Genomic DNA, 60948 nt, shown 5'->3' with positions numbered 1-60948 from the left:
TGCCACAAAAGGGAAGACACAGTAGAATGCTCACAAACGCTAGGTGTTACAGTCTTTTAAAATACAGTCTTTGTCACTACAGTCATTTCAAATAATGTAGTATGCTCACAAACTTAATGAAGACCAGGTCCCATGCCATCCTCATACACTGCAGTAGCATGGCATCATACACTTTATTATAACAAAATAATGTCATTTGACACATTTGTTTACATGGCTTTTTCAAAATGTTCCCTCAAAAACTCACTGGATTATTGATGAACAAGTTCTATACTCATGCGGTGGGTAGTGAGTATAACTATCGTATACATCATTTTATTATGGAAAATCAAAGTAAGTACACAAAAAAAAAGTAGCTGTGTCTGTTTATGGTTTTATGACCGGAAATGACGACAGAATCTCACTGCGCAAAGCTTGTCGGGATACAGAGACGGCTTGAGCGCCATATTGGAGTGTAACTAACTAGCTATTGTTATAAATAGGGTCGGGCTGCTGCTGGCTGAGTTTACATGTTTTCTATAAGTTTGTTCTAAGGAAAAGAGAAAGTTATCGGTGGGTCATGAAAGAAATGTCAGCGTAAGTTGCACACACGCTTAAGACGTTGTAATGTTGTTCAGTCTTCAATATGTGTGTTGTTTTAGAAATATGATAGAATATCTAACGTTAGCTAGCTAGGCTAAAACTGTTAGCTAGCTAGTTGCTAACGAACGGCTATCATCACAACAATGCGAGGCTGAGGGAGTTAGCGCAGCTAACAAAGGCCTAGCTATTTGGTGCATCTGTTAACTTTGCTAACTTGCTACTCGACATCATATATATTTCTAAAGTAGCTTGATGACTCGATGGGTTTTTATGTCGTTGTCTGTATTTCATTGTAGATAACTAACGTTATCTAGCTAATTGTTGATTAACGGTATTTTGTTTATAATCAGCGCTAGGTAACGTTAGCTAGCTAACTTGTTAGCTAACGACGTTAACGTTAGAGCCTTTGAGTTCCTGTTTATAACTAGAAGATCATATAGATGTATGGTCGGTAACGTGTGCTAGTTACCCGACTTAATAGCCAACGTTAACTAACTTGCTTACACATGCGCTAACATTAGCTGGCTGGCTTATTTTGTTGTAAACATCCCTGTCTGTGTAGTGACCAATAACAGGTCATTTGGAGCTGACGCCGGCGTCATGTCAGACAGGTATTGACCTCGTTAGTTACCTATTTGTGCTTAATCTATCCAGACCAGCTCAATGAATAGGAAATGAATGAAACACCATCAGTCACTTTAAGTTAGTCCACGGTTTGTGTCTTTGTGTGTTTGATTTTCACCCAGTGAGTGAACTAAACATAGGATGGCTCTTCAAATGCAAATATTGTTTATGCCATGTAGCTCGCTGTAGAGTAAATGGGTGGCTTGGGGAAACAAAACAACACATAGATTGCTAACGTTTAGGTAGCTACGTGATAACTAATAAACAGAATGCTCAAGAAAAAGTATTGACCTCAGGTGAATCAATGTAGTCAGGGCTGAATTCCACAAAACCTGGTCTGCTCAACTCCGTTGGTGGAGTTCATCAGAAACTTCCTTCCCTGTTGCGTTTAGTCGGCTAGACTGAAGTATATGTACTGCAAACAACTTTGAACAATTCAACAGGACTTCTATCATATCTATAACATACTCTTCCTCCTCTCTGTGTTGACTTGTACAGGAACAGTAACAGTATGCATGGCGGGCAGCAGCCTCAGAAACACTATGGTATTACCTCGTCCATTAGCATGGCCTTCCCCAGGGAGGTGGACCATCAGTACACACACAAGCTCAGCGAGGCCATGAAACCCTTTGGGGTGTTTGAGGATGAGGACGAACTCAACCACAGGTGAGATGGCGTTCTCATGAAATAAAGCAAAAGATGCCTCCACACGGATGAATACTCCCATAATTTATTTGTATTTTTTTATTGTGCAATGTTTCCACCCGGAGGTCTTTCAGACATAACCCACGCCTGGGCCCGTATTCAAAAAGTGTCTCAGAGGAAGCGTGCTGATCTAGGATCAGGGCCCCCCCCCCCCTCCGTATAATCTTATTCATTAAGATCTAAAACATAAAACTGATCCTGTATCAGCCACACTCGTGCTCTGAGACTTTCAGTGAATACAGGAGCAGGTTGAAGTTGCGTGGTATTTGTTCATTTAGATGCCCTTTGTTTTGCTTAAATGTTTTCCAGGTTAAAGAGTTGTAGGTTTACGTTCTTTTCATATGTGTGTTTGGGATATGCTGGGTTTTGTAGTGGACAGGTCAATTGATTGACGTTATGCTACTTCCCACAGACTCGCAGTTCTTGGGAAATTGAATACATTTGTCAAGGAATGGATTGCCGAGATAAGTGAAACGAAGGTAGGTTCCTTGAAGAACAACGATGACTGAACTGTGTGTGCATCAGTGGTTGCTTTACAGAGATTAAATCATTCCTACTCTGCTATGATATCAATGGGAGAATGATGTGTACGCATGCTGAGTGATATTGACGTTAATTCCCCTCAGAACCTCCCACCATCGGCGATAACCAATGTAGGGGGAAAGATCTTCACCTTTGGGTCTTACCGGCTTGGAGTTCACACTAAAGGTAATGTCCTATCCTGATGCTTAAAGAGAACACGTGCATGTCTGCATGAGACACCTGTTGTGTGCTGTCAGAGGTATAGCTAAGTTTTGTGTGTGCATGTTTGTGTTGCAGGGGCGGATATTGATGCCTTGTGTGTATCGCCGCGACACGTGGAGAGGACAGACTTCTTCGACTCATTCTTTGCAAAGCTCAAACTGCACGAAGAGATCAAAGACCTACGGGTGAGGTTAAAAAAAATAAAACATTCTCAGGATAATATTCGTATAGTTAAAAAAAAACAAGGAATCTCATATGTTATTGAACAATGTGCGAGAGGATGACAGTGTAGGAAAAATTTAAGAGCGATTGTGTCAAAAGGCAGTAGGCCGGATTGTAACCTACGTTGATACTGTAAATGTGATGGAGGCTGAGGCATGACCACTAGAGTAGCCAGTCCACAATATATTTTCTTAATGTATATTATGGCTATCATCTGTCTGTCCTGCTGTACCTTTGACTTGGCCTGTCCAATTGCTTTAAACATGATGTACTTCTTCTTTCAGGCGGTGGAGGATGCCTTTGTACCTGTGATCAAATTCAAGTTTGACGGCATCGAGGTAAAGGGGTTTTGGATGTACAAATGGTGTCTATTTCAACACTCTGTGAGATGGGTATACCATCAGAGTGGATTTTCACCAACCCAAATCTTTAACGATGGCGCGAACACATTCATTCAACAGTCACATCCAACACATTGACGTTCACATTGAACTAGAACAGAACCCAGGTCAGGCTTTAGATCAACCTCAACACAGTCTTGAAGATAAGAAAAGACCCTGGAAATGAGAGGTTTATGATGCGCATGGTCAGAAACAAGCTGCCACACCCAAGATTGCGTGAATTATTCACATATTTGAACATAAAGCATAGGTAGCTAGCTATACTATTGGCATAAACATAATTATAATCACTATTTAATCAACACCCAAAATCACAATATCCTGTAGTAGATACAGACTATAAGTAGTATTGTACTCCCAACATTTTAGAATTCACAAACCGTCAATAAGAGTACTGATCTAGGATCATGTGTGGCTTTTTAAAAAAGTCCTACAGAATTAGCGGGTGCTCCCACCTGATCCTAGATCTGCACTTCTTCTCAGAGACTTTGTGAATTTGACCCCAGTATAATTAGTGTACCTGCTCTGTCTTGTTGCCGGGCAGATTGACCTGCTGTTTGCGCGGCTGGCTCTGCAGTCCATCCCAGACAACCTGGATCTGAGAGGAGACTCCCACCTGAGGAACCTGGACATCCGCTGCATCCGCAGCCTCAATGGTACTAATGCTCTCTTCCTGTGGAACTAATGCTCTCTTCCTGTGGAACTAATGCTCTCTTCCTGTGGAACTAGTAGTAATAATAATACATGACATTTAGCAGATGCTTTTATCCAAAGAAACTTATGCAAGCATACGTTTTACACAGGAATTGTACCCACAACCCTTGGCGTCCAATCACTATTCTCTACCTACTAAGCCACACAGGACTTAGTAGGTAGAGAATCGTGTTAAAAAAAATAATAATTAAAATGAGAAAAATGCTATTATAACCTCTTTGCAATAAGGAATTGAGACTAAAAGCTCAAGAGAAGTTTCAAGTGTTTATTACCAAGGATGCCATCAGCTGAGTACATACATTTAGAAAGTTCACAAAACATCTTGTAGTCTTCCCTCCTTGTAGGTGTCACCTCCCCAGCTATACATTTTGTAATCCCAATGAGTTTCCCTCCTTTCTCCTGTGGAATGTCCATGGTCCTCTCTTTGTTTAGCCAGATAGTCAGAATCGCACCCCGTCCATCTTCATTGTCCTGGGTCTGACCCTGCTCTCTGATCATAGGCAATTTCCTCTTCTCTGATTAGGTCAACCTGTCTAAATGAGCATACAGTTTCATGTCCTGAACTCCATTAATACTCACAGTAATCATTCACTAAACAGGATAGAAACTACAGTTTAACTTGAAACATGTTACATTTTAATAGAATCCATCAATAGTAATATACTGAACAAAAATACACATTCTTATTTACGATGACGGCCTACCAGTTTGGGGTCACTTGGAAATGTCCTTGTAGAATAACATCAAATTGATCAGAAATACAGTGTTAATGTTGTAAATGACTATTGTAGCTGGAAACGGCAGATTTTTTTTTAATGGAATATCTACATAGGCGTACAGAGGCCCATTATCAGCAACCATCACTCCTGTGTTCCAATGGCACGTTGTGTTAGCTAATCCAAGTTTATCATTTTAAAAGGCTAGTTCATCATTAGAAAACCCTTTTGCAGTTATGTTAGCACAGCTGAAAACTGTTGTCCTGATTAAAGAAGCAATAAAACTGTCCTTCTTTAGACTAGTTGACTATCTGGAGCATCAGCATTTGTGGGTTCGATTACAGGCTCAAAATGTCCAGAATCGAATAACTTTCTTCTGAAACTCGTCAGTCTATTCTTGTTCTGTGAAATGAATTGCCAAAACACCCAGTCTCAACCTCAAAGGTGAAGAGGCGACTCCGGGATGCTGGCCTTCTTGGCAGAGATGGCTTTTTCTTTGCCACTTTTCTTTGCATCCCGGAGTCGCCTCTTCACTGTTGAGACTGGTGTTTTGCGGGTACTATTTAATGAAGCTGCCAGTTGAGGACTTGAGACGTTTTGATGTTATTTTAATGGACAAAACATTTGCTTTTCAAAAAAACAAGGACATTTCGAGGTGACCCCGAATAGTGTGTATATATGACAAAACACACATCACGACAAGAGACAACACTACATAAAGAGATACCTTAGACCACAACATAGTATGTCAACAACATGACAACAACATAGCATGGTAGCAACATGGTAGCAGCACAACATGGTACAAACATTTTTGGGCACAGACAACACAAAGGGCAATAAGGTAGAGGGAACAATGCATCACACAAAGCAGCCACAACTGTCAATAAGAGTCCATGATTGAGTCTTTGAATGAAGAGATTGAGATAAAACTGTCCAGTTTGCATGTTTTTTGCAGCTCGTTCCAGTCGCTCGCTGCAGTGAACTAAAAAGATGTGTGCTTTTGTGACCTTTAACAGAATGTGACTGGCAGAACGGGTGTTGTATGTGGAGGATGAGGGCTGCAGTAGATATCTCAGATAGGGGGGGTGAGGCCTAAGAGGGCATGAATACTTTCTGAAGGCACTGTACATAAGAATATTACATGGTACTACTTAGAACATAGTACAGTACTAGTATGTAGTACTACATAGTACTAGGACATAGTAATACATGGTACTACATAGTACATAGTAATACTTGGTACTACATAGAACCTAGTACGTAGTAATATATGGTACTACGTACATGGTACCCATATATGTAGTCATGTTCAACTATGATGTTGTAGTGTATCACCATACCCCATATCTGTAGTCATGTTCAACTATGATGTTGTAGTGTATCACCATACCCCATATCTGTAGTCATGTTCAACTATGATGTTGTAGTGTATCACCATACCCCATATCTGTAGTCATGTTCAACTATGATGTTGTAGTGTATCACCATACCCCATATCTGTAGTCATGTTCAACTATGATGTTGTAGTATATCACCATACCCCATATCTGTAGTCATGTTCAACTATGATGTTGTAGTGTATCACCATACCCCATATCTGTAGTCATGTTCAACTATGATGTTGTAGTGTATCACCATACCCCATATCTGTAGTCATGTTAAACTCTGTTACCTTACACAACTACAGCACCAGCTTTGGAATGACATCAGTGTGGAACTAACCTCCCTCCCTTTACTCTTGTTCTGAGACTAGTGGTTTCTTCTCTCCTCCTCCTCCAGGCTGCAGAGTGACAGATGAGACTATAGTGATTTATTTATTCCTCTCTCCTCCTCCAGGCTGCAGAGTGACAGATGAGATCCTGTACTTGGTACCAAACAAGGAGAACTTCAGACTAACCCTGAGGGCCATCAAGCTGTGGGCCAAACGTGAGTCAGCACCTGGAATAGAATAGATTTGTCATTAATATCTCCCATTTAATAATTTAGGATATTGAGGTCATTTAATAATATAGACTGTAATGTATGATATTTAGAAAAATGCTTTTATTCAAAGTGACTGAAAGTCATGGGTTCAAACATTTTACATACGGGTGGTCCTGGGAATCGAACCAACTACCCTAGTTTTGCAAGCGCCTACCACCCTGCATCCCACTGCTGGCTTGCCTCTGAAGCTAAGCAGGGTCGGTCCCTGGATGGGAGACCAGATGCTGCTGGATGTGGTGTCGGAGAGATAGTAGGGGGAACTCTTCCCTCTGGTCTAAGAAGATCCCAGGGCAGTGAAGGGGACATTTCCCTGTGTAGGGTGCCATCTTTTGGATGGGATGTGAAATGGGTGTTCTGACTCTCTGTGGTCACTAAAGCTCCCATGGCACTAATCGTAAGAGTAGGGGGTGTTGACCCCGGGGGTCATGGCTGAATTCCCAACCTGTCCGCATTTCCATCATGGCCACCTAATAATCCACCTCATTGCTAATTGGCATGTACCTAACTGTGTGACCGGGGATGATGGGCTGTAGGGTGCTGTGTGACCGGGGATGATGGGCTGTAGGGTGCTGTGTGACCGGGGATGATGGGCTGTAGGGTGCTGTGTGACCGGGGATGATGGGCTGTAGGGTGCTGTGTGACCGGGGATGATGGGCTGTAGGGCGCTGTGTGACCGGGGATGATGGGCTGTAGGGTGCTGTGTGACCGGGGATGATGGGCTGTAGGGTGCTGTGTGACCGGGGATGATGGGCTGTAGGGTGCTGTGTGACCGGGGATGATGGGCTGTAGGGTGCTGTGTGACCGGGGATGATGGGCTGTAGGGTGCTGTGTGACCGGGGATGATGGGCTGTAGGGCGCTGTGTGACCGGGGATGATGGGCTGTAGGGCGCTGTGTGACCGGGGATGATGGGCTGTAGGGTGCTGTGTGACCGGGGATGATGGGCTGTAGGGTGCTGTGTGACCGGGGATGATGGGCTGTAGGGTGCTGTGTGACCGGGGATGATGGGCTGTAGGGCGCTGTGTGACCGGGGATGATGGGCTGAAGGGCGCTGTGTGACCGGGGATGATGGGCTGTAGGGCGCTGTGTGACCGGGGATGATGGGCTGTAGGGCGCTGTGTGACCGGGGATGATGGGCTGTAGGGCGCTGTGTGACCGGGGATGATGGGCTGTAGGGCGCTGTGTGACCGGGGATGATGGGCTGTAGGGCGCTGTGTGACCGGGGATGATGGGCTGTAGGGCGCTGTGTGACCGGGGATGATGGGCTGTAGGGCGCTGTGTGACCGGGGATGATGGGCTGTAGGGCGCTGTGTGACCGGGGATGATGGGCTGTAGGGCGCTGTGTGACCGGGGATGATGGGCTGAAGGGCGCTGTGTGACCGGGGATGATGGGCTGTAGGGCGCTGTGTGACCGGGGATGATGGGCTGTAGGGCGCTGTGTGACCGGGGATGATGGGCTGTAGGGTGCTGTGTGACCGGGGATGATGGGCTGTAGGGCGCTGTTGTTACCGGGGATGATGGGCTGTAGGGTGCTGTGTGACATTTCTAGATATATTTTACGACTGGGAAACTAAATTGAGCTTTTTTTTATTGTACAAGTAGTTCAGATCGTAGTACTTCCCCCTTTTCTGACTGGTCTTTTCTGACTGGACTTTTCTGTTTTGAACCTACTGAATATGACCCATTTGTTAACACATTTTATCCACACATGAATGTTAGTTGCTTTGCAATAAAGCATCAGTTAAATGGCCTATATGATTGCCCCCCTCCCTGTCCCCCAGGCCGTGGGATCTACTCCAACATGTTGGGCTTCCTGGGTGGAGTCTCCTGGGCCATGCTGGTAGCCAGGACCTGCCAGCTCTACCCCAATGCTGTGGCTGCCACTCTCGTACACAAGTTCTTCCTCGTCTTCTCCAAATGGTACACAAGGAGCCCCATACCCTCGCTTTACATTCCACATCCAGTACTCACAAAGCATCTCAGAGCAGGAGAACTCATCTAGGATTGTGCCTTTTTAAAATCACAATGTATAGGGGAGACTTGGCTCTAGATCAGCTCTTATCTGAGGCACTGTGTGAGTATGGGCCCTGATTAGTTTAAATGGGTGTGACTAAATGGCTCCTGATTAGTTTAAATGGTTTTGATGATATGGGCCCTGATTAGTTTAAATGGGTGATGATGATATGGGTAGCCTGTATAGTCGATGACCTGCTATGATGAAGAAATATTGTTGCTTTGAAATCTCCATTGTTTTGAAAGGCTATCAATTCACTCAATCTGTTCTTTAGGGAATGGCCGAATCCTGTGCTTTTGAAACAGCCTGAAGACAGCAATCTGAATCTACCTGTTTGGGATCCACGAGTAGGTGTCTGCTGTTGAGTTTGTGTGTGTGTTCAAGATACACAAATTCCACAAGAAATATATGGGATGAACAAAACAAGTTGATAAAATGCTTGCATGCTGTGTGTGTCTGTGGGGGATAAAGCTGCTCTTGCCCTGTGCCAACTCTCCTCTCTACCCGTTTCCAGGTGAACCCGTCAGACAGGTACCACCTGATGCCCATCATCACGCCAGCCTACCCCCAGCAGAACTCCACCTACAACGTCTCCACTTCCACACGCACCATCATGAGTGAGGAGTTCAAATACGGTGGGTACCTAACTCCTGACCCTAACCTGGCTGATCTAGGATCAGGTCCCCATCCCCCATCCATATTATCATGTTCATTATGAACTAAAAGGCTAAACTGATCCTAGATCAGGCCACCAATACATAAATATGTAGGCAGATGTGACTGCGAGTCGCTTTGGATAAATGTGTCTGCTAAATGGCAAAAATAAATCAATATTTCTCCATATATTTGCAGCAGGATTCATCTCAAAATGCTTTCTTTTATATCATATTATTACACCGTGCAGTGAGGAGTGCTTTGTGCTGGTTCTGTATAGTGGTCCTGTAGGACTCTGTTCATAGAACATGGCGTTCATTCTAAATTTCTCATCTGGGAAACCTAGAAGTAGAATCTTGTGTAATTGTGTCAGATGTTTGGTTATGTTCTGGGGGCGTCTGTATGAGAGGAGACTCTAACCAGACTAGAGAATTCTCCACCCCCCCCCCCCCCCCCCCTAAACAGAGACTCTCTCAGGAAAGCAATGGGGGGGGGGGGTCTGTGCAACCAGACGGAAGTTCCTCGTTAATCGTTGCGTCCCACATTCTGTTGACGGACGCTATGATACCATCCTATGTTACATGCGTCTGTCCACAAGCAATGACTAAATGTCTTCCACCAACAGGTCTCAGTGTCACAGATGACATCCTTCAGGGGAAAACCGACTGGTCTAAACTGTTCCAGCCGCCCAACTTTTTCCTCAAGTACAAGTACGTATTTATACATTTCAATGTTTATTTCCCTGTTTATTTTTTTTAATGCATTTTAAATGTTGAAATGTTTGAAAGGTTGTTTATTTGCATGCCAATTTATGTTTTGTCTTTAATAGGCATTATATTGTTCTGACTGCCAGTGCATCCACAGAAGAAAACCAATTAGAATGGTAAGTGTTTTATATGGGAACGTGGCACTGCTAAGGTCCTTTAAGATCTGTTTAGCATCTTACCCTAGGCAAACAAGTCAAACCGGTAAAAGCAAAGCTTTTCTATTATATTGACAAGATAGTCGAGTGACCGCTCTAACAATGGAAATGCATGTCCTCAAAGATGGAAGGCAGGCGGGAGTAGGTGAAATCAGGTGTGACTATTCTAGCTCATTGTCAAATCCCTGAGCGGGTTCCTTCCTCTCCAGCAACTGAGTTAGGAAGGACGTCTATCTTTGTAGTGACTGAATGTTTTGATACACCATCCAAAGTATAATAACTTCATTCTCAAATGGATATTCAATGTCTGCTTTTTTAAAAACCGATCTACCAATAGGTGCACTTTGTGAGGCATTGGAAAAAACCACGCTTATTTTAATTTCTTTATTAATTTGTAAGTATTTCAAAAAACGTCATTCCACTTGGACTTTATGGGTATTGTGTGTAGGCCAGTTGCACAAAATCTCAATTTAATCCCTTTTAAATTCCGGCTGTAACACAATAAAATGTGGGAAAAGTCCAGGGGTGTGAATACTTTCTGAAGGCACACTACATTCTATGACAGCAGTGTTATCTCCAATGGGTATATTGACCAATAGCCGTTCACAACATTTTCAGAAATTTAAACAATGCTTTGTACAAGATTCCAAATTCTCGTCATGAATGGCTAAATGTAATGCTCAAAGGTGCTAACAAGGTGTCCATTCTGAAAGGTGGCCCAACTCTAAATATATGTCTCTGACCCCAGTAATGTTATGAACCTCCAGTCTGTTCCTCTCCCTCTAGGATTGGTCTGGTGGAGTCTAAGATCCGTGTCCTGGTGGGGAACCTGGAGAGGAACGAGTACATCACCCTGGCACACGTCAACCCCACGTCCTTCCCCGGGAACAAGGAGAGCTGTAGCGAGTGAGTCTCTAGACTCCACACCTTTTGTGAAGTTTGAAGGCACCAGAAATATTGGGGTTGTGTTCATTAGGGCACAAGACGGAAACCTTGTTTAAAAATCATTTTTCATGGCCTTGTGCCCCGCGTAGGTGGAGATTTCACTTAAAGGAATACTTTGAGGTTTTGGCACTGAGGCCCTTTGTCTACTTCCGCAGAGTCAGATGAAGTCGTGAATATCATTTTGCGTGCAGTTTGAAGGAAGTTGCTAATTAGCGCTAGTGCAATTGCTAACTAGAATTGGCACAATAACTGGAAGGCTATGGGTATCTGCTTCATTGCGCTAACGCTAGTTAGTGTTTTTAAATATACATTTTAGTCATTTAGCAAACACTCTTATCCATAGCGACTTAGTTATTGGATTGATCTTAAGGTAGCCTCGTGAGTCAACCACATCTTAGTCATAGTAACTACATTTTCCCTCAAAGTAGCGACAAGCAAAGCCAGTGCTAGTAGGAGAAGTGCTAGTGCAAAGCAGTCAAGGGTGTTTGTTTTTTAGTAAGACGCCACAGGACGAATTGACTCAAGCTACCACCAGGGATCACATGGAGACGATTTGGAACTTGTCTGTCTTGAATGATCAGATTGAAGCATTTTTAGATGTTTGATAAATGTCAGACAAATGTACCCAGCTGATGTTAGTGGTGGGTCTTTCAGCGGGAACCAGTTTGTCTCCATGTACCCAGCTGATGTTAGTGGTGGGTCTTTCATCAGGAACCAGTTTGTCTCCATGTACCCAGCTGATGTTAGTGGTGGGTCTTTCATCAGGAACCAGTTTGTCTCCATGTACCCAGCTGATGTTAGTGGTGGGTCTTTCAGCGGGAACCAGTTTGTCTCCATGTACCCAGCTGATGTTAGTGGTGGGTCTTTCAGCGGGAACCAGTTTGTCTCCATGTACCCAGCTGATGTTAGTGGTGGGTCTTTCATCAGGAACCAGTTTGTCTCCATGTACCCAGCTGATGTTAGTGGTGGGTCTTTCAGCGGGAACCAGTTTGTCTCCATGTACCCAGCTGATGTTAGTGGTGGGTCTTTCAGCGGGAACCAGTTTGTCTCCATGTACCCAGCTGATGTTAGTGGTGGGTCTTTCAGCAGTAACCAGTTTGTCTCCATGTACCCAGCTGATGTTAGTGGTGGGTCTTTCAGCAGTAACCAGTTTGTCTCCATGTACCCAGCTGATATTTGTGTTGTCTTCCAAAAGGAATGAGTTTGTCTCCATGTGGTTCATTGGGATCATCTTCAAGAAAGTGGAGAATGCGGAGAGCGTCAACATCGACCTGACCTACGACATCCAGTCCTTCACAGATACAGGTAATACCACACACTCACACGGTTAGTTCACCCAAATTACCAAATGACGTATTGGTTTCCTTAGGCTGTAACAGACTGCTGACAACAGTCCATGCTTTGGTTTAGTTTCCCCTGGCACTGTTTCCACATGCTCACGTTTTAGCATTTGTGGCACAATTCAATTCATGGGACTCATTAGCATTTTTGGCGCATCATGTTCAAATCATCTTTAAGTGACTTCGTTGAGCTTCACAATCAATTCTAGATACTTTTGGATGATTTGAACATGTGTGAAAAATGCTAATAGCGGTCCCATGACTTGAATGGGATTTGTGCCACAAATGCTAAAACGTTAGCATGTGGAAACGGTGCCAGGGAAACAAAACCAATGCATGAATTGCTGTCAAATTGTGTCCATAGACCACTTATATGGTAAGGAAACCAATGTGTAATTTAATAATTTGAGTGAACTATCCCTTTTAGATCTGTCTATGTTGGTAGAGGGAACTCTAAATGACTCCATGTCCCATGACCCCTTTCTGCAGTTTACAGGCAGGCCAACAACATCAATATGCTGAAGGATGGGATGAAGATTGAAGCGACGCACGTGAAGAAGAAGCAGCTCCACCAGTACCTTCCTGTTGAGCTGGTGCAGAGGAAGAAGAGGGTAGGATGGATTCTCTCTTCAGGCAGAGGCTCTATTCCTTTCTGCCATTCCTGGTCTCCTTCTCAACCGTATTTCAAGGGCCCTCCCCTTGGCCCTTATTCTCAATGCGTTTTGAAAAGGGGGCCAGGAGAGGAGATATTGAGAAAAGCCAATGTGTAGTTTAGACATATATTTATTTAAGAAATGCATTTGAACAAATCATCATCTTGTGATTGGCTTTGTACTAAGTTTTTGTTCTCTCGTTGTCCCTCTTTGCTTCCTCCTTTCCACACCCATCTTTCCCCCACTCCCCTCACTACAGAGCATAGTGGAGCTGAACCGTAACTCCAACGGCGGGAGTTCCAAGCGTTCCTCTCTTGATGGCAGTCAGCTGGACAGTTCCAGAGACACAGACTCCGGGACTCCCTTCAGCTCGCCCAGCTCCGTCTGCAAGCCGTCCAGGCCAGCCGCCTCAGACACAGACGACAGGTGGGTACACCTCACATAGAACAGGGAAGAACCAGGGAGACTTGTATAATTAAGCAATAAGGCACAAGGGGGTGTGCTATATGGCCAATATACCACGGCTAAGGGCTGTTCTTAAGCACAACGCAAAGTGGAGTGTCTGGATACAGCCATTAGCCGTGGTATATTGGCCATATACCACAAACCTCTGAGGTGCCTTATTGCTATTATAAACTGGTTACCAATGTAATTAGAGCAGTAAAAATACATGTTTTGTCATACCCGTGGTATACGGTGGCATATACCACAGCTGTCAGCCAATCAGCATTCAGGACTCGAGCCACCCAGTTTATAATATATTCAAGGCTACAGCAGAAGATCCATCACATGTAGTTTATGCTTGTGTACCTCATCACTACTTAACAATGGTACCATTTGACACTAGAAGTTTTAGTCCCCCCCCCCCCCCTATTATTTATTCCATGATACATATTTATACATTTTCTTTCCACAATTGACAAAATGAATAAATTAAATAATGTATATTTTCATTATTTCATGTTCCTTGTTTCAGGTCATCATAACATGTTTAACTTAATAGCGCAATTATGAATATAACGATCTGTCCCGTGCAGTTTGACACCCCCCAAGCCGCCAGTCTCTCTGTTTGTGGAGATCAGCTCCTCAGTGCCAGACGTCTCTCCACCCAGGACCGATCAGGAGCAGGGTTTGTCCATCCCCGTCATTGGATCAAGTGAGTGTCCAGCGTTCTTCTCTCCTGTCAGATATACATGGTCTACATACTAGTGTTGTTGAAAGTCACTGCTGTGAAAAATTGCACTAAAGGAATGTTGAAATGTGGTTGATTGGGTTATTAACCTGTCTCCCTCTCAATCATTCTCACTCCCCCTCTGCCCTCGCTCTTTTTTCCCTCATTTCTCTCACTCCTTTCTCTTTGTCTCGCTCTTTCTCCCTTGCCTTCTCTTTCTCCTAACCTCCTCTTTCCCCCTCTGTCCCTATAGAGTCCAAGCACTCTGCCCCAACGGGCCCAGTCGGTAGAACCATTCCTACAGTAGTGGGTAGGAGCGTGGTCTCTCTCCCTGGCAGCACCAGCTCTACAGAGCAGAACCAGAACGGAGCCAACAGACTGGAGGATCAGTCCAAGAGACTGAAAGACGGGGCAGAGCCGGTGAGTTGAATTTGTATTGTAAAATGAATACACCGACTCCCCAGAACACAGGTTACATCTAGATTACTCAACAGAACCTCTTCATGGAAAAGTATATTGCAGGTTTGCTAGAGCTCCTGTAGAAAACAATGACTCCTGTCAGTTTGGACAGAAACAATGTGCACTGGTCATGGTGAGCGCTTATTGTCTCTGTCCTTTGTGTACAGCTGGCTGATGTCTTGACCTTCAAGGAGCCGTACCCTCCGTCTGGTGACGGCAGGGAGCAAGGGGACGGAGTCAAAGTGGTGAGAACCCCTGTTTTACCCCCCCCTCCCTGTTAATGTCCTTTGTTGGTGTGAATGCCACTTTGTGATTTGACACTGAACATTCATGTTGTATCACTCATTGGGTTTTTCACCCCCAGGTGAGTTCTCCAGCAGGCAGCACCATTCCTACAGTAGTAGGCAGGAGCGTTGTACCCTGCCTGGACTCCTCTAGAGATACCACCAGCCCGACAGAGCAGAACCAGAACGGAGCCACCGCTGCAGCCAAGAGACCTCACTCCCCCACACAGGACGGATCCCCCAAGAGGATACGAGACACTGCAGATCTGGTGAGGAGAGGGAGTGGTCCCTGGATGGATATGTCCAGGGCTATCCTCCACATCCAGACTAAATCCTGTCAAATGCTTCGTAGACTAACAGTGAAATGCTTTCTTACCACTTATTTTCCAAAAACGCAGAGTTAAAGATCAAATATAGAAATAGTGACATGAGGAATAAATACAAAGTGGATAACAATGAGTAAAAATAACATGGCTATATTCAGGAAGTAGCAGGTAATAACATGGCTATATACAGGAAGTAGCAGGTAATAACATGGCTATATACAGGAAGTAACTATGTACATATAGAAAGCAGTATAGTGACTAGGCAACAGGATAGATAAGACAGTAGCCGAGTTCAGCGTGTGGGCCAAGTCCAGGTTCTCTCATGCATGGCTCAGTGTTGCTTGCCTCGGAAGCGAGCATAAAAGGCATTTAGCTCTTCTGGTAGGCTCACGTTGCTGGACAGCTTGCGGCTGGGTTTCCCTTTGTAATCCATGATAGTTTGCAAGCCCTGCCACATCCGACGAGTGTCAGAGCCAGCGAAGTAGGATTCGATCTTATTCCTGTATTGCCGCATAACCTGTTTAACCTCTATGGGCTAGGTGGGACGCAAGCGTCCCACCCGTGGTGCACTCCATCAACAGCAGGTGCATTTCAAGAGCGGCAAATTTGAATCCAAATAAATGTCAAAATTCAAATTTTTCAAACATACAACTATTTTACACCCTTTGAAAGATAAACATCTCCTTAATCTAACCACGTTTTACGATTTCAAAAAGGTTTTACGGCGAAAGCATAAATTTGGAGTATGTTAGGACAGTACATTTACAAGAGTTGTGTGTAATGTTTTGTCAATTCAAAGACAGGGTCACCAAAACCATAAAACCAGCTAAAATGATGCACTAACCTTTTACAATCTCCATCAGATGACACTCCTAGGACATTATGTTAGACAATGCATGCATTTTTAGTTCTATCAAGTTCATATTTATATCCAAAAACAGCGTTTTACTATGGCATTGATGTTGAGGAAATCATTTCCCTCCAATAACCGGCAGTCAAGTCAGCAACACAAATTAAATAATTAAAATTAGAAAACATTGGTAAAATATTATATTGTCATTTAAAGAATTATAGATTTACATCTCTTGAACGCAATCAACTTGCCAGATTTAAAAATAACCTTACTGGGAAATCACACTTTGCAATAATCTGAGCACTGCGCCCAGAAAAATACGCGTTGCGATACAGACAAGCCGTCATGTTGGGGAGATCTAAAATCAAAAATACTATGTAAATAATCCATTACCTTTGATTCTCTTCATCAGATGTCACTTCCAGGTATCACAGGTCCATAACGAATGTAGTTTTGTTCAAAAAAAGCTCATCATTTATGTCCAAAAATCTCCGTCTTGTTAGCACATGATCTAAGCCCGCCGGACTTCACTTCATGAACGAGGGGAAAAAATATATTTCCGTTCGTTCAAACATGTCAAACGTTGTATAGCATAAATCATTAGGGCCTTTTTTAACCAGAACATGAATAATATTCAAGGTGGACGAATGCATTCTCTTTTATAACGTATTGGAACGAGGGTACCCAACATGAACTCGCGCGCCAGGTGTCTAATGGGCCATCATCGTTCCATGGCTCTTGTTCGGTCAGATCTCCCTCCAGAAGACTCAAAACACTTTGTAAAGGCTGGTGACATCTAGTGGAAGCAATAGGAAGTGCCAAAATATTCCTCAGCCCCTGTGTTTTTCAATGGCATAGGTTTAAAGGTAATACAACACATCAGGTATCCACTTCATGTCAGAAAATGTCTCAGGGTTTTGCCTGCCAAATGAGTTCTGTTATACACAGACACCATTCAAACAGTTTTAGAAACTTTAGGGTGTTTTCTATCCATATATAATAAGTATATGCATATTCTAGTTACTGGGTAGGATTAGTAACCAGATTAAATCGGGTACATTTTTTTATCCAGCCGTGCAAATACTGCCCCCTAGCCCTAACAGGTTAATGGCTTGTTGGAGGTCGTAACAGGATTTAATGTAAGCTTCCAGATTAGTGTACCATTCCTTGAAAGCGGCAGCTCTATCCTTTAGCTAGAGTGATCAATTTTGAATTTGGAAGAGTCATGGAATGCCTGTAATCCATGGCTTCTGGTTGGAATATGTACGTACGGCCAGTGTGGGGACGACGCCGTCGATGCACTTATTAATCACCCTTTCACTATTGTCTCACAGGAGCTGTATAAATATACATTTTTTGTTGGAAAATGTTTTTAGGTTAATGAGGTCATATTGTCAGTCTCACTTTCTCTCACTCTTTCTCCAGCTGGTGTCCGGTGATGACTCTGCATTCAAGGAGCCGTTCCCTCTATCTAGCGACGGCCAGGAGCAAGGGGACGGAGTGAACGTCGTGAGTACTCTTCTTTCAACCCACTGCACTCCGAACACCAACTGAACTCTAGAAATACACACCTCACATTATTCAGAGGTTTTATGTCAGTCGATTATTGCCTTTCATTTAAAAAAAAAAATGGTTTCTCTTAACAGGAAAGTCTTGGTGGGGTAAAGGCTATGCCTATTCCAACTATCGACACATCAAGAACACAGGTACTGATTTTTATTAGCTAGAATGCTTGAAAGCAGTCTTCAAATTAGTAGTTGATTTGAAATCTCATAATGTGTGTGTGCACATGTCTGCTTTTATTTCTCCCATGTGTGTGTCCATCCTCAGAGACTTCCCAGTATGGAGCTGCCAGATGTGACCTCCCCCCTCCCCAGCAGTAACCACCAGCGGGTGGTTAAGAACTCCATCAGACTAGCCCTCAACAGGCACAGGTAACCCCAGGTAACGCCCCCCCCCCTCCCAAACCCCCTCCTTCACGAGGCCAGGACCTACAACACTGACTAGCTCCAGACCTGAGATCCAAAATCAAGACTACTGTGGTAAAACCTAGTGAGGAAGCCCGATTTTTAACTCTCCCACTCACCCCACCCTGTCACTGGACGATGGGCAACGACAGTCCCTTGTTCCCCAAAAAATGTCATCTCTGTTTCTATGGTCCTTCCCAGTTGAGCCTGAAGCAGAAATGAAAATGCTGATTTAAGATTGGGTTGGAGAAGAGTTGGATTTATTTATTTTTGTAAATTTCCCCCTCTTACTCTGTGTAGTTGTGTTTTAAATGGCCTTAACGTGTCGATGCTTGCTACTACACCGGTCTGTACCATCCTAATGTTTTGACAAATGGAAGACTTCTACAGTAGGTGTAGTTTATTGTACATAGCTCGTCTTTAAAAAAAAAGAAAAAAAAGTATCACAGACCTTTAGTCTTTCCATACAGCTGTTATAGTTTTATGATCTAAAATGAAAGAAAAAAAAATGTTTAAAAAATGTATTGTCCCCCCCGGCACCGCTCACAACGTGACCTTGATAGCCAATCTCAGCCTTCCCACCCAGTAGACTCAGCAACCTGGGTTGTGTTCATTTGGGCCCAACATATGAAAAATGTTTTGCAACAGAAACCTAAAATGAGCATTCCTTTTGGACAAGTTCAGATAGTACCTCCCTTTTTTCTTCCTGTATGTCCCCCCCCTCTAGGTTAACAGGACCTCCTGTATGTCCCCCCCCTCTAGGTTAACAGGACCTCCTGTATGTCCCCCCCCCTCTAGGTTAACAGGACCTCCTGTATGTCCCCCCCCCCCCCCAGGTCGGTTAACAGGACCTCCTGCGTATATCCCTTCCTCTTGGTTAACAGGACCTCCTGTATGTCCCCCCCCCCAGGTCAGTTAACAGGACCTCCTGCGTATATCCCTTCCTCTTGGTTAACAGGACCTCCTGTATGTCCCCCCCCCCCCCCCAGGTCAGTTAACAGGACCTCCTGCGTATATCCCTTCCTCTTGGTTAACAGGACCTCCTGCGTATATTCCCCCCCCCCCCCCCAGGTCGGTTAACTGGACCTCCTGCGTATATCCCTTCCTCTTGGTTAACTGGACCTCCTGCGTATATCCCTTCCTCTTGGTTAACAGGACCTCCTGCGTATGTCCCTTCCTCTTGGTTAACTGGACCTCCTGCGTATATCCCTTCCTCTTGGTTAACTGGACCTCCTGCGTATGTCCCTTCCTCTTGGTTAACAGGACCTCCTGCGTATGTCCCTTCCTCTTGGTTAGCAGGACCTCCTGCGTATGTCCCTTCCTCTTGGTTAACAGGACCTCCTGCGTATGTCCCTTCCTCTTGGTTAACAGGACCTCCTGCGTATGTCCCTTCCTCTTGGTTAACAGGACCTCCTGCGTATGTCCCTTCCTCTTGGTTAACAGGACCTCCTGTGTATGTCCTCTCTCAAGCTTTGGCACCCACTAGAATAGAGAGAACCAACTCTCCTGGAGATCTACTGGGTATTGTAGGTTTTTCCTCCTGCCCTGCACTAGATTCACACACCTGATTCAGCCAACCAGGGTCCTGAGGGGCAGATCATTAGTAGAATCGGGTGTTTTATAGTAGGGTTGGAACACAACCCTGCGTGCGGTAGGCTCCCCAGGGAATGTACTAAACATGAGGGACTGAACGGTTGTGTTGTGCTAGCAGGGTCATGGTTGTGAGGTGGTTCACCACTGGATTTGTGTTGTGGAAAGGGTTTCAAGCTTTTGCTGGTGTGTGTATGTGAGGATGTTGGTGTACATGAGTGTGTGTTGTAATTCCCTCAGTGTGGGGTGTTGACCCTTTGCACCTCCCGTGGAGGTTGTTAAACATGGCTTCTCCTGGGGTCATCCTGGGCTGAGTCCCAAATAGCACCCAATTCTGTATGTAGTGTACTTTTTCGACCAGAGCCCTATACGGCCCTGGTCAATACGGCCCTGGTCAATACGGCCCTGGTCAATAGAAGTGCCCTATGTAGGGAACAGGGTGCAATTTCAGATGCAGTCTGGTCGAGGAGTTGACCTCTCAAATCAAATTTCAGGACTCATACTCACAACATTTCTGAGTACGAGTGCTGATCTAGGATCAGGTCCCCCTTGTCTATGTAATGTTGTTTGTTTTTAAGCAATCAGGCATGTGGGGATGTGGTATATGGCCAATATTCCATGGCTAAGGGCTGTTCTTACGCACGACGCAACACGGAGTGCCTGGATACAGCCCTTAGCCACGGTATATTGACCATATACCACAAACCCCCAAGGTGCTTTATTGCTGTTATAACCTGATTATCAACGTAATTGGAGCAGTAAAAAAATAAATGTTTTGTCATATCCGTGGTATACGGTCTTATATACCACGGCTGTCAGCCAATCATCACGGTCTTGTATACCACGGCTGTCAACCAATCAGCATTCAGGGCTTGAACCACACAGTTTATAATATGATTTAAACGGCAAAACCGACTGTAGATCAGCAGTGGTGCTCTGAGACCCTTTGAGTACAAGCCCTGCTCTCGTTAAACAGTGATCTCTCTCCATTCTACCCTGGTTAGGTGTACAGAAAGCATCCATGAATGCATCCCAAATGGCACCCTATTCCCTATATGGGGCTCTGGTTAAGAGTAGTGCACTAAATAGGGAATAGGGTGTTATTTGGGATGCACACTGTGTATTTAACAGGTGTATTCTCTTCATTCATATTTTTGTTGTCTTATTGCTTTGTGTGTATTTGTACCATTTTTATATCATCTGTTCTAGCAGCTTAAGGCTCTCAATGACTTTTACACCACTCTGTTTTCAACAACTTTCTCTGATTTTTGAGAAATAATTAACAGGTCATTTATCAGTTGTTTTTGTAGGGCAACAAGTTGTATTTGAAAAGGTATTTTTGTATGTACTGTGTATCACCTTTAAACCAGACCATTAAATCCATAAAACCCCTAGCTCTCCTTTTGTCTTGTTTTGCATCTCATTGACTCTATTCCCTGCAGACTCTAGAGAATCATTGTATCACCTAAACCGTTGTGAAATATATTTTCAATAACCTAAAACATTGTATTTTCAACTGTTTTGAAGCTGAAAGTAAAATGCACAGAACGGATCTACCGCTTACCAGACTGTCTTTAAATGGGAATTACATATCTATAACTCTCATTTCTTCTATCTGAAACTGAAATGATTTACAACTACATAATGGACCTATGTCTACCACCTTTTCCAGAAATGGACTGATTTTTAGATGAATTGTACAACATTTCAACAAGACATCAGATGTTGATCCCTTCAGTGTTTATTTATTAGTGTGGAAAGCAAATCGGCTCCTGTAGCACAGTTAGACAAAGATACTGTACTCCCAGGTCAGGATGCCAACTACCTGGTTGGCACCGTTGATGCAGTGCCTGGTGACGTCTCTGTACCCTAGATCTTCTGTCCAGTACTGGTAACACTAAAGCCACAGCGCTTGTTTATTGGAAACCAATTCCACTAAAACAGTTACTTAGAAACACTTACTGGCAATGTACAGTAGTACCATGGCCTGTAGACTAAGAGGTTAAGGAGCTAAGGTGTTGGGATCATCCACCGTACATCTGGTCTGCTACGTACACACATAATCACATTAGTGGAAACGGAGGGTGTTTTCAGGGCATGCCTGATCGTAACTAGATATTTCAAAGTCGCTTCAGGGAGAAGTTTAGCTAATCCTAACCTTTTCCTGACATTAACCTAATTCTCCTAACCTGTCACATGAATTATCCTAAACTGCTGTGTAAGATCTCCTAACCTCTGCAAAAAGTCACTTATTTTAGACAAATCCGGCATGCCTGCCCTGCAGTGGCGGTTCTAGACCATTTCAACTGTGGGGGCCAAGCTGGGGCCAATTGTACTGTTAGAGGGGCCAGTTACATTAGACATTGTTGTCATATCGTTTTCTTCACTGCATTGCAGGCATTAGCAGGTGAAAGACCATGTTCATAATCATTAGTGTTCCGCGTTGCCACTGTCTAATAATGGATGTAAAAAAAGAACGATAGCAAAAATTTTATGTAAAGATGATTTCATACTCCACATTTAGGGGGGCCACAAGGGGGTCCAAAATTGTTGTCACAGGGGCCCTTTTTATTGTTATTTTATACTGTCTTTTTTTGATAATCTTTATCAAGGGTGCCAATAATTTTGGACCTGACTGTATGTGCTATCTTAATTTGGTCACTGCACAGCAGGAAATGCAAACTTATACTTTAGTCAACATTTAAAGAGGCTACCAAAGTTTGTAATTTCTACTTTAAAATGTCAGACTTGATTTACACTAACAATTTTTTTTATCAACCCTTACAAAAATGTCCATTCATTATAATCCACATAATAATTCACATTTCCTGTTGATGCAGGAATATTTTCCTGCTGTGAGAAAGTGGTCAAATGAAGATGACACGCCTGTCGGGCTTAGGAACTACAGTGTTGACCTTGCCCACTCCACCTGGGCCACAAGATTAGGGCAGGGAGCCAAAAGAGGGAGGAACTCCATTGCCTTGTTACAGAGAATTTCAATACTTATTACATTGCTCACTTATATGCTTGCAGACTTTCAAGGATTTAGCTGGTTGGGAGGAGTAGGTGCACTGCTACCAGAACTCCCATCTTCTGTCATTTACATCTTGTCAGATAGAGGAAGCACAATGCACTGCTCAGCATTGGAAGAGGAAGTGTATACTATAAGTTACCTGGATAGAGGTAAGTACATTTACACATGCTGCTACTGCTATTATTGCTGTTTATTTTGACTTCATAGTACTACTACCACTTAGTTACAACTACTATTTGTTGTTGAAGATATCATTATTGTTAAAATAATTCTTCATTTCATTTCAATGCAGCCTGTTTTTCCAATGGCAAAAGGTATAGGCTACTTCATTTGAATGAATCTATTGTCTCTCCTTGAATTTTTTTTTACAATCAAAGACAGATTTAGAAGTTTTTTTGGGGGAAAGTAACTACAGTATTTATTAATAGACCCATGTTTCAAGGGTTAAAGAAGATTTACTGTTTCATCTTTCAACTGGTCCATTCAATACTTTATTGGTCTTGTTGATAAATGTAGATACTGTACATTCAATACTTTATTGGTCTTGTTGATAAATGTAGATACTGTACATTCTATACTTTATTGGTCTTGTTGATAAATGTAGATACTGTACATTCTATACTTTATTGGTCTTGTTGATAAATGTAGATACTGTACATTCTATACTTTATTGGTCTTGTTGATAAATGTAGATACTGTACATTCTATACTTTATTGGTCTTGTTGATAAATGTAGATACTGTACATTCTATACTTTATTGGTCTTGTTGATAAATGTATCTACTGTACATAACATATTATTTGCTCTTGTTGATAAATGTAGATACTGTAGCTATACATAACATCTGATTTGACAAACACATGTTGATAATTTCAGATCAGATTTTTTAACTAACTATCAAATTTACATTGTTTTATGAAATACATACTGTATGTTAATGCGAACTGGTGCACATGTGACAAAGATAGACATAGAAATAAGTCCAGGTTCCTTCATGCATTGAACATAATGAATAAATGTCAAGTAGTACCAGATGTGAATTGTTCATATCAGCGTCAAATACACTCAAACGTTTTCCAACTGAAGGGAAATTGATTGTTACTGTAGTAATATGCATTACAACCAATATGTCGTTGCATAACCTTTTACTGCAGTGGGCTAAATCATTGTCACACAGTGGTTCTTGGTAGTCTTAAACAGATCTACTTTGAAACAAAAGTCTACACCTCACACACATGGTTATGGGCTATAAAAAGGAAGACACCTGTACCATGTCAGATATAGAGTTGGAATGTATTACATTTTGAGTTTGCATCCCAAAATTACACTTTAAATACATCAAAGAAGACTGAAATATAAAAACCGTTTGACATAAAAACACTGGATTTTCGGGTGCGTAAAAAAAATATATATGTTGACTAATTATGAAATTATGAAAAATATTAATAACATTCCACCCTTGAGGCCACTAGACGGCATTTCTGGTCATTCGACTGCAGGAAAGGGCTACGACACAATATTAACAAGAGGCTTAAGTGGCACATATGCACTTTCACAACAGAACCGTTCTGCAAAACCCTGTGGTCATGAGATCAACGTATCTAACTTTCCCTGTTTTGCAGACTGACAGGAAGTCCAAGGACAGACAGATCTGCATCCCCCATCAAAGTGCTCTTTGACAGCATCCTTCTTTTCTTGGACATATTTGTCAATGGATACCTTGGGAATGATTGACGATGGCTGCCTGTCACTAGACAACTACCATGACATGGTGAAGGGAGGAGGGTCTAGCGGAGGAGGCCGGCTCCACAGCACTGACCTGATCCTGGGCTTCAGTAAGGACCGTTACCCCCTGCTCACTCCCGTAGGGTCCGAACGGACCCATGAAGTGGACACTGAGGGCCTGGAGGACCACCAGGGGAAGCAGGGCCAGTCAGACCCCTACAGATACCTGGCCAGCCTGGAGGACAGCAACCAGCACTCTGCCTTTCACGGTCAGTACCATGGTTGTTATTGATTTCTAGGTTAATTCATTGATTGATTAGGTGATGTTGTTTATTACATAAAGACAAGGTAAAGGGTGGCAGGTAGCCTAGAGAGTTTGGCCAGTAACCGAAAGTTTGCTAGATCGAATCCCCGAGCTGACAAGGTAAAAATCTGTCGTTCTGCCCCCGAACAAGGCAGTTAACCCACTGTTCCTAGGCCGTCATTGTAAATAAGAATTTGTTCCTAACTGACTTGCCTAGTTAAATAAAGGTTAAATAAAATAAAAAATAAAATAAAAGTAACACTTCCTATGAATAACCTCTTATGAGACATGCATAATGCATTATAATACACAACATAGGCGCTAATAACTGCTCATAAACATCGATAACATATACAGCAACAACATCAGTGAAAAAGCAGTTCATATAAGAGTAAGACCAAAACAATCTAAGACTTATATCCAAGACTTTCACTTCTCCACAGTAAAATGAGTAGTCACAAAGTTTACTTAGATTACCTCATCCAGGACTAAAGGCAGGGACAGTTGAAAGCATACGGTGGTAACTTCATCCAGGAGGAAAGGCAGAGATAGTTGAATGCATACGGTGCTAACCTCATCCAGGAGGAAAGGTAGAGATAGTTGAAAGCATACGGTGATAATCTTGTCCAGGAGGAAAGGCAGAGATAGTTGAAAGCATACGGTGCTGACCTCGCCCAGGAGGAAAGGCAGGGACAGTTGAAAGCATACGGTGCTAACCTCATCCAGGAGGAAAGGAAGGGACAGTTGAAAGCATACGGTGCTAACCTCATCCAGGAGGAAAGGAAGGGACAGTTGAAAGCATACGGTGCTGACCTCATCCAGGAGGAAAGGAAGGGACAGTTGAAAGCATACGGTGCTAACCTCATCCAGGAGGAAAGGAAGGGACAGTTGAAAGCATACGGTGCTGACCTCATCCAGGAGGAAAGGCAGAGATAGTTGAAAGCATACGGTGCTAACCTCATCCAGGAGGAAAGGAAGGGACAGTTGAAAGCATACGGTGCTGACCTCATCCAGGAGGAAAGGCAGGGACAGTTGAAAGCATACGGTGCTAACCTCATCCAGGAGGAAAGGAAGGGACAGTTGAAAGCATACGGTGCTGACCTCATCCAGGAGGAAAGGAAGGGACAGTTGAAAGCATACGGTGCTAACCTCATCCAGGAGGAAAGGAAGGGACAGTTGAAAGCATACGGTGCTGACCTCATCCAGGAGGAAAGGCAGAGATAGTTGAAAGCATACGGTGCTAACCTCATCCAGGAGGAAAGGAAGGGACAGTTGAAAGCATACGGTGCTGACCTCATCCAGGAGGAAAGGCAGGGACAGTTGAAAGCATACGGTGCTGACCTCATCCAGGAGGAAAGGTAAGGACAGTTGAAAGCATACGGTGCTAACCTCATCCAGGAGGAAAGGTAAGGACAGTTGAAAGCATACGGTGCTGACCTCATCCAGGAGGAAAGGTAACGACAGTTGAAAGCATACGGTGCTGACCTCATCCAGGAGGAAAGGAAGGGACAGTTGAAAGCATACGGTGCTGACCTCATCCAGGAGGAAAGGAAGGGACAGTTGAAAGCATACGGTGCTTGGATTGTCATTTTCTCAAGATTCAGAGACTACAGTTTATCACTACAGTATAGCTACAATGTTGAACTTAACGTTTCTACCTTTACACAACCAGATCTAGGACCAGGCTTGGATAAGATATAGCAAGTTGGATATCGACTGACTGACTAAGTAGGCCTGGCTGGGATGAATAAGGGACTGGTGTACCAAGTATTTTTTCCTGAACAATCCTTGTTTATTAGAACATTACATAACATTATAACCCTCTATTACTGTAACATTACGGCATAGTGACTTAAGGAGACCGCTTTTCCTGCCTCACATGTTTGTTACCAAGTCAACGATCTGATTTATACAGTGGGGGGAAAAAGTATTTGATCCCCTGCTGATTTTGTACGTTTGCCCACTGATAAAGAAAGGATCAGTCTAGAATTTTAATGGTAGGTTTATTTGAACAGTGAGAGACAGAATAACAACACAAATATCCAGAAGAATGCATGTCAAAAATGTTATAAATTGATTTGCATTTTAATGAGGGAAATAAGTATTTGACCCCCTCTCAGTCAGAAAGATTTCTGGCTCCCAGGTGTCTTTTATACAGGTAACGAGCTGAGATTAGGAGCACACTCTTAAAGGGAGTGCTCCTAACCGCAGCTTGTTACCTGTAAAAAAGACACCTGTCCACAGAAGAAATCAATCAATCAATCAGATTCCAAACTGTCCACCATGGCCAAGACCAAAGAGCTCTCAAGGATGTCAGGGACAAGATTGTAGACCTACACAAGGCTGGAATGGGCTACAAGACCATCGCCAAGCAGCTTGGTGAGAAGGTGACAACAATTGGTGCGATTATTTGCAAATGGAAGAAACAAAAGAACTGTCAATCTTCCTCGGCCTGGGGCTCCATGCAAGATCTCACCTCGTGGAGTTGCAATGATCATGAGAACGGTGAGGAATCAGCCCAGAACTACACGGGAGGATCTTGTCAATGATCTCAAGGCAGCTGGGACCATAGTCACCAAGAAAACAATTGGTAACACACTACGCCGTGAAGGACTGAAATCCTGCAGCGCCCGCAAGGTCCCCCTGCTCAAGAATACATGTACATGCCCGTCTGAAGTTTGCCAATGAACATCTGAATGATTCAGAGGACAACTGGTGAAAGTGTTGTGGTCAGATGAGACCAAAATGGAGCTCTTTGGCATCAACTCAACTCGCCGTGTTTGGAGGAGGAGGAATGCTGCCTATGACCCCAAGAACACCATCCCCACCGTCAAACATGGAGGTGGAAACATTATGCTTTGGTAGTGTTTTTCTGCTAAAGGGACAGGACAACTTCACTGCATCAAAGGGACGATGGACGGGGCCATGTACCGTCAAATCTTGGGTAAGAACATCCTTCTCTCAGCCAGGGCATTGAAAATGGGTCGTGGATGGGTTTTCCAGCATGACAATGACCCAAAACACACGGCCAAGGCAACAAAGGAGTGGCTCAAGAAGAAGCATATTAAGGTCCTGGAGTGGCCTAGCCAGTCTCCAGACCTTAATCCCATAGAAAATCTGTGGAGGGAGCTGAAGGTTCGAGTTGCCAAACGTCAGCCTCGAAACCTTAATGACTTGGAGAAGATCTGCACAGAGGAGTGGGACAAAATCCCTCCTGAGATGTGTGCAAATCTGGTGGCAAACTACAAGAAACGTCTGACCTCTGTGATTGCCAACAAGGGTTTTGCCACCAAGTACTAAGTCATGTTTTGCAGAGGGGTCAAATACTTATTTCCCTCATTAAAATGCAAATCATTTTATAACATTTTTGACATGTGTTTTTTTTTTTATTCTGTCTCTCACTGTTCAAATAAACCTACCATTAAAATTATAGACTGATCATTTCTTTGTAAGTGGGCAAACGTACAAAATCAGCAGGGGATCAAATACTTTTTTCACCCACTGTAATCTTGAGCCTCAATTGATTTGGATTAATTATTTAACAAGCTCTGATTAGATCTACCATCCATCAGCCATGTGTAATGGGGCTTCAACCTCACCCTGTTTTCTACCATCCATCAGCCATGTGTAATGGGGCTTCAACCTCACCTTGATTCTACCATCCATCAGCCATGTGTAGTGGGACTTCAACCTCACCCTGTTTTCTACCATCCATCAGCCAAGTGTAATGGGGCTTCAACCTCACCTTGTTTTCTACCATCCATCAGCCATGTGTTATGGGGCTTCAACCTCACACTGTTTTCTACCATCCATCAGCCATGTGTAATGGGACTTCAGCCTCACCTTGTTTTCTACCATCCATCAGCCATGTGTAGTGGGGCTTCAACCTCACCCTGTTTTCTACCATCCATCAGCCATGTGTAATGGGGCTTCAACCTCACCCTGTTTTCTACCATCCATCAGTCATGTGTAGTGGGGCTTCAACCTCACCCTGTTTTCTACCATCCATCAGCCATGTGTAGTGGGGCTTCAACCTCACCTTGTTTTCTACCATCCATCAGCCATGTGTAATGGGACTTCAACCTCACCCTGTTTTCTACCATCCATCAGTCATGTGTAGTGGGGCTTCAACCTCACCCTGTTTTCTACCATCCATCAGCCATGTGTAGTGGGGCTTCAACCTCACTCTGTTTTCTACCATCCATCAGCCATGTGTAATGGGGCTTCAACCTCACCCTGTTTTCTACCATCCATCAGTCATGTGTAGTGGGCCTTCAACCTCACCCTGTTTTCTACCATCCATCAGCCATGTGTAGTGGGGCTTCAACCTCACCTTGTTTTCTACCATCCATCAGCCATGTGTAATGGGGCTTCAACCTCACCCTGTTTTCTACCATCCATCAGTCATGTGTAGTGGGGCTTCAACCTCACCCTGTTTTCTACCATCCATCAGCCATGTGTAGTGGGGCTTCAACCTCACCTTGTTTTCTACTATCCATCAGCCATGTGTAATGGGACTTCAGCCTCACCTTGTTTTCTACCATCCATCAGCCATGTATAGTGGGGCTTCAACCTCACCCTGTTTTCTACCATCCATCAGCCATGTGTAATGGGGCTTCAACCTCACCCTGTTTTCTACCATCCATCAGTCATGTGTAGTGGGGCTTCAACCTCACCCTGTTTTCTACCATCCATCAGCCATGTGTAGTGGGGCTTCAACCTCACCTTGTTTTCTACCATCCATCAGCCATGTGTAATGGGGCTTCAACCTCACCCTGTTTTCTTAGAAAAGATGTGGTTCAGAGGACAAGTACATTCTTGGTGTAGATTAGAGCTGTCCATTCCCAGGGTACATGAGGACACTCAGGTTTAACAGGTGGCATCTGTCCCCATGGGACTATGAAATCACCCGTAGAGAGAGCTGCATATTAGGTCACTTTTGGTAAGTAGAACTGGGCACTGCCGAAGGAACCGAGTGCAAGAAGACAGATACCTAAACATACACGTCTCTCCTGTTCTACTGTCTCCCTTCAGAGTCAGGCCTTTTCTCCAGGGACAAGTGTGACGGGGACCTGGGAGACCTCCAGAAGGGGGTGGACAGCGGGGAAAAGTCCCCTGAGCTTCCAAAGAAGGACCACCCTAAGAAGAAGCACCGGCGCAACCGCACCACCTTCACCACCTTCCAGCTCCATGAGTTGGAGAAGGCCTTTGAGAAGTCCCACTACCCTGACGTCTACAGCCGGGAGCTCCTGGCCATGAAGGTCAATCTCCTTGAGGTCCGTGTCCAGGTATGGAGACTCCACCTATCTAATACTACTACTACTATACACTAATAATACTGTATAGAGTCTCTACCTCTCTAATATTACTATTACTATCATTATACACTAATAATACTGTATGCAACCTCCACCTATCTAATACTACTACTACTACACACTAATAACATTTACATTTACATTTACGTCATTTAGCAGACGCTCTTATCCAGAGCGACTTACAAATTGGATAATAATAATACTGTATAGTCTCCACCTGTCTAATACTACTATCACTGTACACTAATAATGCTGTATAGTCTCTACCTATGTAATACTACTATTACTATCACTATACACTAATAATACTGTATCCAACCTCCACTTTTCTATTACTGCTATTACTATCACTATACACTAATAATACTGTATAGAGTCTCTACCTATCTAATACTACTATCACTATCACTATACACTAATAATACTGTATAGAGGCTCTACCTATCTAATACAACTATTACTATCACTATGCACTAATAATACTCTATAGAGTCTCTACCTATCTAATACTACTATTACTATACACTAATTATACTGTATGAAGTCTCTACCTATTTGATACTACTATTACTATTACTATACACAAATTATACTGTATGAAGTCTCCACCTATCTAATACTACTACTACTATACACAAATAATACTGTATGCAACCTCCACCTATCTAATACTACTATTACTATCATTATACCCTAATAATACTGTATGGAGTCTCCACCTATCTAATACTACTACTACTATACACAAATAATACTGTATGGAGTCTCTACCTATCTGATACTACTATTACTATCACTATACACTAATAATACTGTATGGAGTCTCTACCTATCTAATACTACTACTACTATACACAAATATTACTGTATGGAGTCTCTACCTATCTGATACTACTATTACTATCACTATACACTAATAATACTGTATAGAGTCTCTACCTATCTAATACTACTACTACTATACACTAATAATACTGTATAGTCTCTACCTATCTAATACTACTATTACTATCGCTATACACTAATAATACTGTATGCAACCTTCACCTATCTAATGCTACTATTACTATCACTATACACTAATAATACTGTATAGAGTCTCTACCAGGGGCGGAAATCCCAGGGGGGACGGGGGGGACACGACCCCCCCATCCTGGGAAAAATATGATTTGTCCCCCCCAATATATCACTGTAAACATAACTGTAATTTAAATAATATTAATAATACGCAATGAAAGCAATTGTGCTGATTATAGACACTTGATAGCGTGTTTTTAAGTTTCAAAAGATTGCGACCCCCCCGCCCTTTGCCTCACAATGGTTTGATCCACTGCCAGTTCCTTAGTTGTCAATGTAGCAGATTGTTAGTATCTACTGTCTGAAAGGCACTCAATGCACGTAACTGACGTGAGGTTAATCCAGTCAATCGCGCCAGGGTTCACACACACCCTAGCTGAATTTGCAGAGCTAGCGCGCAAATATTAACTATTAAGCTAGCTAGTACCTATTCCATTTATGTGGTGTCGTCAAAGATGGAATCTTTGCTATCGTCAATTTATTCCAAGATCAGCATGCATGTAAGTTAGTGCTTCAAAGTCCCTGTGATAATGTTAGCGATAAACTGAACAGAACTACACTCTCTTCTACCATTGTTTTAAATATATTTAATGGTCTCGTTGCAAAAGCTAAATTGTCGCAAGGGAACTTTTACTTATTTATTTGATTTCACCTTTATTTAACCCGGGTAGCAAAGATTATAGCAAACACCACTGAATTGGTGCTCGCTAGCTTTGCAAATTCAGCTATTGTTGGAAGCCAGCCAATATGAAGCAAACGATTAAAATTACAAAAGGTTGCAGCATATGTTGTGTAAATGGTGAACTCATACAGCTGTCAACTCTTGTCACTGCAATCCGTTTCACATTTGCTAGCTACCTTTTAGAACGAAGCTCATATAGAATGATAGAAGATAAGATGATAGAAGCCCATCTCCTACTGTAAATAACCTACATACTGTGTGTGTGTAGCCAGCCAGGTAGAAAAATGGCAGAAAAAAGACAGACGTCAGAGTATTTTTCAGTACACCAAAACGCAAAGTAAGAACCCTAGTAGCCTAATATCTCAGACTAGTTGATAAAATGTTCATAAGAAAGAAGTGAAATGCTAATTGAAATGTTTCACAATGATGTCATTAGGCAGAGCAGGCAACAGATGGCACACAGACAGCAGAGTTGGGGACAGATATGCAGGGACAGACTGGCAGAGACAGGGAGTCTCAGGTAAGTTTGTTGAGTCTTTGTTTGGCAACATTATGAAAGGTTCTCATTTTTTTTTCACTTGTAAAATAGGAACATAACTGGAAAATGCCATGGATACCCCCACTCTCAACTTAAACTGGTGACTGAACTAAGATTTGTTAAAGGCAATGGTATTGCTGTTGTGATTAGTTGTGTAGTTTTGGGTACCGGTAGTTAGGAGTACAGCAAACACCTTATTTATTTTGTTCCTCAATATACATTTACCATATTACAACGTAGGCTATGTGTTACAGCAATACTTTTGGTGTCCCCCTCAGGAATTGCTCTTGAGAAAATTTCATGTAATTGTCCCCTCCAAAGTTGATATCAGATTTTCGCCCCTGGTCTCTACCTATCTAATACTACTACTACTATACACTAATAATACTCTATAGAGTCTCTACCTATCTAATGCTACTATTACTATCACTAATAATACTGTATAGAGTCTACCTATCTAATACTACTATCACTATCACTATACACTAATAATACTGTATAGAGACTCTACCTATCTAATACTACTATCACTATACACAAGTAATACTGTATAGAGTCTCCACCTATCTAATACTACTACTACTATACACTAATAATACTGTATAGCGTCTCCACCTATCTAATACTACTATTAATATCACTATACACTAATAATACTGTATGCAACCTCCACCTAGCTAATACTACTATTAATCAAATCAAATTTATTTTTATAGCCCTTCTTACATCAGCTGATATGTCAAAGTGCTGTACAGAAACCCAGCCTAAAACCCCAAACAGCAAGCAATGCAGGTGTAGAAGTACGGTGGCTAGGAAAAACTCCCTAGAAAGGCCAAAACCTAGGAAGAAACTGTCCTCTTCTGGCTGTGCCGGGGTGGAGATTATAACAGAACATGGCCAAGATGTTCAAATGTTCATAAATGACCAGCATGGTCAAATAATAATAATCATAGTAGTTGTCGAGGGTGCAACAAGTCAGCAACTCAAGAGTAAGTGTCGGCTTTTTCATAGCCGATCTTTGAGAGTATCTCTTCCGCTCCTGCTGTCTCTAGAGAGTTGAAAACAGCAGGTCTGGGACAGGTAGCACGTCCGGTGAACAGGTCAGGGTTCCAGCAGGTCTGGGACAGCAGGTCTGGGACAGCAGGTCTGGGACAGGTAGCACGTCCGGTGAACAGGTCAGGGTTCCATAGCCGCAGGCAGAACAGTTGAAACTGGAGCAGCAGCACGGCCAAAACCTAGAAAGAAACCAGGAGAGGAACCAGGCTATGAGGGGTGGCCAGTCCTCTTCTGGCTGTGCCGGGTGGAGATTATAACAGAACATGGCCAAGATGTTCAAATGTTCATAAATGACCAGCATGGTCAATTAATAATAATCACAGTTGTCGAGGGTGCAACAAGTCAGCACCTCAAGAGTAAATGTCAGTTGGCTTTTCATAGCCGATCATTGAGAGTATCTCTACCGCTCCTGCTGTCTCTAGAGAGTTGAAAACAGCAGGTCTGGGACAGGTAGCACGTCCGGTGAACAGGTCAGGGTTCCAGCAGGTCTGGGACAGCAGGTCTGGGACAGGTAGCACGTCCGGTGAACAGGTCAGGGTTCCATAGCCGCAGGCAGAACAGTTGAAACTGGAGCAGCAGCACGGCCAAAACCTAGAAAGAAACCAGGAGAGGAACCAGGCTATGAGGGGTGGCCAGTCCTCTTCTGGCTGTGCCGGGTGGAGATTATAACAGAACATGGCCAAGATGTTCAAATGTTCATAAATGACCAGCATGGTCAATTAATAATAATCACAGTTGTCGAGGGTGCAACAAGTCAGCACCTCAAGAGTAAATGTCAGTTGGCTTTTCATAGCCGATCATTGAGAGTATCTCTACCGCTCCTGCTGTCTCTAGAGAGTTGAAAACAGCAGGTCTGGGACAGGTAGCACGTCCGGTGAACAGGTCAGGGTTCCAGCAGGTCTGGGACAGCAGGTCTGGGACAGGTAGCACGTCCGGTGAACAGGTCAGGGTTCCATAGCCGCAGGCAGAACAGTTGAAACTGGAGCAGCAGCACGGCCAAAACCTAGAAAGAAACCAGGAGAGGAACCAGGCTATGAGGGGTGGCCAGTCCTCTTCTGGCTGTGCCGGGTGGAGATTATAACAGAACATGGCCAAGATGTTCAAATGTTCATAAATGACCAGCATGGTCAATTAATAATAATCACAGTTGTCGAGGGTGCAACAAGTCAGCACCTCAAGAGTAAATGTCAGTTGGCTTTTCATAGCCGATCATTGAGAGTATCTCTACCGCTCCTGCTGTCTCTAGAGAGTTGAAAACAGCAGGTCTGGGACAGGTAGCACGTCCGGTGAACAGGTCAGGGTTCCAGCAGGTCTGGGACAGCAGGTCTGGGACAGGTAGCACGTCCGGTGAACAGGTCAGGGTTCCATAGCCGCAGGCAGAACAGTTGAAACTGGAGCAGCAGCACGGCCAAAACCTAGAAAGAAACCAGGAGAGGAACCAGGCTATGAGGGGTGGCCAGTCCTCTTCTGGCTGTGCCGGGTGGAGATTATAACAGAACATGGCCAAGATGTTCAAATGTTCATAAATGACCAGCATGGTCAATTAATAATAATCACAGTTGTCGAGGGTGCAACAAGTCAGCACCTCAAGAGTAAATGTCAGTTGGCTTTTCATAGCCGATCATTGAGAGTATCTCTACCGCTCCTGCTGTCTCTAGAGAGTTGAAAACAGCAGGTCTGGGACAGGTAGCACGTCCGGTGAACAGGTCAGGGTTCCATAGCCGCAGGCAGAACAGTTGAAACTGGAGCAGCAGCACGGCCAGGTGGACTGGGGACAGCAAGGAGTCATCATGTCAGGTAGTCCTGAGGCATGGTCCTAGGGCTCAGGTCCTCCAAGAGAGAGAAAGAAAGAAAGAGAGAATTAGAGAGAGCATCCTTAAATTCACAAAGGACACCGGATAAGACAGGAGAAATACTCCAGATATAACAGACTGACCCTAGCCCCACGACACATAAACTACTGCAGCATAAATACTGGAGGCTGAGTCGGAGGGGTCAGGAGACACTGTGAACTACTACTACTTCCACCACTACTGACACTACCACCACTACTGTTACCACCACCACCAATACTACTACTACTACTACTACTACTACTACTACTACTACTACTATTACAACCACCACCACCACTACTACTACTACTACTACTACTACCACCACCACTACTGTTACCACCACTACTACTGTTACCACCACCACCAATACTACTACTACTACTACTACTACTACTACTACTACTACTATTACAACCACCACGACTACTAGTGCTACTACTACTACTACTACTACCACCACCACTACTGTTACCACCACTACTACCACTACTACTACTACTACCACCAACACCACTACTACTACTACTACTACTACTACTACTACTACTACTACTACTACTACTACTACTACCACCACTACTACCACTACCACCACTACTGTTACCACCACCACTACTAAAACTACTACTATTACCACCACTACTACTACCATTACCACCACTACTACTGCTATTACCACCACTCACTACTACTACTACTATTACCACCACCACCACTGCTACTATTACCACCACCACCACTACTACTATTACCACCACCACCACTACTACTATTACCACCAACACCACCACTACTACTATTACCACCACCAACAACAACAACACCACCACCACCACCACTACTACTATTACCACCACCACCTCACCAACACCACCACCACCACCACTACTACTATTATTACCACCACCACCACCACTACTACTACTAATACCACCACCACCAGCACTACTACTACTATTACCACCACCACCACCACCACTACTACTATTATTATTACCACCACTACTACTACTATTACCACTACCACCACCACCACTACTACTACTATTACCACCACCACCACCACTACTACTATTACCACCACCACCACCACCAACACTACTACTACTATTACCACCACCAACACCACTACAACTACTATCACCACCACCACCACCACCACCACTACTGCTATTCACCACCACCACCACCACCACTACTACTACTACTATTAGCACCACCACCACTACTACTACTATTACCACCACCACCACCACCACTACTACTATTACCACCACCACCACTACTACTACTATTACCACCACCACCACCACCACCACCACCACCACTACTACTACTATTACCACCACCATCACCACTACTACTACTAATACCACCACCACCAGCACTACTACTACTATTACCGCCACCACCACCACTACTGCTATTACCACCACCACCACCACCACCACCACTACTACTATTACCACCACCACTACTACTACTACTATTACCACCACCACCACCACCACTACTACTATTATTATTACCACCACTACTACTACTATTACCACTACCACCACCACCACTACTACTACTATTACCACCACCACCACCACTACTACTATTACCACCACCACCACCACCAACACTACTACTACTATTACCACCACCAACACCACTACAACTACTATCACCACCACCACTACTGCTATTACCACCACCACCACCACCACCACCACCACCACCACTACTACTATTACCACCACCACCACTACTACTACTATTACCACCACCACCACCACTACTACTACTATTACCACCACCATCACCACTACTACTACTAATACCACCACCACCAGCACTACTACTACTATTACCGCCACCACCACCACTACTGCTATTACCACCACCACCACCACCACCACCACCACTACTACTATTACCACCACCACTACTACTACTACTATTACCACCACCACCACCACCACTACTACTATTAATATTACCACCACTACTACTACTATTACCACTACCACCACCACCACTACTACTACTATTACCACCACCACCACCACTACTACTATTACCACCACCACCACCACCAACACTACTACTACTATTACCACCACCAACACCACTACAACTACTATCACCACCACCACCACCACCACCACTACTGCTATTACCACCACCACCACCACCACCACCACCACCACCACCACTACTACTACTACTATTAGCACCACCACCACTACTACTACTATTACCACCACCACCACCACCACTACTACTATTACCACCACCACCACTACTACTACTATTACCACCACCACCACCACCACCACCACCACTACTACTACTATTACCACCACCATCACCACTACTACTACTAATACCACCACCACCAGGACTACTACTACTATTACCGCCACCACCACCACTACTGCTATTACCACCACCACCACCACCACCACCACCACCACCACCACTACTACTATTACCACCACCACTACTACTATTACCACCACCACCACCCCTACTTCTACTATTACCACCACCACCACCACCACAACCACCACTACTACTACTATTACCACCACCACCACCACTACTTCTACTATTACCACCACCACCACCACCACCACTACTACTATTACCACCACCACCACCACCACCACCACTACTACTATTACCACCACCACCACCACCACCACTACTACTATTACCGCCACCCCCACCACTACTGCTATTACCACCACCACCACCACCACTACTACTATTACCGCCACCACCACCACTACTACTATTACCACCACCACTACTACTATTACCACCACCACCACCCCTACTTCTACTATTACCACCACCACCACCACCACCACCACCACCACTACCACTATTACCACCACCACCACCACTACTGCTATTACCACCACCACCACCACCACCACCACCACTACTACTATTACCACCACCACTACTACTATTACCACCACCACCACCCCTACTTCTACTATTACCACCACCACCACCACCACCACCACCCCTACTTCTACTATTACCACCACTACCACCACTACTACTATTACCACCACCACCACTACTACTACTATTACCACCACCACCCCTACTTCTACATTTACCACCACCACCACCACTACTACTATAACCACCACCACCACCACCACTACTACTATTACCACCACCACCCCTACTACTACTATTACCACCACAACCAGCACACATTTTTTCATCACCGATCATTTGGACATATAAGGTTTTTGCAAGTGTTCTCATCTTTCAAATTTTGGAATGGGAGGGGACTTTTGGCCCATTTTTTGGATGAGAGATTCTGTTTAGGAGGTGGAGGCTTCTCTTGTTAGTACATTTTCTCAAACAGTTGTCGTCAAATATATTGGTACACTTGCACTTTAAAATGGAGTGGAGCAAAATGTTCTGTTTTCTCTTTTTAAAAACTGGTTCAATTACTATGTTTAACCTGTAGGCACTTACCACAGGTGAAATAAATTACACAGAATTACACAAGCTCTTAAACAGCCTGTAATTAAATTACACAGCCTCTAACTAAATTACACACCCTCTAACCAAATTAAACAGCCTCTAACTTAATTACACAGCCTCTAACTAAATTACACAGCCTCTAACTAAATTACACAGCCTCTAACCAAATTACACAGGCTCTAACCAAATTACACAGCCTCTAACCAAATTACACAGTCTCTAACAAAATTACACAGCCTCTAACTTAATTACACAGGCTCTAACCAAATTACACAGCCTCTAACCAAATTAAACAGCCTCTAACCAAATTAAACAGCCTCTAACTAAATTACACAGCCTCTAACCAAATTCATTTGAATTGTGAATAATTTAGTCCAGGCCATTTTATTTTATTTTTAACAACAAAATCTGTGATGTAGTGTGCAATGTAGTGTGCACTACTGAGTGACTACTGTAGACGAATACTACGGTATCCTCTCTGTCCGTGTCCAGGTGTGGTTCCAGAACCGTCGGGCTAAGTGGAGACGTCAGGAGAAGATGGACTCCAACTCAACAAACCTCCACAACTCCCCCATGCTGTCTGTCAACCGGTCACCCATGCCCTCCAATGTGGGGCTCATGTCCAACCCATTACCCCTGGATTCCTGGCTAGCCTCGTCCATTTCCAGCGGCAACACAATGCACACTATCCCCGGATATACAGGCCCAGGGCAGGGCCCTCACCTTCAGCCTGCCTACCCCAGCCACTCCTACTCCCACAGCCATAGCCACAGCCACAGCTTCCTCGACAGTCCCCCAGGACATGGCATGGTGCACCAAGGGATGGTACAGGGCATGCAGGGGATGCAGTCTGTGGCCCCCCCACTCTACCAGTGCCCCTGCAGCTTCAATGATAAGTACCCTCTGCTAAGGACCTGGAACATGGTTCCAGCATCGCAGCACTGAGGTTGAAGGCTAAGGAGCACATCCATTCCATGGATAAAACCTGGAAGTCTGACATTCATTTAAGGATGGTCAACTAGAACAAGTGATCAAAACAAAGGTATTCTATATAAAGGATGGTCAACCACAACAGGTGATCAAAACAAAGACATTCTATAAAGGATGCTAAACTTCAACATGATCAAAACAAAGACATTCTTTAAAGGATGGTCAACTGCAACACGATCAAACAAAGACATTCCGTAAAAAGGATGGTAAACTTCAGCAGGTAATCAAAACAAAGATATTCTGTAAAAGGGATGGTGAACTTCAGAACAAAGACATTTATAATTTATTTTGTTAATTTTATTTAACCTTAATTTATTTAAGTCAGTTAAAGGGATATGGTCAAAAGTAATGCATTATATAGGGAATAGAGTGCCATTTGGGTCGTGTTCTGTGTATTTAAAAGGCTTATTGTCTCCATTAAGTTATTTTTTTCTTATCACTTATTTATATTTGCATATCTGTACACTCTAACTTCTTTCTGGATGTGAAATAAAATTAACTTATGTTTTAAAAAAAACAAATAATTCAGAGGTGCTACCATATTGAAAAGTCAGTACTAGTGATCATGTGAAATGTTATCATATTGGCATTGATTATAGATTGTTTACACCTAATATCAGCTTTGTGTTACACTAACTAGATGGGGCAGGGTGTGTTACAGTAACTAGATGGGGCAGGGTGGGGTGTGTTACAGTAACTAGATGGGGCAGGGTGGGGTGTGTTACAGTAACTAGATGGGGAAGGGTGGGGTGTGTTACAGTAACTAGATGGGGAAGGGTGGGGTGTGTTACAGTAACTAGATGGGGCAGGGTGGGGTGTGTTACAGTAACTAGATGGGGAAGGGTGGGGTGTGTTACAGTAACTAGATGGGGCAGGGTGGGGTGTGTTACAGTAACTAGATGGGGCAGGGTGGGTGTCACATCCTGACCATAGTAAGATGTTATTTTCTATGGTAGAGTAGGTCAGGGCGTGACAGGGGGTGTTTTGTGTTTTTTTTCTATGTTTTCTATATCTATGTTTAGTTCTAGTTTTCTATTTCTATGTTGTTTGTTTGGGGGTTGATCTCCAATTGGAGGCAGCTGGTCCTCGTTGTCTCTAATTGGAGATCATATTTAAGTAGGGGTTTTTCTTCCTGGGTTTTGTGGGTTATTATATTTTGAGTAGTGTTTGTTTCTCTCTGCGTCACGGTTTGTTGTTTTGTCATATTCAGTTATTTATGTATTGCAAAGTTTCACGGATTAAATAAAAATGTGGAACTACAACCACGCTGCACTTTGGTCTGCTCCTTTCGACAGCTGTGACAGAATAACCCACCACAAAAAGACCAAGCAGCGTGGAAAGGAATGGACCTGGGAAGAAATTCTGGACGGCAAGGGATCCTGGACGTGGGCGGAGATCCAAGCTGGATGGGATCGCCTCCCATGGGAACAGGTGGAGGCAGCGAGAGCAGAGCGGCGACGAGAAGAGGAACTAGCCCGGCAACGAGGCAAGTGCGAGAGACAGACCCCAAAAAATGTTTTGGGGGGGGCACACAGGGAGATTGGCAGAGTCAGGTTGGAGACCTGAGCCAACTCCTCGTGCTTACTGTGGGGGGCGAGTGATCGAGCAAGCACCATGTTATGCTGAGATACGCACTGTGTCGCCAGTGCGCAGCTACAGCCCGGTGCGCTCGGTGCAAGCTCCTCACAGGTGCCGTGCTAGAGTTGGCATTCAGCCAGGAAGGAGTATGCCTGCTCAGCGTTCCTGGTCTCCGGTGCGTCTTCTTGGCCCAGGTTATCCTGCGCCAGCTCTATGCACGGTAGCCCCAGTTCGCCAACACAAACCTGTGCGACCTGTCACAACGCCTCGCGCTTGCCGGGCTACGGGGGTTATCCAGCCAGGACGGGTTGTACCAGCCATAAGCTCCAGATCTCCAGTGCACCTCCACGGCCCAGTATACCCTGTGCCTGCTGTGTGGGGTGGGGTTGTGTGGGAGGTGTGTGGGGTGTGTGTGTATTGGGTGTGTGTGGGAGGTGTGTGTGTTCTGTAGATAACAGTTTGTGCTGTATCAGCTCAGCTGATACCAGTGTGTAGCTGTCATAGCAGCAGAAATTGTTAATATTAAGGGATAGGCCTATAATAAACATTATTATAGCAATGCAAGGGCAATCTGCCTCCAAAATGTACTTTCATATTGCTATATATAACAAAGGGCCATAATAATATGCCTTGGTGTTTACATTTCTATGGACCTAACTACCAAATTGACACATTTCTCCAATAAACAGGGTTCTACAAAAATGTCACTTGAATTTTTTGTTGTTGTAATAAGCGTATGGCTGGACGAGGGTTGAAGTTTAATACTAAATAATAACAATACATTGAATTTGTAACTCGCTGTTCATTGAAAACATGAGGCAGGGTGGGGTGTGTTACAGGGTGGGGTGTGTTACAGGGTGGTGTGTGTGTGTGTGTGTGTGTGTGTGTGTGTGTGTGTGTGTGTGTGTGTGTGTGTGTGTGTGTGTGTGTGTGTGTGTGTGTGTGTGTGTGTGTGTGTGTGTGTGTGTGTGTGTGTGTGTGTGTGTGTGTGTGTGTGTGTGTGTGTGTGTGTGTGTGTTCTCTGCCTGCATTCTAATGTGGTGGCTGTTGTGTGCTCACGTCTGTGTGCATAAGTGGGTGGGCTGTGTGTGTAGGCTGAAGATGTGTTGACAGTCCAAGAGGGGTTGTTTGTGTAACGTGGCAAGGGGTTATCTATCTGGGCATTTTAAGTACAGGGGTCTGCAAAAATGTCCTTTGAAAATGTTTTTGGTAATAAATGTATGGCTGAATGAGGGTTGTAATTTACTATTAAATACTAACAATGCATTGAATTTGTAACACGCTGTTCATTGAAAACAATCTCAAAGTTCTATAGTTAGTGTGTGTGCGCGTATGCGTGCGTGTTCGTAGTCGATGTTCATACTCAGAGAAAGGTATCCCTGCCCACCAGGTGAACTGGGGATGGGTCTGGAATACTCCATTGCTCCTGGTAGACTTGGCCACTAAGTACGGCTTGTTTGAAAGACGGTTTCAGCTGTCGTGGGCAGCCTAGCTGTTTGGAGAAGGAGGTGCTTCCTGTACACTTGAGTGCCACGCATACCTTTGAAATGTTTGGATCCTTTTTTTGTAAATTTGATTGGGGGATTCAAAGTATGCGTCCGTGTGTGTTGAGTTTATGGACCATTGGCAACAGACAGCCACATAATTTTTTCAACCTTTTTTTAACTAGGCAAGTCAGTTAAAAACAAATTCTTATTTACAATGACGGCCTACACGGCCAAACCCGGACCAATTGTGTGCCACCCTATGGGACTCCCAATCACATCCGGGTGTGATGCAGCCTGGATTTGAACCAGGTGCTGTAGTGACGCCTCTTGCACTGAGATACAGTGCCTTAGACCGCTGCACCACTCAGGAGCCCCACTAGTAACACTTGACTTACTATAAGCCACGTGTTTCTAATTGACAGTTCAGTCACATAGCAGACGCTCTCATCCAGAGAAACTTACAGTTAATGCATTAACATAGCTAGGTGAGACAACTACACATCACTGTCGTATCAAGTACATTTTCCCTCAATGAAGTAGCTATGAGCAGTCAGTGATAGTGAGTTATTTAAGAGAGTCTTCAAAAAGGTAGGGTTTCAGATGTTTTCTGAAGATGGGCAGGAACTCCGCTGTCCTGACTTTAGGGGGAAGCTTGTTCCACCATCGGGGTGCCAGGATAGAGAAGAGCTTTGACTGGACTGGGCGGGAGCGGGATAGGAGGGCCAAGAGACCAGCGGTGGCGGGATGGAGTGCTTGGGATGGGGTGTAGGGTTTGAGCACAGCCTGAAGGCAGTTCCCCTTGCTGATCCGTAGGCAGGCACCAGGGTCTTGAAGATGATGCAAGCTTTGACTGGAAGCCAGTGGAGTGTGAGGAGGAATGGGGTGACATGGGAGAACTCAGGAAGGTTGAACACCAGGTGGGCTGTGGCATTCTGGATAAGTTGCAGAGGTTTGATGGCACAATCCATCATTTAGGGATGTCTACATGATGGTTGGTTAGCATGGGGACAGTTTGGAGACATATTATCTGGTTAGATGGTGGGTTAGCATGGGGACAGCTTGGAGTCATATTACCTGGTCAGATGGTTGATTAGCATGGGGACAGTATGGAGACATTATCTGGTCTTATGGTGAGTTAGCATGTTGACAGTTTGAAAACATAATTTAGGATAGATGGTGGGTTAGCATGGGGACTGTTTGGAGACATGATTTAGTCAGATGGTTGATTAGCATGGGGACAGTATGGAGACATTATCTGGTCTTATGGTGAGTTAGCATGTTGACAGTTTGAAAACATAATTTAGGATAGATGGTGGGTTAGCATGGGGACTGTTTGGAGACATGATTTAGTCAGATGGTTGATTAGCATGGGGACAGTATGGAGACATTATCTGGTCTTATGGTGAGTTAGCATGTTGACAGTTTGAAAACATAATTTAGGATAGATGGTGGGTTAGCATGTGGACTGTTTGGAGACATGATTTAGTCAGATGGTGGGTAAGCATGGGGACAGTTTCTAGACATATTATTTGGATAGATGGTGGGTTTGCATGGGGACAGTTTGGACACATCTGGTTAGATGATGGGTTAGCATGGGGACAGTTTGGAGACATATTATTTGGATAGATGGGGACAGTTTGGAGACATATTACCTGGTCAGATGATGGGTTAGAATGGGGACAGTTTGGAGACATATTATCTGGTTAGCTGGTGGGTTAGCATGGGGACAGTTTGGAGACATATTACCTGGTCAGATGGTGGGTTAGTATGGGGACAGTTTGGAGACATTATTTGGATAGATGGGGACAGTTTGGAGACATATTACCTGGTCAGATGATGGGTTAGCATGGGGACAGTTTGGAGACATATTACCTGGTCAGATGGTGGGTTTGCATGGGGACAGTTTGGAGACATTTTATCTGGTTAGATGGTTGGTTAGCATGGGGACAGTTTGGAGACATATTACCTGGTCAGATGGTGGATTTGCATGGGGACAGTTTGGAGACATATTAATTGGTCAGCATGGGGACAGATTGGAAACATATTACCGGGTTAGAAGGTTGGTTAGCATGGGGACAGATTGGAGACATATTTCCTGGTTAGATGGTGGGTCAGCATGGGGACAGTTGGAGACATCTTGTCAGATGGTGGGTTAGCATGGGGACAGTTTGGAGACATTATCTGGTTAAATGCTGGGGACAGCTTGGAGACATTACCTGGTCAGATGGTGGGTTAGCATGGGGACAGTTTGGAGAGATTATCTGGTCTTATGGTGAGTTAGCATGGGGACAGTATAAAGACATATTATCTGGTCAGATGGTTGGTTAGCATGGGGACAGAATGGAGACATTATCTGGTCTTATAGTGAGTTATCATGGGGACAGTTTGAAAACATAATTTAGGATAGATGGTGGGTTAGCATGGGGACAGTTTGGACACATCAGGTTAGATGATGGGTTAGCATGGGGACAGTTTGGAGACATATTATTTGGATAGATGGGGACAGTTTGGAGACATATTATCTGATTAGATGGTTGGGTAGCATGGGGACAGTTTGGAGACATATTAACTGGTTAGCTGGTGGGTTAGCATGGGGACAGTTTGGACACATATTACTAGGTCAGATGGTGGGTTAAAATGGGGACAGTTTGGAGACATATTATCTGGTTAGCTGGTGGGTTAGCATTGGGACAGTTTAGAGACATATTATCTGGTCAGATGGTAAATTAGCATGGGGACAGTTTGGAGACATATTACCTGGTCAGATGGTGGGTTAGTATGGGGATAGTTTGGTGACATATTATCTGGTCAGATGGTGGGTAAGTATGGGGACAGTTTGGAGACATATTAACTGGTTAGCTGGTGGGTTAGCATGGGGACAGTTTGGACACATATTACTAGGTCAGATGGTGGGTTAGAATGGGGACAGTTTGGAGACATATTATCTGGTTAGCTGGTGGGTTAGCATTGGGACAGTTTAGAGACATATTATCTGGTCAGATGGTAAATTAGCATGGGGACAGTTTGGAGACATATTACCTGGTCAGATGGTGGGTTAGTATGGGGACAGTTTGGTGACATATTATCTGGTCAGATGGTGGGTAAGTATGGGGACAGGTTGGAGTCATATTATCTGGTTAGCTGGGGGGTTAGCTTGGGGACAGTTTGGAGACATTATTTTTGTAGATGGTGGGTTAGCATGGGGACAGTTTGGAGACATATTATTTTTGTAGATGGTGGGTTAGCATTGTGACAGTTGGAGACACCTGGTCAGATGGTGGGTTAGCCTGGAGACTGTTTGGAGACATATTATTTTGGTAGATTGTGGGTTAGCATGGGGACAATTTGGAGACATATTATCTGGTCAAATGGTGGGTTAGCATGGGGACATTTTAGAGACATATTGTTTGGATGGATGGGGACAGTGTGGAGACATATTACCTGGTCAGATGGTGGGTTAGCATGAGCACAGTTGGGAGACATATTACCTGGTCCGATGTTGGGTTAGCATTGGGACAGTTTGGAGACATTTTATCTGGTTAGATGGTTGGTTAGCATAGGGACAGTTTGGAGACATATTACCTGGTCAGATGGTGGATTTGCATGGGGGACAGTTTGGAGACATATTACTTGGTCAGATTGTGGGTTTGCTTGGGGACAGTTTGGAGAACATTTCCTGGTTAGAAGGTTGGTTAGCATTGGGGACAGATTGGAGACATATTTCCTGGTTAGATTGTGGGTCAGCATGGGGACAGTTGGAGACATCTTGTCAGATGGTGGGTTAGCATGGGGACAGTTTGGAGACATTATGTGGTCAGATGTTGGGTTAGCATGGGGACAGTTTGGAGACATTACCTGGTCAGATGGTGGGTTAGCATGGAGACAGTTTGGAGACATATTATCTGCTTAGATGGTGGGTTAGCATGGGGACAGTTTGGAGACATTACCTGGTCAGATGGTGGGTTAGCATGGGGACAGTTTGGAGAGATTATCTGGTCTTATGGTGAGTTAGCATGGGGACAGTATAAAGACATATTATCTGGTCAGATGGTTGGTTAGCATGGGGACAGAATGGAGACATTATCTGGTCTTATGGTGAGTTAGCATGGGGACAGTTTGAAAACATAATTTAGGAAAGATGGTGGGTTAGCATGGGGACAGTTTGGAGACATATTAACTGGTTAGATGGTGGGTTAGCATGGGGAGAGTTTGTAGACATTATCTGGTCAGATGGTGGGTTAGTATGGGGACAGTTTGGAGACATTTACTGGTCAGATGGTGGGTTAGCTGGGGACAGTTTGGAGACATCTGGTAGCTGGTGTTAGCATGGGGACAGTTTAGTGACATATTATCTGGTTAGTTTGTGGGTCAGCATGGGGACAGTTTGGAGACATATTACCTTGTTAGATGGTGGGTTAGCATGGGGACAGTTTGGAGACATATTATCTGGTAAGATGGTGGGTTAGCATGGGGACAGTTTGGAGACATATTGTTTGGATGGATGGGGACAGTTTGGAGACATATTACCTGGTCCGATGTTGGGTTAGCATTGGGACAGTTTGGAGACAATATCTGGTTCAATGTTGGGTTAGCATGGGGACAGTTTGGAGACATTATCTGGTCTTATGGTGGGTTAGCATGGGGACAGTAGCTGGGACAGTTTGGAGACATATTACCTGGTCAGATGGTGGGTTAGCATGGGGACAGTTTGGAGACATATCTGGTCAGATGGTGGGTTAGCATGGGGACAGTTTGGAGACATATTACTGGTCAGATGGTGGGTTAGCATGGGGACAGTTTGGACACATCTGGTCAGATGGTGGGTTAGCATGGGGACAGTTTGGAGACATATTATCTGGTCAAATGGTGGGTTAGCATGGGGACAGTTTGGAGACATATTGTTTGGATGGATGGGGACAGTTTGGAGACATATTACCTGGTCCGATGTTGGGTTAGCATTGGGACAGATTGGAGACAATATCTGGTTCAATGTAGGGTTAGCATGGGGACAGTTCAGATGGTGGGTAGCATGGGGACATTTGGAGACATATGGTTAGATGTGGGTAGCATGGGGAATTTTGGAGACATTATTTGGATGATGGGGACAGTTTGGAGACATATTACCTGGTCAGATGGTGGGTTAGCATGGGGACAGTTTGGAGACATATCTGGTCAGATGGTGGGTAAGCATGGGGACAGTTTGGAGACTATTATCTGGTTAGATGGTGGGTTAGCATGGGGACAGTTTGGAGACATATTATCTGGTCAGTTGGTGGGGTAGCATGGGCACAGTTGGGAGACATATTATCTGGTCTGATGTTGGGTTAGCATTGGGACAGTTTGGAGACATTATCTGGTTAGATGCTGGGGACAGTTTGGAGACATATTACCTGGTCAGATGTTGGGTTAGCATGGGGACAGTTTGGAGACATATTACCTGGTCAGATGTTGGGTTAGCATGGGGACAGTATAGAGACATAGTTATCTGGTCAGATGGTGGGTAAGCATGGGGACAGTTTGGAGACATATTATCTGGTCAGATGGTGGGTAAGCATGGGGACAATTTGGAGACATATGGTTAGATAGTGGGATAGCATGGGGACATTTTGGAGACATTATTTGGATAGATGGGGACAGTTTGGAGACATATTATCTGGTCAGATGGTGGGTTAGCATGCGGACAGTTTGGAGACATTATCTGGTCAGATGGTGGGTAAGCATGGGGACAGTTTGGAGACATATTAACTGGTTAGAAGGTGGGTTAGCGTGTGGACAGTTTGGGGAGATATTATTGTTGTAGATGGTGGGTTAGCATGGGGACAGTTTGGACACATCTGGTTAGATGGTGGGTTATCATGGGGACAGTTTGGAGACATTTTATTTGGATAGATTGTGGGTTAGCATGGGGACAGTTTGGACACATCTGGTTAGATGGTGGGTTAGCGTGGGGACAGTTTGGAGACATATTACCTGGTCAGATGGTGGGTTAGCATGGGGATAGTTTGGAGACATATTAATTGGATAGATGGGGACATTTTGGAGACATATTATCTTGTTAGATAGTGGGTTAGAATGGGGACAGTTTGGAGACATATTATCTGGGTAGATGGGGGGGTTAGCATGGGGACAGTTTGGAGACATATTATCTGATTACAAGGTGGGTTAGCATGGGGACAGTTTGAAGACATATTTCCTGGTCAGATGATGGGTTAGCATGGGTACAGTTTGGATACATATTATTTGGATAGATGGTGGGTTAGCATGGGGACAGTTTGGACTCATCTGTTTAGATGGTGGGTTAGCGTGGGGACAGTTTATGAGACAAATTGTTTGGATAGATGGGGACAGTTTGGAGACATATTATCTGGTTAGATGGTGGGTTAGCATGGGGACAGTTTGGACACATATTACCTGGTCAGATGGTGCAGGTTGGCTTGGGGATAGTTTGGAGACATATTACCTGGTCAGATGGTGGGTTAGCATGGGGACAGTTTGGAGACATATCTGGTCAGATGGTGGGTAAGCATGGGGACAGTTTGGAGACATCTGGTTAGATGGTGGGTTAGCATGGGGACAGTTTGGAGACATATTGTTTGGATGGATGGGGACAGTTTGGAGACATATTACCTGGTCAGATTCTGGGTTTGCATGGGGACAGTTTGGAGACATATGGTTAGATAGTGGGATAGCATGGGGACATTTTGGAGGCATTATTTGGATAGATGGGGAGAGTTTGGAGACATATTATCTGGTCAGCTGGTGGGTAAGCATGGGGACAATTTGGAGACATATGGTTAGATAGTGGGATAGCATGGGGACATTTTGGAGACATTATTTGGATAGATGGGGAGAGTTTGGAGACATATTATCTGGTCAGATGGTGGGTTAGCATGGGGACAGTTTGGAGACATTATCTGGTCAGATGGTGGGTAAGCATGGGGACAGTTTGGAGACATATTACCTGGTTAGATGGTGGGTTAGCATGGGGACAATTTGGAGACAATATCTGGTCAGTTGGTGGGGTAGCATGGGCACAGTTGGGAGACATATTATCTGGTTAGATGGTGGGTTAGCATGGGGACAATTTGGAGACAATATCTGGTCAGTTGGTGGGGTAGCATGGGGACAGTTGGGAGACATACTATCTGGTCCGATGTTGGGTTAGCATTGGGACAGTTTGGAAACATTATCTGGTTAGATGCTGGGGACAGTTTGGAGACATATTACCTGGTCAAATGTTGGGTTAGCATGGGGACAGTTTGGAGACATTATCTGGTCTTATGGTGGGTTAGCATGGGGACAGTTGGAGACATCTGGTCAGATGGTGGGTTATTATGGGGACAGTTTGGAGACATTATCTGGTCAGATGGTGGGTAAGCATGGGGACAGTTTGGAGACATATTATCTGGTCAGATGGTGGGTAAGCATGGGGACAATTTGGAGACATATGGTTAGATAGTGGGATAGCATGGGGACATTTTGGAGACATTATTTGGATAGATGGGGACAGTTTGGAGACATATTATCTGGTCAGATGGTGGGTTAGCATGCGGACAGTTTGGAGACATTATCTGGTCAGATGGTGGGTAAGCATGGGGACAGTTTGGAGACATATTAACTGGTTAGAAGGTGGGTTAGCGTGTGGACAGTTTGGGGAGATATTATTGTTGTAGATGGTGGGTTAGCATGGGGACAGTTTGGACACATCTGGTTAGATGGTGGGTTATCATGGGGACAGTTTGGAGACATTTTATTTGGATAGATTGTGGGTTAGCATGGGGACAGTTTGGACACATCTGGTTAGATGGTGGGTTAGCGTGGGGACAGTTTGGAGACATATTACCTGGTCAGATGGTGGGTTAGCATGGGGATAGTTTGGAGACATATTAATTGGATAGATGGGGACATTTTGGAGACATATTATCTTGTTAGATAGTGGGTTAGAATGGGGACAGTTTGGAGACATATTATCTGGGTAGATGGGGGGTTAGCATGGGGACAGTTTGGAGACATATTATCTGATTACAAGGTGGGTTAGCATGGGGACAGTTTGAAGACATATTTCCTGGTCAGATGATGGGTTAGCATGGGTACAGTTTGGATACATATTATTTGGATAGATGGTGGGTTAGCATGGGGACAGTTTGGACTCATCTGTTTAGATGGTGGGTTAGCGTGGGGACAGTTTGGAGACAAATTGTTTGGATAGATGGGGACAGTTTGGAGACATATTATCTGGTTAGATGGTGGGTTAGCATGGGGACAGTTTGGACACATATTACCTGGTCAGATGGTGCAGGTTGGCTTGGGGATAGTTTGGAGACATATTACCTGGTCAGATGGTGGGTTAGCATGGGGACATTTTGGAGACATATCTGGTCAGATGGTGGGTTAGCTTGGGGACAGTTTGGAGACATTCCTGGTCAGATGGTGGGTTAGCATGGGGACAGTTTGGAGACATATTACTGGTCAGATGGTGGGTTAGCATGGGGACAGTTTGGAGACATATCTGGTCAGATGGTGAAGGTTCGCTTGGGGATAGTTTGGAGACATATTACCTGGTCAGATGGTGGGTTAGCATGGGGACAGTTTGGACACATATCTGGTCAGATGGTGAAGGTTATCTTGGGGACAGTTTGGAGACATATTACCTGGTCAGATGGTGGGTTAGCATTGGGACAGTTTGGAGACATATTATCTGGTCAGATGGTGGGTTAGCATGGGGACAATTTGGAGACAGATAATCTGGTCAGATGGTGGGTTAGCATGGGGACAATTTGGAGACAGATAATCTGGTCAGATGGTGGGTTAGCTTGGGGACAGTTTGGAGACATATTACCTGGTCAGATGGTGCAGGTTAGCATGGGGACAGTTTGGAGACATATTACCTGGTCAGATGGTGCAGGTTAGCATGGGGACAGTTTGGAGACATATTATCTGGTCAGATGGTGCAGGTTAGCATGGGGACAGTTGGAGACATATTACCTTGTTAGATGGTGCATGGTGGCTTGGAATTGTTTGGAGACATATTACCTGGTCAGATGGTGGGTGAGCATGGGGACAGTTTGGAGACATTATCTGGTCAGATGGTGGGTAAGCATGGGGACAGTTTGGAGACATATTATCTGGTCAAATGGTGGGTTAGCATGGGGACAGTTTGGACACATCTGGTCAGATGGTGGGTTAGCATGGGGACAGTTTGGAGACATATTATCTGGTCAAATGGTGGGTTAGCATGGGGATATTTTAGAGACATATTGTTTGGATGGATGGGGACAGTTTGGAGACATATTACCTGGTCCGATGTTGGGTTAGCATTGGGACAGATTGGAGACAATATCTGGTTCAATGTAGGGTTAGCATGGGGACAGTTTGGAGACATATTATCTGGTTAGATGGTTGGTTAGCATGGGGACAGTTTGGAGACATATTACCTGGTCAGATGGTGGGTTAGCATGGGGACAGTTTGGAGATATTATCTGGTCAGTTGGTGGGGTAGCATGGGCACAGTTGGGAGACATATTATCTGGTCTGATGTTGGGTTAGCATTGGGACAGTTTGGAGACATTATCTGGTTAGATGCTGGGGACAGTTTGGAGACATATTACCTGGTCAGATGTTGGGTTAGCATGGGGACAGTTTGGAGACATATTACCTGGTCAGATGTTGGGTTAGCATGGGGACAGTATAGAGACATATTATCTGGTCAGATGGTTGGTTAGCATGGGGACAGTTTGGAGACATATTATCTGGTCAGATGGTGTGTAAGCATGGGGACAATTTGGAGACATATGGTTAGATAGTGGGATAGCATGGGGACATTTTGGAGACATTATTTGGATAGATGGGGACAGTTTGGAGACATATTATCTGGTCAGATGGTGGGTTAGCATGCGGACAGTTTGGAGACATTATCTGGTCAGATGGTGGGTAAGCATGGGGACAGTTTGGAGACATATTATCTGGTTAGAAGGTGGGTTAGCGTGTGCACAGTTTGGTGAGATATTATTGTTGTAGATGGTGGGTTAGCATGGGGACAGTTTGGACACATCTGGTTAGATGGTGGGTTATCATGGGGACAGTTTGGAGACATTTTATTTGGATAGATTGTGGGTTAGCATGGGGACAGTTTGGACACATCTGGATAGATGGTGGGTTGGCGTGGGGACAGTTTGGAGACATATTACCTGGTCAGATGGTGGGTTAGCATGGGGATAGTTTGGAGACATATTAATTGGATAGATGGGGACAGCTTGGAGACATATTATCTTGTTAGATAGTGGGTTAGAATGGGGACAGTTTGGAGACATATTATCTGGGTAGATGGGGGGTTAGCATGGGGACAGTTTGGAGACATATTATCTGATTACAAGGTGGGTTAGCATGGGGACAGTTTGAAGACATATTTCCTGGTCAGATGATGGGTTAGCATGGGTACAGTTTGGATACATATTATTTGGATAGATGGTGGGTTAGCATGGGGACAGTTTGGACTCATCTGTTTAGATGGTGAGTTAGCGTGGGGACAGTTTGGAGACAAATTGTTTGGATAGATGGGGACAGTTTGGAGACACATTATCTGGTTAGATGGTGGGTTAGCATGGGGACAGTTTGGACACATATTACCTGGTCAGATGGTGCAGGTTGGCTTGGGGATAGTTTGGAGACATATTACCTGGTCAGATGGTGGGTTAGCATGGGGACAGTTTGGAGACATATCTGGTCAGATGGTGGGTAAGCATGGGGACAGTTTGGAGACATCTGGTTAGATGGTGGGTTAGCATGGGGACAGTTTGGAGACATATTCATTTGGTAGATTGTTGGTTAGCATGGGGACAGATTGGAGACATATTGTTTGGATGGATGGGGACAGTTTGGAGACATATTACCTGTTCCGATGTTGGGTTAGCATTGGGACAGTTTGGAGACCATATCTGTTTGAATGGAGAGTTAGCATGGGGACAGTTGGGAGACATATTACCTGGTCCGACGTTGGGTTAGCATTGGGACAGTTTGGAGACATATTACCTGGTTAGATGGTGGGTTAGCATGGGGACAATTTGGAGACATATGGTTAGATAGTGGGATAGCATGGGGACATTTTGGAGGCATTATTTGGATAGATGGGGAGAGTTTGGAGACATATTATCTGGTCAGATGGTGGGTAAGCATGGGGACAATTTGGAGACATATGGTTAGATAGTGGGATAGCATGGGGACATTTTGGAGACATTATTTGGATAGATGGGGACAGTTTGGAGACATATTATCTGGTCAGATGGTGGGTTAGCATGCGGACAGTTTGGAGACATTATCTGGTCAGATGGTGGGTAAGCATGGGGACAGTTTGGAGACATATTAATTGGATAGATGGGGACAGCTTGGAGACATATTATCTTGTTAGATAGTGGGTTAGAATGGGGACAGTTTGGAGACATATTATCTGGGTAGATGGGGGGTTAGCATGGGGACAGTTTGGAGACATATTATCTGATTACAAGGAGGGTTAGCATGGGGACAGTTTGAAGACATATTTCCTGGTCAGTAATGGGTTAGCATGGGTACAGTTTGGATACATATTATTTGGATAGATGGTGGGTTAGCATGGGGACAGTTTGGACTCATCTGTTTAGATGGTGGGTTAGTGTGGGGACAGTTTGGAGACAAATTGTTTGGATAGATGGGGACAGTTTGGAGACATATTATCTGGTTAGATGGTGGGTTAGCATGGGGACAGTTTGGACACATATTACCTGGTCAGATGGTGCAGGTTGGCTTGGGGATAGTTTGGAGACATATTACCTGGTCAGATGGTGGGTTAGCATGGGGACATTTTGGAGACATATCTGGTCAGATGGTGGGTAAGCATGGGGACAGTTTGGAGACATCTGGTTAGATGGTGGGTTAGCATGGGGACAGTTTGGAGACATATTAATTTGGTAGATTGTTGGTTAGCATGGGGACAGATTGGAGACATATTATCTTTTTAGATAGTGGGTTAGAATGGGGACAGTTTGGAGACATATTATCTGGGTAGATGGGGGGTTAGCATGGGGACAGTTTGGAGACATATTATCTGATTACAAGGTGGGTTAGCATGGGGACAGTTTGAAGACATATTTCCTGGTCAGATGATGGGTTAGCATGGGTACAGTTTGGATACATATTATTTGGATAGATGGTGGGTTAGCATGGGGACAGTTTGGACTCATCTGTTTAGATGGTGGGTTAGCGTGGGGACAGTTTGGAGACAAATTGTTTGGATAGATGGGGACAGTTTGGAGACATATTATCTGGTTAGATGGTGGGTTAGCATGGGGACAGTTTGGACACATATTACCTGGTCAGATGGTGCAGGTTGGCTTGGGGATAGTTTGGAGACATATTACCTGGTCAGATGGTGGGTTAGCATGGGGACAGTTTGGAGACATATCTGGTCAGATAGTGAAGGTTCGCTTGGGGATAGTTTGGAGACATATTACCTGGTCAGATGGTGGGTTAGCATGGGGACAGTTTGGACACATATCTGGTCAGATGGTGAAGGTTATCTTGGGGACAGTTTGGAGACATATTACCTGGTCAGATGGTGGGTTAGCATTGGGACAGTTTGGAGACATATTATCTGGTCAGATGGTGGGTTAGCATGGGGACAATTTGGAGACAGATAATCTGGTCAGATGGTGGGTTAGCATGGGGACAATTTGGAGACAGATAATCTGGTCAGATGGTGGGTTAGCTTGGGGACAGTTTGGAGACATATTACCTGGTCAGATGGTGCAGGTTAGCATGGGGACAGTTTGGAGACATATTACCTGGTCAGATGGTGCAGGTTAGCATGGGGACAGTTTGGAGACATATTACCTGGTCAGATGGTGCAGGTTAGCATGGGGACAGTTTGGAGACATATTACCTGGTCAGATGGTGCAGGTGTAGCATGGGGACAGTTTGGAGACATATTATGTGGTCAGATGGTGCAGGTTGAGCATGTGGGACATTGTTTGGAGACATTTACCTGGTCAGATGGTGGGTTAGCATGGGGACAGTTTGGAGACATATTATCTGGTCAAATGGTGGGTTAGCATGGGGATATTTTAGAGACATATTGTTTGGATGGATGGGGACAGTTTGGAGACATATTACCTGGTCCGATGTTGGGTTAGCATTGGGACAGATTGGAGACAATATCTGGTTCAATGTAGGGTTAGCATGGGGACAGTTTGGAGACATATTATCTGGTTAGATGGTTGGTTAGCATGGGGACAGTTTGGAGACATATTACCTGGTCAGATGGTGGGTTAGCATGGGGACAGTTTGGAGATATTATCTGGTCAGTTGGTGGGGTAGCATGGGCACAGTTGGGAGACATATTATCTGGTCTGATGTTGGGTTAGCATTGGGACAGTTTGGAGACATTATCTGGTTAGATGCTGGGGACAGTTTGGAGACATATTACCTGGTCAGATGTTGGGTTAGCATGGGGACAGTTTGGAGACATATTACCTGGTCAGATGTTGGGTTAGCATGGGGACAGTATAGAGACATATTATCTGGTCAGATGGTTGGTTAGCATGGGGACAGTTTGGAGACATATTACCTGGTCAGATGGTGGGTTAGCATGGGGACAGTATAGAGACATATTATCTGGTCAGATGGTTGGTTAGCATGGGGGCAGGATGGAGACATTATCTGGTCTTATGGTGGGCTAGCATGGGGACAGTTTGGAGACCTAATTTTGGATAGATGGTGGGTTAGCAGGGGGACAGTTTGGAGACATCTGGTTAGATGGTGGTTTATCATGGGGACAGTTTCTAGACATATTATTTGGATAGATGGTGGGTTAGCATGGAGACAGTTTGGACACATCTGGTTAGATGGTGGTTTAGCATGGGGACAGTTTGGAGACATATTATCTGGTTAGATGGTGGTTTAGCTCGGGGACAGTTTGGACACATCTGGTTAGATGGTGGGTTAGCATGGGGACAGTTTGGAGACATATTACGTGGTCAGATGGTGGGTTAGCATGGGGACAGTTTGGAGACATATTATGTGGATAGATGGTGGGTTAGCTTGGAGACAGTTTGGACACATCTGGTTAGATGGTGGTTTAGCATGGGGACAGTTTGGAGACATATTATTTGGGTAGATGGGGACAGTTTGGAGACATATTATTTGGGTAGATGGGGACAGTTTGGACATATATTACCAGGTCAGATGGTGGGTTAGAATGGGGACAGTTTAGAGACATATTATGTGGATAGATGGTGGTTTAGCTCGGGGACAGTTTGGACACATCTGGTTAGATGGTGGGTTAGCATGGGGACAGTTTGGAGACATATTACGTGGTCAGATGATGGGTTAGCATGGGGACAGTTTGGAGACATATTATGTGGAAAGATGGTGGGTTAGCTTGGAGACAGTTTGGACACATCTGGTTAGATGGTGGGTTAGCATGGGGACAGTTTGGAGACATATTAACTGGTTAGATGGTGGGTTAGCATGGGGACAGTTTGTAGACATATTACCTGGTCAGATGGTTGGTTAGCATGGGGACAGTTTGGAGACATATTATCTGGTCAGATGGCTGGTTAGCATGGGGACAGTTTGGAGACATGTTATCTTGTCAGATGGTGCAGGTTAGCATGGGGACAGTTTGGAGACATATTATCTGGTCAGATTGTGGGTTAGCATGGGGACAGTTTGGAGACATATTATCTGGTCAGATGGTGGGTTAGCATGGGGACAGTTTGGAGACATATTACCTGGTCAGATTGTGGGTTAGAATGGGGACAGTTTGGAGACATATTATCTGGTCAGATGGTGGGTTAGCATGGGGACAGTTTGGAGACATATTATCTGGTCAGATTGTTGGTTGGCTTGGTGATAGTTTGGAGACATATTACGTGGTCAGATGGTGGGTTAGCATGGGGACAGTTTGGAAGCTCAACGTACAGTGGACTTTGTCTTTCAGACCTTTGTGTTCCTGGCCGTTCACCCCCCAAGTCATGCTACACATATTCTGTACTTTCACCTGGGTGACTGAGTTTTCTTCCATAGAACTAACTACAGAAAAGGGAATCTAAAAAGCAGTGTTTATTTACTGACAGATCACTGTGTGCAAAGACCAGTTGTGAAACACAGTCCCAGGGTCCAAATGAAAGAGAGAATAGAGAGAGAGGCGGAGAAACAGAGGGAGAGAGAGAGAGAGAGACAGACAGAGAGGCGGAGAGACAGAGAGAGAGAGAGAGAGAGAAACAGACAGACAGACAGACAGACAGACAGACAGACAGACAGACAGACAGACAGACAGACAGACAGACAGACAGACAGACAGACAGACAGACAGACAGACAGAGAGAGAGAGAGAGAGAGAGAGAGAGAGAGAGAGAGAGAGAGAGAGACAGAGAGATGTCAGCTAATGATTGACAGATTCCACAATAGTATAAAGGAGCTCTGCATTTCTCCATTCCTCGGCTCAATCGCTAGATCCCGTCCTCCATCCATCCCTCCTTCTCTCCATCCATCCCTCCGTCCGTGCGCCTGTCCTTTCATCATGCAGTGGTTGTCTGTCTGCAGCCTGTTGGTGCTGCTGAGTGTTTTATCCCGGTCTCAGGCTCAGAACCAGATCTGTACCATCTTCACTGAGGCCAAGGAAGATGGATTCAAATCTTTGTGAGTAGTGCAGCCTAAAATTGCAGTAGTAGCTATGCCTTATATTTCAGTAGTAGGATGCCTCATATTGCAGAAGCAGTTATGTCTTATACTACAGTAGTCGGAGATATGCCTTATACTGCAGTAGTAGATATGCCTTATACTGCAGTAGTAGATATGCCTTATATTTCAGTAGTAGATATGCCTCATAATGCAGTAGTAGATATGCCTCATAATGCAGTAGTAGTAGATATGCCTCTTAATGCAGTAGTAGTAGTATGCCTCATATTGCAGTAGTAGATATGCCTTATACTGCAGTAGTAGCCATGCCTTATATTTCAGTAGTATATATGCCTCACATTGCAATAGTATATACGCCTCATATTGCAGTAGTAGTAGATATGCCTCATATTGCAGTAGTAGTATGCCTCATATTGCAGTAGTAGTAGATATGCCTCATAATGCAGTAGTTGTAGATATGCCTCATATTGCGGTAGTAGTATGCCTCATATTGCAGTAGTAGTAGATATGCCTCATAATGCAGTAGTAGTAGTATGCCTCATATTGCAGTAGTAGATATGCCTCATATTGCAATAGTAGATATGCCTCATATTGCATTAGTAGATATGCCTCATACTGCAGTAGTAGATATGAGGCATATTGCAGTAGTACACTATATACAGTTGAAGTCGGAAGTTTACATACACTTAGGTTGGAGTCATTAAAACTCGTTTTTCAACCAATCCAACCCCTTTCAACCACTTGGGACATCTACTTTGTGCAAGTCATTTTTCAAACAATTGTTTACAGACAGATTATTTCACTTATAATTCACTGTATCACAATTCCAGTGGGTCAGAAGTTTACATACACTAAGTTGACTGTCCCTTTGAACAGCTTGGGAAATTACAGAAAATGATGTCATGGCTTTAGAAGCTTCTGATAGGCTAATTTGTCACATGAGTTGACGCTGGAGAGACGAAGCAGGTACGGGGAGTAACATTTAATCAATAACGGACATAGAACGAGACAGGAACAGCGTCAGCATACAGAAAACAAAGACAAAAACAATCAATGCAGCAGTGGGGAACAGAGCTGGGGAACTGACAATTATAGGGGAAGAAATGAACAGGTGATAAGTGAGTCCAGGTGAGTCCAATAATGCTGATGCGCGTGACGAGGGAAGGTAGGTGTGCGTGATGGATGGCAGGAGTGCGTGATGCAAGGCAATCTGGCGCCTTCAAGCGCCAGGGGGAGGGAAGAGCGGGAGCAGACGTGACATAATTGACAACATTTGAGTCAATTGGAGGTGTACCTGTGGATGTATTTAAAGGCCTACCTTCAAACTCAGTGCCTCTTTGCTTGACATCATGGGAAAATCAAAAGAAATCGGAAGTCTACATACACCTTTGCCAAGTACATTTAAACTCAGTTTTTCACAATTCCTGACATTTAATCCTAGTAAAAAATCCCCTGTTTTAGGTAAATTAGGATCACCACTTTATTTTAAGAATGTGAGATGTCAGAATAACAGTAGAGAGAATGATTTATTTAAGCTTTTATTTCTTTCATCACATTCCCAGTGGGTCAGAAGTTTACATACACTCAATTAGTATTTGGTAGCATTGCCTATAAATTGTTTAACTTGGGTCAAACGTTTTGGGTAGCCTTCCACAAGCTTCCCACAATAAGTTGGGTGAATTTTGGCTCATTCCTCCTGACAGAGCTGGTGTAACTGAGTCAGGTTTGTAGGCCTCCTTGCTCGCACACACTTTTTCAGTTCTGCCCACACATTTTCTATAGGATTGAGGTCAGGGCTTTGTGATGGCCACTCCAATATCTTGACTTTGTTGTCCTTAAGCTATTTTGCCACAACTTTGGAAGTATGCTTGGGGTCATTGTCCATTTGGAAGACCCATTTGCGACCAAGCCTTAACTTCCTGACTGATGTCTTGAGATGTTGTTTCAATATATCCACATAATTTTCCTTCCTCATGATGCCATCTATTTTGTGAGGTGCACCAGTCCCTCCTGCAGCAAAGCACCCGCACAACATGATGCTGCCACCCCCGTGCTTCACGGTTGGGATGGTGTTCTTCAGCTTGCAATCCCCCCCTTTTTCCTCCAAACATAACGATGGTCATTATGGCCAAACAGTTATATTTTTGTTTCATCAGACCAGATGACATTTCTCCACAAAGTACAATCTTTGTCCCCATGTGCAGTTGCAAACCGTAGTCTGGCTTTTTTATTGCGGTTTTGGAGCAGTGGCTTCTTCCTTGCTGAGCGGCCTTTCAG

At 44.2% G+C, this 60948-nt stretch overlaps 2 protein-coding genes and 1 pseudogene across 2 annotated transcripts in view; all 3 read left to right on the top strand.

The window, feature by feature from the left end:
- Positions 1 to 429: 429 nt before the first annotated feature.
- Positions 430 to 21264, top strand: LOC145881853 (poly(A) polymerase gamma). The gene is made up of 24 exons (XM_082978750.1): positions 430 to 576; positions 1705 to 1872; positions 2324 to 2390; positions 2538 to 2619; positions 2731 to 2840; positions 3162 to 3215; positions 3823 to 3934; positions 6548 to 6637; positions 8474 to 8612; positions 8981 to 9053; positions 9221 to 9341; positions 9986 to 10070; positions 10190 to 10243; positions 11069 to 11188; positions 12423 to 12532; positions 13057 to 13178; positions 13480 to 13646; positions 14258 to 14376; positions 14645 to 14811; positions 15018 to 15095; positions 15215 to 15403; positions 17739 to 17822; positions 17960 to 18019; positions 18144 to 21264. Exons 1-24 carry the CDS (start codon positions 560 to 562, stop codon positions 18249 to 18251), a joined length of 2496 nt encoding a protein of 831 aa, XP_082834876.1. The 5' UTR covers positions 430 to 559; the 3' UTR covers positions 18252 to 21264.
- Positions 21265 to 23913: 2649 nt separating this feature from the next.
- On the top strand, positions 23914 to 40295 carry LOC145877435 (retinal homeobox protein Rx2-like; annotated as a pseudogene).
- Positions 40296 to 58497: 18202 nt separating this feature from the next.
- The window catches only part of LOC100136922 (serum albumin 2), a 21359-nt gene continuing 18908 nt past the window's right edge, over positions 58498 to 60948 (top strand). The window contains 1 exon segment of the mRNA NM_001123692.1: positions 58498 to 58671. Coding sequence (NP_001117164.1) covers positions 58553 to 58671 — 119 coding nt within the window. The 5' untranslated portion in view covers positions 58498 to 58552.

This window comes from Salmo salar, chromosome 01 (assembly GCF_965601325.2).
Source record: "Salmo salar chromosome 01, fSalSal1, whole genome shotgun sequence".
NCBI lineage: Eukaryota > Metazoa > Chordata > Actinopteri > Salmoniformes > Salmonidae > Salmo > Salmo salar.
Note: the sequence above shows the minus strand (reverse complement) of the source record. Positions and strands in the feature narration are given on the sequence as shown.

Excerpts from the sequence above, each read along its gene's own strand:
- LOC145881853 (XM_082978750.1), top strand. Across the intron at positions 8,613-8,980 it reads TTCCTCGTCTTCTCCAAATG|GGAATGGCCGAATCCTGTGC; the intron begins GTACACAAGGAG and ends TCTGTTCTTTAG. Across the intron at positions 15,096-15,214 it reads AAGGGGACGGAGTCAAAGTG|GTGAGTTCTCCAGCAGGCAG; the intron begins GTGAGAACCCCT and ends TTTCACCCCCAG.